This window comes from Miniopterus natalensis, chromosome 4 (assembly GCF_054644295.1).
Source record: "Miniopterus natalensis isolate mMinNat1 chromosome 4, mMinNat1.hap1, whole genome shotgun sequence".
NCBI lineage: Eukaryota > Metazoa > Chordata > Mammalia > Chiroptera > Miniopteridae > Miniopterus > Miniopterus natalensis.
In genome coordinates, this window is record NC_142084.1 from 7726322 (window position 1) to 7797270 (window position 70949).

Sequence of the window (70949 nt, forward strand, 5' to 3'; positions counted from 1 at the left end):
AGTCTTCTTTTGTCTGGGAAACTCTTTATTTTGCCTCTGTTTTAAATGAGAACTTTGCTGTATAGAGCAGTGTTGGTTGCAGGTTCTTGCTTTTCATTACTTTCAATACTTCATGCCAATCCCTCTGGCCTGGAGTGTTTTTGTGGGGACATCTTCTGACAGCCTTATGGGAGCTCCCTTGTAGGTGTCTCTCTTGCTACCTTTAAGATTCTCTCTTTGGCCAGGCTGGCATGGCTCAGCAGTTGAGCATCAACCTATGATCCAGAAGAACACGGTTCGATTCACAGTCAGGGCATATGGCCGGGTTGCTGGCTCGATCCCCAGTGGCGGACGTGCAGGAGGCAGCTGATCAATGACTCTTTCATCATTGATGTTTCTGTCTCTCTCTCCCACTCCCTTTCTCTCTCTGAAATCAATGAAGATATATAAAAAATTCTCTCTTTGTCTTTAGCCTCGGCCATTTTAATTATAATGTGTTTGGTGTGGGTCTCTTTGGGTTTATCTTGATTGGGACTCTGTACTCCCTGAATGTGTGTAACTTTTTCTTTCACCAGGTTAAGGAAGTTTCCTGTGATTATTCCTTCAAACAGGTTCTCTGTCCCTTGCTCACTTTTTTCTCCTTCTAGTACCACTATTATGCAGATATTGTTATGTTTCATGCTGTCCCAGTGTTTCCTTAAACTATTTTCATTCTTTTTTCTTTTTGTTGCCCTGTCTGGGTGTTTTTTTCTACCTTGTCTTCCAAATCGCTGATTCATTCCTCCACTTTGCCAGCCTACTTTTAATTCCTTCCAGTGTATTCTTGATGTCAGATATGGTATTCTTCATTCCCCACTGGTTCTTATTCATAGTTTCTATGCTCCTTTTCATGTTTATGTAGTTCTATGACGTTTTGTCATTCTCATTAAGTTCCTTGTAGTTCTCACTAAGCTGGTTGAGCATCCTTATAACCATCATTTTGAACTCTGTGTCTGATAAATTGCTTGCTTACATTTCATTTAGTTATTTTTCTGGAGATTTTTTCTTTTCTTTCATTTGGGGGTTATGTCTTTGTCACCCCATTTTACCTGCCTCTTTGTGTTTGTTTCTATGTGTTAGATAGAACTACTATGACTCCCAGTCCTCATAAAGTGGCCTTATGTAGTAAGTATCCTGTGGGACTCAGTGGTGTAGTCTTCCTGATCTCCTGAGCTGAATACTCTAGGAATGTTCCTTGTGTGGGTTATGTGGCCATCTTGTTGTAATTGAGGGTTGATTGCCCTTGGCCTGTTCATGGTTGGGACTGACTTTCACACCAGGGAAATGAGTTCAGCAGGATTGGGCCAGCAGGAGTTGGGAAGGCAAATGCAATCTGCCCTTTGATTAGGGTAGAGTGGGCCCTTGGTCCTTGAGAGGGGAGCTAGCTATGTGTCTTCTAGCTCAGTGCTGCCTGGCCAGAGACCCTGTAGGGAGGCACCGAGGGGGTCGCGCCCCATATACCAGTTTTGAGTTGTGTTCCTCTTCTCTTGTGCAGCTGCACCAGCAGAAGAGTGCAGGTGGAGCCTGGAGGAATAGATCAAGGCTGCCCCTCTGCTTAGGGTGGCACTGGCTCTTGGGAGGGGAGAGAACTTGTCACCCCCTTCTATCTCTGCAGCTCACTGCCAGAGATCCTGATGGAGACCTCTAAGGGGGTGGCTCCAGATGTCCCTGTTCTGATTTGCACTTCCTTCCCTCTGTGGGACTGCACTTGGCCAGCAGCGCCAGCAGATTTTGGGAATGCAAATCCAGGCAGGCCTTTTTTGGGGGTGGTGCAGCCCTCAGCCCTCCTATGGAGGGGAGCTGGCCACTTGCCTTCTAGCTTGGTGGCACCCCACTACAGATCCTGAAGGGAGGCTTGAAATTCCACGTTTCTCCCCAGCTACACAGCTGACCATGGCCTGAGGCACCGACCAGGGCACCTCCCACTAGGGATGGCGCCTACCTAACCAGTGGGAGGGGGAAAGATTGACTCCTATTACCAAGCCACTCAGTTCAGTGCTTGTCTAAGACCACCTATAGTTTCTCCCAAAAAAGAGTGCACCTCAGGTCCCTCTTGGGTGCAGCCAACTGTCCTCTATGCTGGACTCAAGCATGGCAGGGTGGTGTCATCAGTATTTGGAGGACAGGTTAGTGCACCTTCTCCAGCTGGTGCTGTAAGAATAGAAGTGCTGGACCCTGGGAGGTGGTACCTGAGGGCTGTGTGGGATGTTGGCTCAGGACCGCCTCAGTAGCCTACCTTTTAGCTCTCTGGAGCTATCCCACCCAGGTCTTCTCTCTATGGCTTCCATATGCCCTGAGCCTCCTTCTACCAGAGCCCTGGGTGTGTGCCTGAGAGTGAGCCCCTGTGTGCTGGCTCTTAAAGAGTTCACTGGGGATTCAACCAGGCTCCCTTCTCTTTCCAGTAGACAAAGTCCCCATTTATTTTTGCTGCTAAATATTATGCAGGCTCTTCTTCCTGGCCCTGGTGCTCTGGTTTGGGGGTCCCAGCATGATATTGAGACACAAACTTCCTCTGGTGGCGGGGATTGGGGGCTTTTGCAGCTGGGATAGTTCTCTGACTTCACAGCAGCTGCCCCCTGGTATAGGGACTAGCCCTTCTTGTGTCTCCGCCCTTCTTACCATTCTCTGTGTAGCTTCGTTTTTTCAATCCTTGGATATAATTCTCCTGTTCATGTGTCCTTCTGTTTTTAATTCAGGTTAATTGCTCTAAATTTTAGGTCTAACTCTGGTTCGGCACCAGGAGGAGGTGTGTGTTGCTTTCACCTACTCCACCACCATTTTTCTTCTCAATATTGTCAACCTTTGAAGAAAAGGCAGACGTTGATTAATAATCCCAATATCTAAAGAGAGCTGCTAGAGACATATACATTCACAGAAACATGGATGAAATGCCTGAACTTCCCCAATTTGTGGAAGAAACAGAAATGGACAATAAAGATGGAAAAAGATAGTATGCAATAAAATGAGATACGTCTGCATATGAGAAGAAGGCATTCAGTTCTTTGAACTCTACACACAAAAAATAAAAAGCTAGTATGTTTATTGATTTTTTAACATGAGATACCTTTCCACTTATTAAATTCTCACAGATTGAAAAACATTCTACTTGAGATGGGGAGGGGGTGGAGCTGGCTGTTGTTATAGAAGAACAGAGATACAGCCCATCTGGGGTGGGGCCTGAGGGTTTATATTCATAACAAAGGCCAGCAGAGGGCAATGCTCTCTGGACGTTATGAATGGAAGCAACAAATCACCATAATGCTGTGACTTGTCACCAAAAGAAACTCCAGCTGTTGCAGATTACATTGCAACTGTTGCAGACACCTTGAAATATTATCAGTTTCTTGAAATTATATCATTTATTAGATCCACTGCTATATCTTGTTATTTACTGTATAATAAGTACAGTATCATATCTGGTTGAAATTACTGTTAGATCATTTTTGACATAGAAAATTGGCCCACTTAATAAAGTACGTTTTAATTTTTGATTACTGTATGTTAACATAATGGCTTTTCTTTGTATTTTCTATGTATTTGTGTTTTTAAAAATTATTCTGAGAAGGAGTCTACGGTACAAAGAGGGTGGGATCCCTGCTTTGGTGCCAAGGTTCCTCCTGAGCTGCCCATTAGTTACCTGCAAGCCTTTAGTGCTTTGATCTGTGTTGCAACTGAGGGCTTTTTTTCTTTTTAAAAATTTATGCATATTGTTGAAAGATGTCCCTCTTTTTCCCCCATTGATACCTTCTACCCCACATTCACCCCTGCCCCAAGCCTTCCCCATACCAATGTCTGTGTACATGGGTTATGCTTATAAACATATAAGTTCTTTGATTAATCTCTCCCCACCCACTCCCCCACCCTCACCTTCCCTCTGAGATCCCTCAGTCTGTCCCATGCTTCTATGTCTCTGTATTTATTTTGTTCATCAGTTTATTTTGTTTATTTCATTCCACATATGAGTGAGATCATGTGATACTTGTCTTTCTCTGACTGGCTTATTTCACTTAGCATAATACCCTCCAGGTCCCTCCATGCTGTCCCAAAGGATCAGAGATCCTTCCTTTTTATAGCTGCATACTATACCATGGTGTAAATGTGCCACAGTTTTTTTATCCACTTATCTACTGATGGGCACCTGGGCTGTTTCAAGATCTTAGCTATTGTAAATTGCGTTGAGAGACTTGTTTTGTGTCCTAACATGTGGACTGTCTTTGAGAATGTCCTGTGCACACTTGAGAAGAATGTATATTCTGCAGCTTTGGGGTGGAATGTTCTGTAAATGTCAATTAAATCCACCTGATCTAGTGTATCATTTAGGGTCAATGTTGCCTCATTGATTTTTTTGTCTGGAAGGCCTATGCAGTGAAGCTAGTGGGGTGTTAAAGTCCCCTACTATGATTGTATTGCTGTTGATCTCTCCCTCAAAGTCCTCAAGAAGTTTTTTTTGTAAACTTAGGTGCTCCTATATTGGGTGCATATATGTGCATTTATATTTATCAGGGTCATATCTTCTTGTTGGATCGATCCCTTTAGTATTACGTAGTGACCTTTCTTGTCTCTCATTATGGTCTTCATTTTCAAGTCTCCTTTGTTCGATATGAGTATTGCTAGCCCAGTTTTTTTTGGCATGGAAAAATTTTTCCCATCCCTTCACTCTCATCCTGTGTGAGTCTTTTGTTCTGACGTGGGTCTCTTGTAGACAGCATATATTTGGGTCATGTTTACTTATCCACTCAGCCACCTTATGTCTTTTTATTGGAGCAATTAATTTATTTACATTTAAGGTTATTGTGGATAGATACTTATCTATTGCCATTTTAATTCTTTATGCCTATGTTTCTCTCTCTCCCTATTTCTACTTCTAATTACAGCCGTCCCTTTAACATTTCCTGCAATGCTGGTTTGGTGGCAATAACTCCTTTAGCCTTTTTTTTTGTCTGTGAAGCTCTTTATTTCACCACCTATTTTGAATGATAGCCTTGTTGGATAGAATAGTCTTGGTTTCAGATCCTTGCTTTCCATTACGGTGAATACATCATGCCATTCCCTTCTGGCCTGTAGAGTTTCGGATGAGAAATCATCTGACAGCCTTATGGGAGCTCCTTTGTAGGTAACAGATTGCTTTTCTTTAGCTGCCTTTAAGATTCTCTCTGTAATTTGAATGCTTGGCATTTTAATTATGATGTGTCTGGGCATGGGCCTCTTTGGATTCTTCTTGCTTGGCACTCTCTGTGCCTCCAGAACTTGAGTGACTTTTTCCTTCACCAGGTTAGGGAAATTTTCTGCCATTATTTCTTTAAACAGGTTCTCTAGCCCTTGCTTACTTTTGACCTCTTCTGGCACTCCTATGATGCAAATATTGTTATGTTTCATGTTGTCCCACAGCTCCCTTAGACTGTCCTGTTTTTTAATTGTTTTTTCTTTTTGAGTGATTTTTTCTACCCTGTCTTCTAATTCACTGATCTGATCCTCAGATTCCTCTAATCTGCTGTTTATTCCTTCCAATGTATTCTTTATTTCTGCTATGTCATTCTTAACTTCCTTCATAGTTTCTGTATCTTTTCTCATGCTGTTGAGCATCCTTACAATCAGTATTCTGAACTCTATATCTGACAGATTGCTTATCTCCATTTCATTTAGCTCTTTTTCTGGAGACTTCTCTTGTTCTTTCATTTGGGGCTTGTTTTTTTGTCTCCCCGTTTTGGCTACCTGTTTGGGTTTGTTTCTCTGTATTAGGTAGATCTGCTAGGACTCTCAGTCTTTTTGGATGGTCTCTGGTGCAGGCCAAAGTCAGATGCAGTTTGTGACTGGCCCTGAGTACCCTGTTTGGAACTATCAACAACCCTTGACTTGAGGTCTCCTCTGTTGGGGCTGGGTGAGTTTGGACAGGACCAAGATGCACACCAAAGTCTGCTTTTCCAAGGCTCGGGTCCAGAAGCAGATCAGGCAAAGACTCAAAGCACTCTGAGGTCTCCTTCTGCCTGCAGGCTGATTAATCTGATTCTCTTAATGAGCCTCAGGCTGTAGAAACTCCACTGGATAGGGTGAGAGGTTTTCCAGCAGGGTGGGGCAGTTGCTTTCCTCTCAGGCAAAAGCAGCAAAATGTGTGCCTGAGAAAGATGCCCTCTGCTGCACAGGAGAATGACTAGGCACAGGAATCCAGAGGGGTGTTTTCTCATCTCAATCTCCAGAGCCCACATCCCCAGATTCTGTTCACACAGCTCCAGTCCACTCTGCCCTCCCTCTGCCGGAGCCCAAGGTGAGTGGCTACACACAAAACTTTGTGCATTGGCTCTTTAAGAGGGTGCCTGCAGTTCCAGCCACCTCTCCCTGGCAGACAGAAACCCAGCCACTTTTCAGATAGATCTTATGTGGGCACCTTTCTCAGTTCTGGTGCTCTGGGCTGGGAAGCCCAGCCTGGGGTTTAGGCCCCAGAGTCCTCAGTGGGAACCCCCACAGCTGAGACATCCTTCCGGAACTTCAGCTGCTGCCTGTGGGAGCCCAGCCAGCCCTCTCGTGCCTCCACACTTCCTACCAGTCTCTGTGTGGTCTCCACTTTTCCTCCTTGGTTATGGGGGTGCTCTCCAGCCAGTCTTCAGTTGATTATTCAGGATGGTTTTTGTATATTTTAGTTGTAGTTCCAGTTTGGTTCTGGGAGAGTGTCAGTGTAGCTTCCACTCAGTCCATCGCTATGTTTAATCTCTTAAGAGCTTTCAATTTGATTGGTTTGTGGTAGACCAAAGCAACTTTTAAACGACACCCTTGTGATTCTAATAGGCAGCTAAAATTTGGAACCATTGCTTGTGATGACCTCTGCCTGCTCCTCAAATCCTGGGGCCCGGGGAGTAATTCAAGATGACTGGTTGGTTTGTCTGGGAAGCAGCAGACTGCTGTACAGCTGCTGTCCCCAGCACACTGTCAGAACCCCGAGAAAGTCCCAGAAAAACTCTCTGGGCCTTGGTCATGAGTCTTTTCAGATTGACCACACTTAAAAGTCACCCAGGTTGCTTTTTGATGGAGTATGTTTGGGAGCTTACCTCTTTTGGGAATAGGTTTCGACTGTGCCTCAAATAAAGACACAATGAATGGAAAGTAACTGGGCAAGGGAAGCTTTACTTCTGCAGAAGGGAGCGGAGCTGCCGAGTCAGGCAGGCGGGCACATGGCACGGGAGTCCCCTCGGCTTTCATCCCTAAGGAGAGCGCCACTGTGCCAGGCCCTATGTTTAGGGTGAGGCATCACAATCGAAACCCGCAGCCTGATTTGGACAACAGGGGCACAGAACGGACCCTTGGGATGGACAACTGCCTGCACAGACTCTTAATACAAATGGGGGCTGCCACGGTGAAATGGAGGATGCTGAGGGGGGCGTCTGTTCAGTTTGACCTGTTCTAATCTCTTTGACAGAAAAGACTATTTCCTTCTCACACCTCCAGAGGTTCTGATTTAGTACATCAGGAGTAGGCTCAGGAAGTCACTTTCCCAGAAGCCACTGGGGAGACAGCGGTGCAGGTGAGCCCAGTGCTGACATCAGTTGCCTCCAAAGCTTTCTACGGCCTTGGGGTGGAGGGGTGGGCACACGGAGAAAGGAAAGGTACCAACTCCTGAGGGAAACCCCCATTTACCACCCTTTAATTTTAGTAAGAGCTAAGGAAGGTACAAAACCAAACTGTCCTGTCCCCTGACCTCTCCCTAGCCCACCCCAGCAGCTTCCGTCCCGGCCTCCAGCCCCTCCCATCTCCCTGTACTCAGTGCCTCCGGCCTACCCACTGCCCCCGGTCATTTGTTCTCCTGTCAGCACAGGCTCCTCTTGCACTCCCAGTCCCTGCTGTCCTCTTTATCTCACCTTCCACCTCCTAAGCATCTTCCCCAACAGCTTTTCCTAGAAAAATCACCCATGGAGGGCGAATCGGTCCATCCTGGAGTTTGACACGGGCAAGTTTCTGACCTCATCTGGCCGGGGGGGCTCCTCGAAGAGTTTTCTGCTCCTTGTTTTGAAACTCTCCATGCAGGTTAGAAAAAGAAAAACACAGCCCTTAGCTCCAACCCCCAAGGACCATCTTCTGCTTGTCTGTCTTGTAGCTCTAAGAGCAGCAGCTGGCGGGGGCTCGGGGTAAGGCAGCAGTGAGTTAGGAAGTGAGAGAGCCTGGCACTGGCTGCTGAGAACTGGGCACCCAGGCTGTTACGTCCAGGAAGGGACACATGAAGGAAGAATTAATCTGCTCTAGAGAAGTGATCAGGAGACCAGGTGTCACTGAGTCCCTCTAGAAGGTGCACAGAGCCCTCGCCCCCAGTAAACATCTAGGATAGTGTCCTCTTTTTACAGTCATCTTGGGGCCTCTGTCACGCATGGCTGCCCTTTGGTCTCGCTTGTTTGCCCCATCTACGCTCCTTGCACACCCATCTCCAGTCCCCCCACCCCCACTGCCAACTGCTAGATGTACTGGGGCTCCAGACCTTCCCAGGCAGTGGTAATGACCATCAGCCGACTGCTCCCTACCCCACAGCGCTGATTCTCAGGGCTTCTAAACAGGCCCACCTGAGTTGGTATCACCCAGGCCCCTCAGGTTCCCGGGCTCCACTTCAGACCACCCGAATCAGAGTGTCTGGAGTGGGGCTCAGAGAACTGCATTTATGACAAGCCCTTGGGTGATTCTGAAGTGTGGCCCTAAAGGGTGAAGACCAGGCTCCAAGTGCGGCCTGCTGTGGGGGCTTCCCAAGCTACGCCCCCTCCTGTTTCCTCACTGCATCTGTTCCGGGCCTCAGCTACTGAGCTGCGATGCTTTCCAGCTGTCTCTCTGTAGCTCTGCAGCGTTCATCTTTGGCCCCGGTGCCTGGCACTTAGTGGGTTTGCTCAGGGCTCCCCTTTCTGCCGCACCAACAGCAAATGCCTGGGAAAGTCTCTGGTGGAGGCTTTGGGAGGAGATGCAGAGCGGGCTGTGAGAGAAGCAGGCAGTTGTTCCTGTGACTGGCTGGTTCACGCAGCAGCTCAGGACGCCTCCGCAGGGAGGTCTCCAGCAGCCTCATTCAGCTCCATGGTCTGGAGGAGATGCGAGCCTAAGGGCAAAGCATGCGGGTGAGCAGAAACGGAATTCCTAGTGAGCAATTCAATCAGAGACGGATGCGGTAGGACGCGGTCTGAGGGTCCACGAGACCATGAAGCCATGTGAGCGTCTCCAGGGAGGCGGGAAGGTGACCAGATAATAGCCGGGGCAAGGCCTGATGCAAACTCTACTTAAGCTGGGCGACCTGCTTCGCTGTTCCTCGGACCAAACAGCTGAGTTCCCCAGCGTAAGTCCGGCTGCGTTGGCCAGAGCACGTTCTGAATGGTTTGGGAATGAAGCGATGGGGAGCCTGCTTCATTCTAGAGGCTGAAGGCAGGGCGGGCAGTCGGCTGGGCACTGTATGCCCAGTGCCCGAGGGATGGGATAGCCTGTCGAAGTGGGTTTGGCCTGGGCCAGGCTGGGAGGCGGCTGAGCACTGTATGCCCAGTGCCCGAGGGATGGGATAGCCTGTCGAAGTGGGTTTGGCCTGGGCCAGGCTGGGAGGCGGCTGAGCACTGTATGCCCAGTGCCCAAGGGATGGGATAGCTCGTGGAAGTGGGTTTGGCCTGGGCCAGGCTGGGAGGCGGCTGAGCACTGTATGCCCAGTGCCCAAGAGATGGGATAGCTCGTGGAAGTGGGTTTGGCCTCGGCCAGGTTGGGAGGCGGCTGAGCACTGTATGCCCAGTGCCCAAGAGATGGGATAGCTTGTGGAAGTGGGTTTGGCCTGGGCCAGGCTGGGAGCCCGGCCGGGTGGGCTTCTGCTGCCGTCCAGGTGCCCATGGTGGTGCCTAAGTGGTCCAGCTCTGGGTCTATTTGGAAGGTAAAGCTGACAGGATTTGCTGACAGTCCAGGCTGGGCTGTGAGGGTGAGGGGGTAAGGATGACACAGCGCTGTGTTTTAGGGCAGGAGGACTGAAGGGAGTGGCCCTCCCCTGCAGTGGTGGGGCAGGCTGCCTGTGGAGGGCCGGATGTTGGGGCTCACTTGCGTTCAGGTTCCGTTTGCAGCACCTCTCAGAGTTACTCTCACCGCCCTCCGAGCCACCATTCCCTTTTCCCTAGCCCTGAGAAATGACCTGTCTCCCTACACTCACTTTTTATACCCAGATAGTTCGTTTTCTAACTTCTGCATCCTGAAAGAATAGTTAAAAGTGAAAATCTGATTTGAATTGTGAGTTTGACTAATTTCCCATGGTTTCCTGTTGCCCCTTGGGGAACACCTGCTCCCTCCACATGATCCCCAGGCCTTTGCTGTCTGGCCCCCAGAAACGGAATTGCTGGGTTATAAGGTAGTTTTGTTTTTATTTTTATTTTTAATACTCACCTGGGGGTATTTCTCCCCCCACTGCTTTTCAGATAGAGTGGAAGTGGGAAGGGAGAGAGAGAGAGAGAGAAAGAGAGAAACATCAGTGTGAGAAACACATGGATGGGTTGCCTCCCGCTCTCGAGCTGACCGGAGCCGGGGATTGAGCCTGCAACCGAGGTATGTGCCCTTGGCTGGAACTGAACCCAGGCCACTTCAGTCCTGGGCAGACATTCTAACCATGGAGCCAAACTGACTAGGGCTATTTTTAAGTTTTTGAGGAATCTTCATTCTGTTTTCCCTAGTGGCTGCACCAGTCTGCAGTTCCACCAACAGTGCATGAGGGTTTCCTTTTCTCTACATTCTTGTCAACTCATGTTATTTGTTGACTTTTTGATAACAGCCATTCTGATAGGTGTGAGGTGATATCTCATTGTGCTTTTGAATTGCATTTCCCTGACGATGAGTGATGTTGAACGCTTTTGTATGTCTGTTGGCCATCTGTGTGTCCTCTTTAGAGAAATATCTCTTCATGTCCTCTACCCATTTTAAAAAATCATATTGTTTGTTTATTTTTTCTTACTGAGTTGTATGAGTTCCTTATATATTTTGGATATCAACACCTTATTCAATATACCATTTGCAAATATCTCTGTTCAGTAGGTTGTCTTTTCATCTTGTTGATGGTTTACTGTGCAGAGGCTTTTTAGCTTGATGTATTTCCATTTATTTCTTTTCGTTTTTGCTGCCTTTGCCCAAGGAGATATAGCCAAAAAAATATTAAGAGTGATGTCAAAGAGTTCCATTTCTATGCTTTATTTAGGACTTTTATGGTTTCATGTCTGACATTTAAGTCTTTAATCCATTTTAAGTTTATTTTTGTATATGTTGTAAGAGAATGGTTCATTTTCACTTTTTTGCATTTATCTGTCCAGTTTTTCCAGTATCACTTGTTGAAGAGACTCTGACTTCTCCGTTGTATATTGTGCTTCCTTTGTCATAGGTTAATTGACCATGTAAGTAAGGGTTTATTTCTGGGCTCTCTATTCTGTTCCACTGATCCGTGTGTCTGTTTTTTGCCTGTGTCATACTGTTTTAATTATTATAGCTTTGTAATGTAGTTTGAAATCAGGAAACACAACACCTCCAAATTTGTTCTTTCTCAAGATTGCTTTGGATATTAGGGGTCTTTAGTGGTTCCACATAAATTTTAGGATTATTTGTTGTGGGCAGAGAATTCTAGGTTGGTGGTTTTGTCTTTCCACAGTAAATGTTTCGCCTCAGTCAATTCTTGCTTGCATGGTGTATGACAGGAACTCTGATGTAATTCTTATCTTTATTTCTCTATAGGTAAGATGTTTTCCCTCTGGCTTCTTTCAAGATTTTCCTTTTCATCTTTGGTTTTGTGCAATTTTGAATATGATAGGCCTAGGTGTAGATTTTTAGTTGTTGTTGTTTTTAATCTTACTTGGTGTTCTCTGAGCTTCCTGGATTTGTAGTTTGCTGTTATTAATGCAGGTAAAATCTTAGCCATTGTTACTTCAAATACTTCTTTTGTTCCCTTCTCTCTTTCCCTTCCTTTTGGTAATTTTTTTAAAAATAACTTCAAAAATTTTTTTCAATTGCAGTTGACATACAATATTACATTAGTTTCAGGTGTACAATGTAGTGATTAGACATTTATGTAACTTATGAAGTGATTCCCAATAAGTCTAGCGCCCACCTGACACCATACAAAGCTATTACAATATTATTGACTGTGTTCTTTATGCTGTACTTTACATCTCTAAGACTGTTGTTATAACTGGCAATTTGCACATATTAATCCCTTCACCTTTTTTACCCAGCCCCCAACTCCTCTCCCCTCTGGCAATCATCAAAATGTTCTCTGCATCTATGAGTTTGCTTCAGTTTTGTTTGTTCATTTATTTTTTTTCTTTAAATTCCACATATAAGTGAAATCACATGGTATTTGTCTTTCTCTCTCTGACTTATTTCACTTAGCATAACACTCCTTTTGGTATTCTTATATGCACATGTTATACCTTTTGTATTTGTCCTACAGTTCTTGAATATTCTGTTCTGTTTTTGTTTTATTTTTTCCTTCACCTTTTTTCTCTTTGTATTTCAGTTTGGGAAGTTTCTATTGCCATAGTCTCAAGCTCGGAGACCCTTTCCCCAGCCCTGTCCAGACAACTGGCGAGCCCATCAAATGCATTCTGCATTTCTGTTATAGAGTTGTTTGATTTCTAGCATTTTAAAAATTCTTTCTCAGAGTTTCAACCTCTCTGCTTACATTATGCACTGTTCTTACATGTTGTCCACTTTTTCCATTACAACCCTTAGCATATTAATCATTGTTTTAAATTCCTGGTCTGATCATTCCAAAATTATTGTTATATCTGAGTTTGGTTCTGTTGTCTCCTTTTTCTCTTCAGACTGTTTTTTCTTCCTTTTTAGTATGCATTGTAATTTGTGTTGAAAATCAGGCATGATGTATTGGGTAATAGGAACTGAGTTGAGTTGGCTTTAGTGTGATGGTTTGGGTTGATCTGGCCGGGAGTGACACCGTTTATTGTTTGCCACAGCTGTAGTTGTTTAAGATTTCAGTTTCCTCTCGTGTCCTTGTTTTTGTCTCCCCTAGAAAGTCCTTCTTAAACAGAGTCTCAGCCTTGCAGGGTTTTTTTTTTTTGGTGTTTTTTTTTTTTACCACAATCCTCTGTTATTGTGCAGGTCCTGCTGCTGCGGTGGTAGGTGTTGGGGAGGGAACATTCTGTGGTGCTACGATGAGGTCTCAGTCTCTTTTTGGGCCTGGGCCCCGGGATCTGGCCTTCAGAAGTGATTCTCAGTGCCCTGCCCCATATATGACAGGAGGGCTGAAGGGGGCTGGAGCTGGTAAGCACCCTTTCCCAGGTCAGATGAAGTCGTTTCCCTGGGGGCCGGCTTTGTTCCGGAGAGCTGGAGGAAGGACAGAGTGCCCTGTGGATTTCAAAGTGGTGGCTTTCCCTCTGCCCCTGCTGGAAGTGTGAGGGCGTTTTCCTCCAATCTTCACAGTGAGAACCTGGTCAGGCCCTTGCAGGTAAAACTCAAGAAAGTGTGGGGACCCACGAAAACTGGCCCCACTGGACCAGATTGAACTCTCAAGCTAGTCCATGCTCTGTCTCCAGCAGTTGGTTAACTCCAGTTTACGTTCCTGCGGGTACTGGCTCCAGCAGCAGGCTTCTCCTCCTGGGCTTCTGCCCCTGGCACACTGATTGTCTGTACCCACCTCTGTCTCCAGTTTTCAAGCAGCAGTGTTGTAAGGATGAGACTGATGCTTCCTAGCTCTTCACATGGCAGAGCAGAAACCTGAAGTGTGGACTCCCTTTCTCCTGCATCTCAGGTTTCCTCCCAGAAACACCAACAGAGGGACCAGTTCCACTTAACCCATTTCCTTGCGTTGGCCTTGCTTAGTTTTAATGCTATTGGTTCCTTCTCTTACTTCTTAGACCTACTGAGAGCAACTTGTTCAGCAAGAAGGTGACAATTAAAAAGTTTTAAAAAGCAAGTACATACCTGGCCTTACAATGAGGTCGTGGGCTCGCAGGTTAGTAGAAGGCAGATGAGAGCTGGGCCCCAACTTGTTTGGGTTCACCGTCCTGAAACTAGTTTCAGGCCCAATGAGGACTCCAGCCAGTCCCCACCCCCACCCCCACCCCCACCCCCATGCTGCTCAGCTCACCTGCTGCTTCTTTTTGCCAGTCCTAGGGTTCTCGAAGGTCTCTCGCTGACTAGCTCGTCTCCAAATTCACCTGCCAGGGGAGGCTTGGAGACTAACCCAGGGAGGCAGCAGCAGTGACAGATACAATGACGTGGTTCTGGACCTTTATCTACAAAATCTCCAAATTGTTGCTGGGAAAGACAAAGACAGTAAGAGTTCCCCAGCCTGATGTGGACTGTGGCAGCCAGTATGCAGGGGTCCGCTGGCTGGAGGAGGAGCCCTCCAAGTCTCATCAGAATGGGGGTGTTCCTGAGCCTTGGCTCCTTTGGGACGGAGTTCCAGGCCAGGACTTTGAAAGCAGGTACAGTCATCAGCCAAAAGGCTGCCTGGAGCCAGGGTGGAGGTGCCAGTGGAGCCTGGGAAGGAAGCAAGGAGAATGGTGGGAGTGGTGGCACAGGCCCCACCCAGAGCTGCACAAGCAAAACCAGAGATGATGACCCCATGCTGGAGTAAGGCTGGGAGGCACCAGCATTAAGTTTGCAATAATTCTTTTAATTTTTTTCTGAAAATACTTGCTTTAACCTTTAAGAATCAGAATAATTACATTTGGAGTACTTTCTGAATCAGTCCTTTTTAGAAACTGATGTGAAACCTGAGAGGAGACTTCATTCTGGAAAGTGTATCTTTTACAACAGTTTCAATGCGGAAAACATTTTTAGATATAAATTTTGGTTCACATGAACACGCACTGAGGCACTCTCGTGTCTGATGTGGCCAAGGCCTTCAAGAGAAAAGCGAGTGATGTCCTTTGAAATATCTGCCAGATCTCACGCTGCCATGTGTGCCTATGAACCTGCTTTTATGCTTTTTGCATAATTATGCTTTAATTTTTTAAATACTTTTTCACTTTATGGAGTTGATTTGCATTGACCATAAGCTATAAATAAAATAAATAAATATGTGAAATAAGTGGCAAAAAAGGAGCTGATTTCTGCCCTGCCCGTGTGGTTCAGTGATTGAGCATCAACCCATGAACCAGGAGGTCATGGTTTGATTCCTGGTCAGGGCACATGTCTGGGTTGTGGGCTTGATCCCCAGTAGAGGGCATACAGGAGGCAGCTAATCCATGTTTCTCTCTCATCATTGATGTTTCTATCTTGCTGTTCCTCCTTCTGAAATCAATACCAAAATAAAATAAAATAAAATAAAATAAAATAAAATAAAATAAAATAAAATAAGCTGATTTCCTTTTAGGAGTAGAAGATGGAAGGAGACTGGAGTCAGTTGGAGGCCTGGGGAGTGGAACATTCATGGTGAGAAGCAATTTACTGCCCTTCATGGAGAGGAGGGTGGGGTACTTGCCACTACCCTAAGCCAACCCTAAAAGAATCAGATATAACTTTGGGGGATTTCTGCAAGAAGAGGAGCTTGGTATCTTGTTTGATAGGGTTGTTGATCTGCCCAAAGGAAGAGAAAACTGGGAGAGAGCCCACCCAACCCCCACTCAACAAGGCACACACACACAGATGGTAGTTTTCTGGGGGTCAAAGATCATCTGGAAAGCTGACCAAACTGAGCCACTTTGCTGCATCCTTCCCAAGCACTCTGTCTGCAGGCGAGGGGCCAAGCATCACAGAAGCATTGGGGTGTCCTGTGTGAACAGATGGAGTAGAGGTGAGGTGTTCAGCCAACACTGGGGGAACTGAGCAGTGGGGAGGCCACTGGGAGGTTGTGGCTGCATCTCTCTTCGAATCAGTGCGGAGAGAACAGAAAGAGCCTGTCAGACGGAGGTAGAAGAGGTTTCCAGAGGCAGGATGACCCTTCTTCACTGCAGGTCCCCAACCTGATGGGGGCTGGAATTCAATATGAGATAAGAGTTTGCAAACTGGACAGATCATTTAACAATGAATGTTATATGAACGTTATGGGCTCTACCCAAGATGCTACCGAGGAACAATAAAGGATTCTGCAGAGACAATCAAAGGCAGTGACTTGAACATTCTAAAAGACATAAAAACATGTCATGTCACTCCCCCTGAGTGTTAAGACTGTTCAACCAGATGGCTTCCATTGTATATTTTATAGGGAGTTTCTTGTGGTTGTTTCCCATTGACATGATGCAGAAAGAAAAGAATCATTGACTAACTTTTTTAATTGCAAAAGCAATACATGCTCCCTGTAAAAATTGATGTACACAATAAAAATTTATGGGGCCATAGTGCCCCATAGTATGAACAGGCTATATTTTGTTTATTTGTTCTAGTGGCAAGTAGATGATTTCCAACCTCTGCTTTCACATCGACACAGTGAACATCCTCTGTATCTTTAGATGCTCGTGTGAACATTTCTGTAGGACAGATTCCTAGATGTGGAACTTTTGTGTTCAGAGGATGTTCATATTTAGAAATTGGTTGACATTACCAAAATTAACCTCAAAATGGCTTCACCAGTTTATAAGCCCACCAACAATATGTGGGAGTGCCTGATTCACGGGGATCTTTGTCTTGCATGTAAGATTCCTGTGGGGGCCAATAATAACTCGATTTGTTCCCCCCACCCTCCCAGTTGAGGTCAAGGTCCTCTCTGAGCTCTGATAGCCTTTGTGCTTTAGTTGTCCCCTGGCTGCCTCAAGCAGAAGCCTCACAACCAGACATATCACAGTTGTGTTTGTACACTGGATTGGGTCCATACCTAAGTGCTGAATTCACCTGTCACAGTTCTGAGGGATAGCTGCATGGAATTTTTCCTACTATAGTAGGAAAAATTAAATATATCATGTGCTATTTTTATAAACATGTCAGAGGGTCATGGAGCAGAGCTGGAAGGAGGCAAGTGTCTACTCTGAGTGGTCCGGCCTCCTGGGTGGCCTCCAGCACAGTCTTTATGGTTCACACAATAAGTAGCAGAATGTTAATGTTACCAGACAGCCCCCTGAGTTGGAGGGGTGGGGGCTGTCCCTTCCTCGGCTCTTGCCAATCTCACATGAAAGATTTCAGATGAGTGACAGAAAGCAAAGCAAGCAAATTTATTAAGAATACACTTGGCATAAAGCACAAGCGGGCAACTCAACTAGTCTGAGCGCCTCACCTAGTGGGTGTTCAAGGGGTTTTATACCCTTCCCCCTATAGGTTTCAAAGCTCCCCTGCTAGATATCTTGGGAAGCAGACTAGGTTTCCAAGTCCCCTTCTACTGTACATTGTTATGGCTTATCTTGGGGTGTTTGTACATCCATCCATCTGGTCATCTTGTTTGGCAAGTCCTAGGATGGCTGACTTCTTTGTTTAGTGGGTGAGATAAACTCCCTTTTTTCCCTCCTTCCCCTCCTCATGCTCTAGCAGCTATCTTTCCTGCGTAACAACTTCCAAGTGATACCTGTCCTTGGGTTTAGCTGGCACAAATGGCATTAGTTGGGTCTTTGTTCTTTATTTTCCCAGGCCAGGGTGATTTACGCTGTGTATTCTCTGGTTAGGGAGGAGGGTATAAACCATTTGCTCTCAAGTACCTTGGTTGGGGAAGATAAGGTCTTGCAGTTTGCAAGCTGCCCAAACTGTTTGGCTGTGTTTAATTTTTTGGTCTCATTTTCTCCGGTTCACTTACCCAGGAATTTTCCTAGCTACTTACTATGCTGCCATAATAAGGTTCCATCCAACCTTAAGGCCTGGCTTCCTGTTATTTAAAATGCACTGATGGAATGATTCGTTATTTTAAAATAATCTAATATTGCCTTTTGTATTAGCTATATGTTTCCTTTTCCTATTTAATACATAAAAATTATCTTAAAGGAGTAGGTAATGGTTGCATACAATCGAGGAACATATATTTAACGTTACAAAAACATTTGTGAATAGGACCTCAAATATGTGCATGCTAATGCAAATGATTATAGAAAATAAAACTTCCCTTTCCTGAATATTATATCACACATACACCCCTCATGCAGGGCCAGGTGAGTTCCCTCTGTCTACACGGAATGAGTAAGAAGCCTGCGTTCAGAGTCATCCTTTCACTCTCTCCTGAACCTCTTCTGTATTTTTTGTATTTTCTTTCTCTGAGAAACCTGACCCTCAGCACATTTGGTGAAATTTACCTGCTCAACCCCTCCTTGAGCAGTGTCTGTCATTAGTCATTCCTGTTGTCATTTTCTTTGGGGGCCCAATTGTCCCATGACTGGCGGGCGGGGCTCCGCATCCTAGCTCCCGTGTCCTTTGGCTGTGTCCCGGTCCGTTTCTGAGCATGTTTGTACCTGAAGGCACAAAGCGGTCCAGATTCACCTTGTGCTTTCTCTCTCCCAGCCCTGGGATGAGCCGTTTTGCACGGTCATGTCAGTGGAATTGACATTTAAAACAGGGAGGTGGGGGAGGGGGGCTGGGCGTGGCTCAGCGGTTGGGCCTCGACCCAGGATCCGGGAGATCGGGGTTCGATTCCCGGTCAGCGCGCAGGCCCGGGTTGCGGGCTCATCACTGACTCTCACCATTGATGTTTCTCTCTCTCTCCCTCCCTCTCTCTGAAATCAATAAAGATATATTTTAAAAAATAAAACTGGGATATGAGCCCTAGGTGAGATCATTTCCTATGAACTAGAAAATAGACACAAAACCGTATATCAATATGCGAATGAACGGATGCCTTTAATCCAACCACATGTCCCCCCCTCCCCAGGGCGGGCCCGGGCCCAAGCAGCATCAACACATTTTGACCCTTCTGCTCAATCCTATGACACACAGACGAGCTCCGGAATTGCCGCTTTTTCTTAAAGAAAATTATAAACACACGCCCACGTCTACACAGGCCAAGTCCCTCTCTCTGTCCCCTTCTGGGCCCGTCCGTCGGGGACCCAGCGCGCGGCCCCGGGCGCCTCACCACGGGCCCAGCGCGGGGGCCGAGGGCTCGTAGGGCTGCGCCCAGGTGTCGCCGTCGTCCTCCTCGAGGACCTGTGTCCCTCGAACGGGCAGCGGGCAGATGGTGAGCGGGTCCGGGTGTTCGCCGCCGTCGGGGGCTCTGGGCCTGAAGTAGGCGCAGAGCGGCCCCGAGAAGGCGTCGGTGAAGGTAAAGATGTGGGATCCGTCGGACACGTTGAAAAAGGCCAGCTTTCCGGCCTCGACGTCCAGGAAGATGCCCACGCGCCGGGGCGGCACGCGCGGGGACAGCGCCACGCGCTCCGGCGCCAGCACGAAGTACTCGCAGCCGTTCCACAGCCCCATCACCCAGTAGCCGGCGGCCGGGCTCAGGCGCACGGACCCGGCGCGCGCCACCGCCTCCAGGCAGGCGCCCAGGAACCAGCGGCTGCGCCGGCCCACGTCCACCTCCCAGTAGTGGCGGCCGGCCCAGAAGCGCTGGCGGCTCAGCACGCAGGTCTGCTCGGTGAAGCGCCGCGGGTCTGCCGGCCCCGCGGGCCCCGGCGCCGCCCCGCGCGAACACACGCTCTTGCCGTCCTGGGAGACGTCCAGGCTGGGGTGCGCAGAGGCCGCGTCCAGCGTCACGTCCACTGCGCAGAGGCCCCGGGTTAGTGCCCGAGAGGACGGGGCCGGGCCCCACCTGTCTTCTCCCCGGGGCAGCCCACCTCTAGTTCTGGAGCAATTGGTGGAACATTCACCCCCACCCTCAACCCGAAACACCCTGGGACTGAAGGCACTGGAATGTGTAAGAGGAGTCCTATTTCTTTCCGGAACTGGAAGGGTCCTGAATTCTACACCGGGTGCCACGGAGAGACAGCGACAAGGAAGGCTCCTGGGGATGGAGGAGGGCTCGCCGTCCCCAAGTCCTGGCCTAGGGGAAGGAGCCTAGGGCTGCTGCTAGTCCCAGCTGGTGTCACCACCAGGGTGACCTAGAGAGCATCAAGTGTGTAACCTCTGGGCCTCGGTTTTACAGCAATTTTAGGATTTTAAAGCTGAAGGGGACCTCTGAGATCATCTAGCCTAGTGCCCTGTACACCATCACATAGCTGCCAAAATACACTCATCGGATGGATGGGAACCCAAGGATCCCTTCTGTCAGACCATCTAAAAGTTTCCTTACAAAGTCTGTATTTGCTCCTGCAAACAGGCTTCTGCAGGTGGAAAGACCCAGTAAAACCAAGAAAGATACATGTTTGTGGGGGCATGTGTCTGCATGACATGTACGACATGTGAGTCAGTCACATGTATGCACACAAGCATGTATGTGTGCACATGTGCATATGCAGGTGTGTGGGTCATGTTATATGTGTGCAAGTGGGCTAGTGTGTGTGTGCAGGCTCATACTTGGCTCCTGGACAGACCCTTCCTCTAATCTCAGATCTCTTCACCTCCCTCTGTTTAAGATCCAGCCAACCTAAGTCATGTCACAGTTCCTCGGCCCCTCGCCCACGCGCCACGCCTCCAGTTACCTGCATACTGTTGGGCTGCTCTCCACTCTGAAACCAAACAGAGAGGGAAACGAGGCTCAGAGAGCTGAGCCAGTAACCCTGGAACCTTGAGAGAGGCTCAAGATACACGGTAGCACTGAACGACCCCATTCCCACCATGACAGCTGGTTTAGGTCCAGACTGGCCTGGGTCCACCATAGCGTCTTCCTGGGGGTTCAGGATTGAGTAAGGGGCTGGTGTCAGTGCTGGGTTACACCAAAGCTGCATGCAGGCTGAAGGGGTGCCGGGAACAGGGGGAGGACAGAGCATGCGGGCAAAGAGAACAAATACAAGCTGCATGGGCATCCTGCAGGATGGAGATAAAGCCTCACTCTCTGACTGGCAAGCTGGGTGCCAGGAGGCCCAGCCCAGACTGGCTCCCGTCCTAACAGGTCCTCTAGGTACCCCATCTCGCCTCCTTTCTTAGTGTGAGCCATTCTGAGTGGGTTTCTGCTTCATTTCATCTTGTTCTGTTTTATAACAGAAAAGTCACCAAGTCACAAAATAGCAAAAGCAATAGAAGAGGTTTTCAGAGCTCCATAAATTTATAGCAGGGCTTTTCAACACTGGTTTTGCACAAGAATAGCCAATAGAACTTTATAAACATATAGCTCTTGCATAGAGTACTTCGATTCCATAAAGATGTTGATTCTCCCTAATTTAGCTATTAATTCAAAGCAATGCTATGCAAAGCTGCTTTTGGATTTTTAAAAGGAACTTCATAAATTTATCTTAAAATTTATATTTTAAAAAGGTCCATTAAGGAAGTGAAATGAAGAACTTGTACTTTCAAGTACTATAAAAGCAATAGCACTAGAAATAATGACGTAACAGGTGGCCAACAGACAGGCCCAGCTAAATGCGGAAACCAAATACGCACTAAAGGTGACACCCACGTCAAAGGGGAAATCACGGCTGGTGCAGTAGATGGCACTGGGAAAATCGACTCTATGGAGAAAAATCACGATTATCACCTAATACCACATATAATGGCAAAATTCAGATGGATTAAAGACACACATATAAAAAGAACAGAAGAAAGTGTAAGATAATCTTTGTGACTTAAGTGTGAGGAAGGTGTACTTCAACAAAACTAAAAAACCCAACAAGGCATAGGTAAAAATGTGATGAATTAGATTGTATCAAAAGTAATGGCTTTTTTTTTTTTTTTTTCAATAAGAGGCACCACGGACAAAGGTGAGAGACTAGAAAAAGGAATTCACAATATTTAATACCAATGAGGGATTCATATCATACACACACACACACACACACACACATATATATCTTGTGAATTAATTTAAAAAAAAAATAGTAACCTTAAGTGAAAAAATGGGCAAAGGGACATGTTCAGAAGAGGAATCCCCAACAGCCAACTAGCATGTAAGAGATGCCCAAACTCTTTAGTGTTCAGAGGAGTGCAGACTGAAAGAACAGTGGGAATCACTGCCCCCTCTGACTGGCAGACTTGGAAAGCTGGCTCATTGGAATGTGGGCACACGGAGCCCCCATGCGCTGTCAAAGGCAGGATGACGGCGCTGCCTTTGGGAACCCTCTGTCCCACTTAGTGACATACTCCCACGGGCCGGTAATTCCTCTCCTGGGCACACATCCCAGGGAATCTCCACACAGGGCCAGAAGGCGCATGCCTGTGGAGTCAGAGGCAGGCTGGGCTGGCTGCCTCCTTCAGGAGGGTGACTGGCTAAAACGCGGGGCTCGGCAACAAGAAGGAAAAACGGGCCAGATGCGCACGTGGCAGCAGGACGGATATTAAAGCAGTGATGAGTGAGAACAGCCAGGAATAGCAGGAGACCGTAAAAGCAATGCACACAAACTAAAATGCATGTGCACAAAACAAAAATCCACATTTTGCAAGAATACATGTAATATAAGGCAGGTGTTAGACGGGTTGCTTTGTGGGGAAATGAGGGAGATGGAGGGAGAATGCTTACATGTAGGGGAACACGCCCACCCCAGACCCACAAGCCAGAGTCTTTGAGGCGGGGCCCCAGGAGCCCAGGGGATTCTTATCTGCAACCAGGACTGGCACCAATGGCTTACAGTATGCTCACACCTCACGGCAATATAAAAAATTATGAAAGCAAAAACCTGAATATAACCTCTGCCAGTGACGAAGATGAACTTATGCGGAGTGAAGCTGTGGGCTAAACGGGTTGAAATGTGGTTGGTTAATCAGAGTGAGTGGGGTGATGAGACGTAAAGTGGACAGCGGGAAAGAACGGACGCCACTCACCAGCCTGGCCTTCAGCTCTTCTCCAGTCTGAAGCAGTTAAGGAAAAAAAACGGAATCAGAACACAGGTTCCTGCAGCTTCCCCTCTCCCGCCCCCTCCCCTTTCCGGCCACCCACAGAGCCAGCAGGGCTCCAGCCTGGCCATGGTCCCTGGCTGAAAGATGGGAAGACTTTACATCCATAACCAGATGCTAAAGGTGGACAAGAAGGGACAGTTCTAAGAGGGGTCACTTACCAAGCTCCGACTGCAGCTTCCCTATAAGCAGAACACACAGCAAACGTCAGCCTTGGGCTGACTGCAACCATCTTCCCGAGGCAGTCAGGCCACTGGGAAGATGCTCCCTAGTCTTAGAGCACAGCCCACCTCAGTCCCACCCGAGTCTCTGCACCGCCTTTTGGCAGATTCTAACATCTCATCCTATTCCTTGCTCTGGGGCAGAAATCCACACGGGGGTGGGGGGCAGGCTTGGCACTGATGAGCCTCTTCCCAGGGCTCAGGTCCGGTTTGAAGAGGCTACTGCTCATGTGCCCTGAAATCACCAGCTTTCCTGGGCGAGTCCAGGCCCTGAGCATCGCCTGCCTGAGGCTCAGGGCCACTTACCCGGAGCATTAGTTAAAGGACTGGGAGGAAGTCACCCTTAATTATTTCCCCTACCCAGATGCCAAGGTTGATAATTTGCCACTGGAGCTGCTTTCCTTTGATGTGTCCACCCTGTCTTTTAAAAGCAGACGTTCCTGAGAAAGGCAGCTCTATACGCTAATTTAGACTCTACTGTATTTACGCTGGACTCACTCCCATGCAAGTTCAAGGTGCCACCCTGCCCAGTGGCACTTGCATTAAAAATTGAAGGCTATCCTAGGAAGATGAACCAGTGGGAGTAAACGTTTACTGGTGATTGTAAGTGGTAGCGAGGGGGCTGGCGGGGGCTGTCCGGGGGGCCTGAGGCCGGACCCCCTTGGCAGCTGCGACAGAGTCCGCGGGAGAGTGAAGCTGCGGGAGGCGCCGAGGGCGGAGTGAGAGTTAGGTCTGCGCCACCGGTCGCTGTCCAGGGGGGCCTAAGGTCACGGAGCCCCTCCTTCCACTGCGCGCGCCGCTTTCACCCCTCTACCCCGCAGCCGGCGCGGTGGGCGCGGGCCCGGAACATACCCAGCTCCGCTGTGAGTTTCCCTGGAGGAGAAACGAAGAAAAGAGGAAAATCTCCATCAGAGGACGCTGACCCCTCGCTTTCCCGAAGACACAGACTCGGTCCCCGCGCGCTCCGGGGACCAGGCGGGCTGGGCGCGCAGGAGGAGGGGGCTCCGAGGCGGCGGAGGCCGAAGCGCAAACCTCGGTCTCGCGGCTCCCCGCGCGCCCCCCGCGCGCCCCCCGCGCGCCCCCCGCGCGCCCCCCGCGCGCCCCCCGCGCGCCCCTTCTGCTGGGCCGGAGGGGCGAGCGCGCGCCCGCGCCCCGCTCACCTGCGTCCTTCTCTGCCTGCTCCTTCAGCTGCTCTGAAAGGGAAAAGGAGGGCGTGGGAGTGGGGGACAGTGCCCCGAGGGCCCCACGGCCCCGCCCCCGCGCCCCGCCGCCGCGCTCCCGGCAGAGCCCGCACCCAGGGCGCCCCCGGCGGGTACCTTGGCGCCGCCGCTGCCTGAGGAAGATGAACAGCGCCAGCGCGGCGAGCAGGGCGAGGAGGAGCGGCAGGCCGCCCGCCACGGTGCCCAGGAAAGCCGCCTTCCACGGCGAGGGCCCCGGTAAGAACACGTCTGGAAAACACGCACAGGGCTCGGCTTGACTCGGGCGCCGCTGAACACTCAGTGACGGACGCTGCGGGGCTAAGCCTCTGTCCCCCGCGCAGCCGTCTGTGAAACGGGCGCGGCGGCGGCTGCCCGGCGCTAGGGAAGGTAGGGTCCCGAGGAACCGCGGGGGACTCGGCGTAGCGCCCGGCGAGGGAGGGGCCGACTTCGGAAACCCAGCGGGCTACTGCTCTGCACCCGAACCGTCGAATCCACAAGCCACCTCCCCGCTTCCTGCAAACACTTGCAAAGGTCGTCTCATCGCACCTTTGGGAGAACTGAGAGCCAAGCCTCCTGGGGCTGGCTGACGGGCCCCCCTTTGCTCCCCGGTTCCCTGGCGAGGCCTCTGCAGACAGTCAACAGGTGCAAAAGGGAGAATCGCCCTTTAGAAACCCTTGTGGCCATTTAATAGAGTAATTGCGTGTCTGTTGAAGTTAATTATAAAAAAATTGTTGCTTTTATCTCAGTGGTCTTTTAAGTTTTTTTTCTTTTTATTGTGGTTACATATACCCGACGTACAATGCACTATCACAGCCATTGCTAAGCTGACAGCTCAGTGGCATTAAGTAGTTCACATGGTTGTGCAGCCACCAGAACTTTATCACCTTCCCAAACTGCAAATGTCCCCATCAAACACCAACTCCCCATTTCCCGCCCTCCTAGCCCCTGGTAACCTCGACTCTACTTTCCTGTCTCCATGAATTGACTACTCTAAGTACCTTATAAAAGTGGAATCATACAAAATTTGTTCTTTTGTGTCTGACATTTCACTTAGCACAATGTGATCTTTTGTTTATTAAAAATTTTTCTAGCGGTGCATGTTTATTGTCTGGTACAAAACTACTGGGCCACACGGATTGGCCTTCACCACAGATAAAGGCTGAGAGCAAAGGCTCAGGGCCTGATGCCACCCTGACCAGCTACCCTTGACCGTGTCCCTGTTCCCTCCTCTCCCACCTCCTCCTGCTCCTCCGGGAGCCACACACATTCCCATCTCAGGACCTTTGCACTTGTGTTCTCTCTACCTGAATGCCCCTGACAGACATCCATGTTACTCACACCCTCTTTAAAGGATGAACACAAATCTAAAAAAAAAAAAAAGGAATTTCCCTGGTGTAAAAAGGGAAAGAGACTTCCCTTTCTCCCTTCTTAGATCATTTTCTTTGGAAAACTTGTAAATCTTTTCTCTATCCTGTTGACATGTATGCAAATCATTTTGAAGGCTAAATATGCCTCTTGCCAGCTGTACAGCCCAGGGATGTTTCTCTTCAGGAGCTCAGAGCCATCTCGTGGAAATGTAAACATCCAGGAGAAAGCACCTCTGTTTCTGTGTCCTGGGAATGTAACTAAGGCACGTGGCTCCAAATTGTAACTTCATTCTTGTCGTAAAGATATGAGATGTTCTCTCTTTCCTTTGGATAGACAATTAGCTAACATAGCCTTGGCTGGGTAGCTCAGTTAGTATTGTTCCGATACGCCAAGGCTGTGGGCTCTACCCCCACCAGGGCAAAAACAAGAATCAACCAATGAATGAATAAATAAGTGAAAAAACAAATTGATCTCTCTCTCTCTCTTTCTCTCTCTCTAAAATAGATAACTTTTTAGATATCTCTAAAATAGATAACTTTTTAAAAGAGACAATTAGCTAACACAGATGGCCACCCCAATCACCAGAGAGAGACAGAGACAGAAAGGAAGAGAGAAAGAGAGAGGAGGAGAGTGAGAGAGAGAAACATTGAGGTGAGAGAGACACACTGATTGTGTTTCCTCCTGCACGTGCCCCTTCCAGGGCTGGAGATCAAACCTGCAACCCAGGTGCATGTGTGCCCTTGACTGGGAATTGAACCTGCAACCTTTCAGTGCTCCAGCTGATGCTCTAACCACTAAGGACACTGGCCAGAGCACCAGCCATATTTTAAATGAACTATGTGTGCTGTCAAGTCCTCTTACCTGAGGACAAGTTATCATTTATAAGGGTGAAATTTCTTTCTGTTATTATAACTATTGATTTGGACTTATATGGAAAATTGCCCATAGATTGGGTTTGTCCTCAAGACTTAAAACAATTAGAGCCGTGAGCATTAAACCTTTCAGTGGGTCCTCACAAAAAGGCTTTGATGTTACATAATGGCCTCACCTTCAACTCATTACTTGACTTCTTCCCTGACCCACCACTTTTAAATCCACATACCTCCCCCGCCTCATGTCTTATCACCCTTTCTTACCTCATTCCCTGCAGCACCTAACACCTTCTAATGTACAATGTAATTTGCCCTTTTATTTGTGTGTTTCCCCCACTGGAATGTGAACCTGAGGTCAAGGGTTTGGGGCACATTGTGAGTGCTCAGTGAATATTGTTTGAGGGATCACATTAGGAACACTTGCCTCTAGTGGGTAGAGTTTCTGGGTTTTAGCTTACGGCCCTGTAATGTTGACTCTCTGGGGCCTTCCCTGTTTATGATTTGGGTTGTCAGTTGTAGTCTTAGTAGGTTCCTGGTATCCAAATTGCTGACTTTTCAGATGTCAAGGTCAGCTCACCCATAGACAGCCAGGCCCCCTACCACTGTGACCTTCTAGATGGACTCTGGGACAACGGACATGGAGGACGTGGTGATCAGGAAGATGAAGGTGAGCCAGGACCCACTGACCTGCTATTTGGACCATGAACTCTTTCTTTTGGAGCAGAATGGGGTTCTGGATGGAGCAGGACACATTGTGGTGGGTACCCTCTTGGACGACCACAGATGTTTCCAGACTGAACAGGTCCTGGGCGTCCTGGATGATGGCTTCGAACTCCACAGTCAGGCACTGTCCCCGATGGTCTCTCCACTGGACCTGGGGCTTGGGGTACCAGCCACTGGAGCTGCACCTGAGCTGAATGCCTCCTTCCTTGAAGCCCACAAGGGAGATGTGAGGGTCTGACCCCATCCCTGGGAGAGGCAGGAGGAGAGGGAAAAGTTAGGCTCCTTCCCAGAAGTTGTGGGTGAAGCTTATCATTTGCAGTCACCATAAGGCATCACGAACTATGGCTGCTCTGAACACAACTGTGGGCTCATAGCCTCTGCCCATGGACTGTAAGTGACAGTCTGAATCAGTGGCGGAATGTGGGCACAGTACTGCCCCCAAGGAACATTTGGAATTATGGAGGGGAGCCATTTTACTCGAAGGGGCTACTGAAATTTAGTTATATTATGCAAGGGACAGTCCCCGAGAATGAATAATCTCTCCCCAAATCTCAACAGATTGTCTTCTGTCTCCTAAATTCCACCAGAGCTCAAGTGCCTGTGAACTAACACTCCTTTATTGTCCCATCCTTGTGGTGCTAGCCTTATGCTTTAAATGTAGACATCATTAATATGGTTTAAATGCCAATACTGTAAAAAAGGTATGTCAGGAAAGCCCAAACCTTTCTCCATCCTTTCTACCCCACTGCACTCCCACCCTTAGCGAACTCATTTCACTGGTTTCTAGTTTATCCTGCCTGTGTGTCTTTTGTGCAGTGTTTCCCCTTCTTTCTCACACAGAACTTTACAGCGTCCTATGCACCTTGGTTTCCTTTTGTCTTAACAACAACCTGACGTCACTCCACACAGTCCGTAGAGCTACCCCTAGTGCTTCAGGTGCGGAGTGTGGGTCACTCCACGCGTGCTGGGCCACACTCGGCACCTGTGCTGCTCACTTAGGTTGCTTCCGTTAATTTGCAATGACAAATAATGCTACAGAGATTAAACTTATACATATGCCTTTTTCATATTTAGCTGTGGGAGGCGTATCTTCAGCGTGAACTCCTAGAGGTGAGATTGGTGCTGAAAAGGTAGGTGCACAGTCAGTCCTGTTACTGCCAAATCCCCAGGCACTGGAGCTTTGTAACTTTGAACTCTGTCCACATGGTGCAGAGCAGAGGGCCTCCTTCCCCACAGCTCCACTGTGGGGGTGTGTGTGTGGGGGGGTGTCGAATTTTAAAATTTTTGCCAGTCTGAGAGGTAAAAAATTGCATGTCAGTGTGGCTTAAATGTGCCCTTCATTATGAGTAAAAGTGGTCATCTTTCCCTATGTTTAAGGGCTATTTGTGTATCTTTTTTCGTGAACAAATTTTTGGGTTCATTTTGTTTCTTTTCTTTTTTAAAAAAACAGAGCTATTCCCCTGCTCTGGGCGCTTCCCTGTCTACTCTTGAGCAAAGCAGCTCTGCCCAAACGCGCCTGGGCTGCGCCCCCCGGTGGCGGCCGCCGGCTCACTCACCCGTCACCTCCAGCTCCCAGACGGCCTCCCCGGCGAAGTCGGCGGAGAGGAAGCGGCAGCCGTAGGGGCCCTGGTCGGCGGGGCGCACGCCCTGGAGCTGCAGGCCCACGGCGCCGTCGGCGATCTCGTCGGCGATGAGCCTGGTGCGGTTGCGGAACTGCGCCATCTGCGGCGCGCCGCGCCCCTGCCGCCCCGGGGCCCCCGCGCCCCCCGGGTACAGGTGCACCACGTCCGCCGCGCGCCCGCGGAACCAGCGGATCTCCATGTGCGCGGCGTCTTGGTACGGGGACAGGTGGCAGAAGAACTCCACCTCCCCGCCGACGGTCGCCAGGATGGGCTCCCCAGGGCCAATCACCTTGACCTCACCTAGGACGAGAAGCCAGAACAGTGGCCAAAAGCAGCTCTTCCCAAAGACAAACTTTTCTCATGGCCCTTTGCGGCTCAGAAATCTACAGTAAACCGTTCAAAGGAGGAAGGTGGGACCCTCTACAACACAGCCCGTCCGGGTTCTTGAACAGGTAACTATCAGGAAAGAAGTGAATTGGTAATTTCTGCATAATGGGAATAGCATTAAAATATTAAAATAATCTATGGGGATCCTTGCTTTTTTATTTTTTTTTAATGCAGAGGTCAAATCCTGCCTTGAAGTTTTTTGCGGGGGAAGGCAGTGAACTGTATTGATGGTGCATGCCAAGGTAGGGTTCCCTAAGCGCCCTCCCCCCTTCTTCAGGGGATCTGGGATGGAAACTGCGGAGGTCAGGAGATTCTCAGTGTGTTGTATCGATTTGGGCCAAGGATGCCCCAAGAGCTGCGGGCCTTTCTTCCTCTTGCTGGGGCTGGTGGTCCAGGGGTCTCTTACTCCTTGGGGGCCATGTGGACCATAAAGTCCACCACCCTCTTGCTGTAACCAAATTCATTGTCAGACTAGGAAATGGGCTTGACAAAGTGATATTGAGGGCAATGCCAGCTCCAGCATTGAAGATGGAGGAGTGGGTGTCACTGTTAAAGAAACAGGAGACAACCTCATCCTCAGAATAGCCCAGGATGCCCTTGAGGTGGCCCTCTGGTGCTTGCTTCACTACCTTCTTGATGTCATTGTATTTGGCAGCTTTCTCCAGGCGGCAGGTCAGATCCACAACCCACACACACATTGTGGGTGGGGACATGGAAGGCCATGCCAGCGAGCTTCCCATTGAGCTCAGGGATGACCTTGCCCACAGCCTTGGCAGTGCCAGTAGAAGCAGGAATGATGTCCTGGGCAGCCCTTCAGCCTACATGCCACAGCTTCCCAGAGGGACCATCCACGGTCTTCTGGGTGGCAGTGATGACATGGACTATGGTCATGAGTCCCTCCACGATGCCAAAATTGTCATGGATGACCTTGGCCAGAGGGGCAAGCTGTTGGTGATACAGGAGGCATTGCTGACAATCTTGAGGCATTTGTCATACTTGTCATGGTTCACACCCCTTACAAACATGGGGGCATCTGCAGAAGGGACAGAGATGACGACACTCTTGGCTCCACCCTTCAAGTGGGCCCCAGCCTTCTCCATGGTAGTGAAGACGCCAGTGGACTCCACAACATATTCAGCACCAGCATCACCCCATTTGATGTTGGCGGGACTCGCTCCTGGGAGATGGAGACGGACTTTCCATTGATGGCAAGCTTCCCATTCTCAGTTCTCAGCCTTGACTGTGCCTTTGAACTTGCCGTGAGTAGAATCATACTGGAACATATAGGCCATTTAGTTGGGGTCAACGAAGGGGTCACTGATGGGGCTGCCAGAGTAAAAAGCAGCCCTGGTGCCCAGGTGCCCAATACGGCCAAATCTGTTCACTCCGACCTTCACCGCCGTGTCTCAGGGCCGCAGCTGGCACTGGCGGGAAGACGTGGCTGTCAGATGAGCAGGGGCCGACAGCCCTGCCTCGGAGATTTCTATTCACCAGCATCTTTCATCTGACCATTTTCTTTCATGGTGTCTCCACCTGGCCCCTCCAGTTTCTGCAGTTTCCATGAGAGTTGCTATTCTTGCTGTAGTTCTTCTGCACAGGCTGTTTCCTGCCCCCCAGCGTGCCTCACTCTTCTCTCTGCCTTCTGTGAACCCCTTTTCCTTCCTTCAAAGATCAGCTGAAAGTCATGTTCATCCCAAGCTTAACTAAAACCTCACCCCCAAGCTACCCCTTGGTGGATCCCTCCCACCCCCCGCTTTGCTGGCGGAGCACAGCGATGCCTTTCTTTGTTCATTCCATTTCAGATCCCTTGTTGCCACTGGGTGAGGCCCCGACACCCTTCCAACTAGCTTCCTTCTCCAGCTTTTCTCCCCTACTCCTGATACCCGCCCTCTCCCTGAGTGCACCCTGCCTCAGTTTACCCTCCATCTGCCACCTTTCCGCATAATATGTATCCTGCAAGGCTCTGCCCGAACACTTCCTCCTATCTAGGGCTCTTCTTGGCTTTCTGGGAAAAAACCCAAATGACTATCTCAGCTGTGATCCTAAATCTCTGGGTACATTTCTCTGGCGTCCTGGTCACACACAGCTGGACAGGTGGATTTAAAAGTATTTTCCAACTGGCTCAGCCCAAGCACAGACCAAGAAGAGCTTCTTAGCACTCTTTTGCTCTGCCCCTGACATGCTTGTGCGCTGTGGTGCCGTGGGGGGTGGGGGGGGGGGGTAGGAATATGCAGGGTGGCTGGGGCAGAGATGGTGGAAGAACACTGGGTGGTTGGATGGTGCTTGGGGCCAGCGGCTCTTTAACCACTGGGATGGAAATCTTCTTAAATACTAGCACGTGGTGTGGCTACAGGCTCTCAGCCCTGGGAGCACCTGCAGGAGGGGTAGGCAGAGGCTGATATGCTCACGTGCTGGCTGGCTGGCTGCAGATCAGATACGCTACCTGAGTTTGTCTCCCCAGGCTGGAGGAAGAGGAGGAGGTGGGTGAGGAAGAAGACACTGCTGGGCTGAGGTACCCGCTGAAAGGAGTCCAGGGAGACTGGGAAATCTGCCATCTCCTCAGCAGTAGGGCCACCTGCAGGGGGACAAAGAGATGCTGGGGTGACACAGCAGAGCTGGAACCTGACCCGTCAAGCAGGAGATCTATCAGTGCCTCAGTTATCTTTTGTCTGGTTCTTAACAACCCCAGAGCCTGGCTTTTTTTAAACCACAGCCGGATGTGAGCTGCTTCTAATTTTACCAGGCAGCACGGCTAATGGCATCACTGGCCCTGCTCGGACCCACGGGGCCACGTGAGGAAAGGGCCAAAGGCTCCTAGAGGAAGCAGCTTCTGAGATTCACATTGTTTTAGAGCCAGAAATAGAGCCACACAGTGTGTTGGGGCTCAGCTAGGATTTAGTGACTTTCTACGAAGGGAAGCCTGTCAAAACTTTCACATGCATTTTCACGTCTCCTGTCCAACCCTGTTCCCATGTCCCTTGGCCTGGAACATCAGATCCCCTAAGCAGAAAAACAAACACAGAGTTCTGATCTTTCAGAAATGGGACGCATGCTGCTGGCCAACTTCAACCACACCTGGGACACCTCCCTCCAGTCCTAGAACCTTAGGTGTAGCCTCCACGAAGTTAGCTGGGGACGGTCCCTGAGTCTATAGCATCTTTGAGGCCACAGTGATGGTGTGGTCCCATCTAGCTACCCCTCCCCCATCTGTGGTCCAGGAAACCCAGCCCCAATACAGGCGAGGGCTGTCCCTCTTGCTCCTGACACCCCCTTGAAATTTGTGGAATGTCTCACAGTCTTATAGCCAGTGAGCCTGGGCAGCCAATGCACCTTGGGAGATATACAATCCTCTCCACATTTGTCTTTTGTTTAGTTGTGGGACTTTAGGCAAATTTTGTAGCTGGCTATACTTCAATTTCCTTGCTTGAACAATGGAAGATACCAGTGCCAACTCAGAGGGTTTCTAAGCCTCCCATGGGTTGGTTGGGTGCTCTAAATTAAAGTCAGCACCTCCTCCCTCTGCCTCCACCTTCCAAACAGCCATTCTTCACTCTCCATCATCTTCCAGAGCCTGCAGCCCTCTCCCTTCACCCCATCGTAGAGCCCCAAGGGGAAGGGGAAGCCTCATGAAGTTTCTACTGTCATCGTCCTCAGTCTCCCTTCTCCCTCCTCTGCCACCCCACGCCACTGTTTGGTTTTCCTTTCACACAGACCTGTGACATGGCACATGCTCCTGGGGTCCTGTGGCTGCAGAGCCCCACCTGCACTGTCAGCAATACCACTAGCAGGTTTAGATGAAGGACTTGAAAACTGCTAGGTCATTCAGCATAATAGTGGCCAGAGGAGGTGGGCAGGTGACTTAATGAGAGAGGGGAGACTCCCCAGGTGACCCCTGAGCTGGAAATACAATGGGGGTGGACGGTAATAGCCTGTGAGGCCAGTGGGCCAGGGCCCAGGAACCCTGCCCTCCTGGAGCTCACATGCTGATGGGAAGGTGGACAGGGGAGGCAACTTGGACCAGCTCAATTTGTGCCTCAGTAGGGCCGCTGTGAGGGGGTGAAGTCGGTTTTAATGGCTGGCAGCTACTGCAACGACTATTTGCACAATTACCAGCGCACAGAGGCCTTGGGCCGGGGTCTAGGCTCGGGCCAGGCAGTCCAGCCTCTCACCCTTTTGGCTGACGGCAGGAACGTGTACGTCAGGCCGGGCAGCCAGCAGCGAAGAGCCCCACAACAGGGCTGAGTTTTCTCCCCTTCGCCCTGTTCCCTTCTCTTTTGGGCTTCAGTCTTTTCTTCTGGACTCTTACCACAGAGGCTCAGGAGGGCAAAACCATGAGGCTCTAGCAGCACCGGCCAGTGCCTTCCAAACAAGAGGGGCTCGGGACACCTCCCGGGTCCATTTGGACTGGCCGGGCTCCGAGGACTTAGTCAAGTGCTGTGTTAGCTGTTAACTTGAGTCCTCGCTGCGGCAGTCATGGCTCGCTGGGCCCACAGCTGGGGGCGGGCGTGCCTCACAGGAGGGGCACATGCCCCAGGACTCCAGGGCAGGGAGGCTGCCCCCTCTGGGGGTCGGGGCAGTCAGTGTGTTCCAGGCCCTGGAATGACTGCAGGGCTGCAGTTGTCTGTTGTGACACACCCATGTGATGTCTGTCACCGAGGCTGCAGGAGGAGGTCACACACACACACAGAGTAATAAAAAATCAGCACAAATCAAGAGCTTAGGATCTACTTACCTATACCAGAAATATTATGATTATTACTGCCACAGACAAGGAAACTGAGGCACAGGAGGCGAGGTGATCAGCCTATACACAGCAAGGGGCTGGTAGAGCGGGGCTCACTCCAAGCTCTGCACTTCTCTGTATACAAATTCCTCATCAGCTGTGCCGTGTGTTAGGACCTCAGTCTCAGTCCCCCAGACCATCATGACCCCTGACCCCTGACCCCTGTTAGGGACCGGCGGGCCACAACACTTACCCTGACAACATCTCTTGTGCACTTAAGAGGCTCGAATCCCCAGGCATCAGCCCCAAGACCAATGACTCAACCAAGCAACCAACAAGTGAATGACAATCTAAAAGCCCCATTCAAAAGTGGAGTCTCCCCTAGAGCTTATGAGCGGCATCTTCTTGATCAGAAGGCACATGCCCTGTGGCCTCTTCGCCCCCAACACACAAGGACATGCCCTGAAAGCCTTTAATGAGAGGGAGACAGTCTGGCAATTTCCCGAAGGCACTTCAGAGGGGCTGACTGCCCCGTGGCACCACCAAGGGCACCCTTCCTCCCACCCGCTGCCTGCAGCCCACCCTTTCCCACCTCTGGGGTTTAAAGGCTCTGGTCCTCACTGGAGAGCAAGGACCCTGCGAGGGAGACGCTGTCCCGCCTCAGCTACTCGCACCACAGCGTAAATGGGTTTCAGGTTCTGGTTCGGGCGAGGAGGTTTTGCTGGGGGAAAGGGGGTCCTGGATGCGCTGAGTATTTGGGAGATGGGGGACCCTGTGATGGGGAGGGCGGACAGAAAGGGGGTCTTGGGCAGGAGCTAAGCTTTGCTGGCAGGTACGGTTTCCCTGCTCTCCAGGGCGCCTCTGGCCTGTTCCCTCCCAAAGGCCCAGCGAGGAGTAAGGGTTGTGCATCCTGGTGCCGCCAAAGAAATGCTGCCACCCTACGCCCTGGGGAGCCCCTTTCCCCCCTTATTTCTTCCCTTCTCATTTTCTCCCTGGCCCCACTCTAACCCCATTCCAGTTTTCTCCTCCTGCACGTCAAGTTCTTAAGTCTCTTGATTGCCAGTTCCTTAGCTCCTGAGTCTCTCTTTAAAGGTAACTTTTTGCCTTTGCTACTTGGCGAGCTGGGGCTGAGTAGCAGGGCGTGCTCTGCCCTCCTCCCACTCCCAGGTCCTAAGCTGTCGCCCCCGTGTCCTAAGCTGGCCCTCCACAAGCTGTCGATTGACGCTCACTGGCTTGCTTTGGTTTAATTTCAATAGGCCCACAGGAGAGTTTCTACCCCTAGTCTCTAAGGGAGATGAACCTCCCCAAGAAGAGACCCTCAGTGAGGCTGGAGGGAAAATGGGGGGCGTCAGAGTCCTGCCTCCTCGGGTGGAACTGCCCCACGGGCATCTCCACACGCCAAACACCCTACCCCGCAGCCAGGCTCCGCTGGTAAGATGGGGCCAAGCCATCTGCGCTCTCTCCAAAAGCCACCATTTTCTGCTTTCCATTTCTGAGAGGTGGTGGCTTAGACAGGCATTGAGACTGTGCCATGTACCTGGCGGCTTGCAGCAAATGCTCCGAAATGGCAGATGAGTCCTGGCGATCCGAGCTCTGGTGCAAAGGAGGCGATTGTTGTGGAGAGTCGTGGTCCCAGTTGAGAGGGCCAGCTCATGTGTGACAAACCTACCCACCCACCTTCCACCTTAAGACACATGCTGTTTGCTGTAAAAACCAAGAAAGATAGACAAAAGGAGGAAGTCCCTGTCATATCCTGTCTCTGTGAGACACACCATGAATTGAATTTCCATGGTCTAAAATGTCTCTCCAAGGTCCAAAAAGGAGGGGAAAGGTATCTGAGAGTTTTGTAGAGACTGCAAACTGCAGCTGCTCAGAGTGGTGGGGCTGGGGGTGGGGGAGTGCTCAGCTGGCTGACTGGGGTTTGGGGCTCCAGGGAGGCAAGATGGCCATCCCCCAGCTAGCCCCTCGCTCCTCACCATCACAGCAAGATATAGACGGACTGAAATATCACTACCTGAGGGTTTGGAAAGATCTGGTGCCTGACTCTTACTCAGTCCCACCCTCCTCTGCAGGGCAGGGGCAGAAGATAGACTGGGGTCATTGCCCGTAAGTAAAACTGCATGAGCTGGTCACATACAACTTGGAAATTAAGTGGTGCACTGTATCGGGGTATCTCTAATACAGTGGAGCTCAAAAAAGAAACAGGCATTACCCCGCTCCACCTGTTGTGCTATAGGCCCCTGTGGGGCCTTGGTATTCGCGAGAGAGAAACATAGTGAATCCAGGTGCTGGCCGCCTGGCGCAGCCACACTGACATGGTCCCTGGGGGCGGGTAGAGCAGTGGTACATGGCAGGCTAGCCCCTGTGGGACACAGAGCCCCAGGGACTCCCAGAAACGCCTGCTGTTGGGAGAGGGGCCTGTGCGGGTGCTAGGCTCTGGGCGAGCAGGTGGAGGAGCTGACCCTTTCTGTCCAAGCAGCTGGGGCACGCGTCCTGGGCTTATGGTGCCTAAATGTCCTAGGACAGCACAAGGCGCTGAGTGGTGAGATCAAGTGGCAGATGCATGTTCCTGGGGCTGGAAGACACAGGAGGGCTCAGGGCCAGATTAAACTGAAAATGGACACTGACCAAAGAGCAGGGTCAGGGAAGCGATGAGGCGGAGAGAGGGAGACAGCCACTCTGGGTGGAGGGAAGCGGTTAGCATGCGTGCGGTAGGAAGAGGCTGCGGGCTTGCGGGGAGATTTTATGAAAATCAGTGGAAGGGAAGTCTGGACAAGAATAGATGAGACCAAATTGCCAAGGTCTTTTCATGCCACACAGGGAAGAGCGTTGTTCTACAAGCAACCAAGAGCCCTTTGAAAGTTTGAAGGACCTGAAGTAATTCGGGCTGAAGAAGAAACATGGCAGCTCTATGGCGGGCTCTTTGGAAATGTTAATCCTGGCTTTTCATTGCCCTTCCCCTGGGGCCCTCCATGCCACCTGGGGGAGGTGAGACTGCCGCAGTGAGAATGCAAAGTTAGCAGGCAGGGTCCACTTCTGTGGCCCCAAACACAGTACTGCTGGGGTGTGGGAGAGACCCACCTACCAGTGCCTGCATGTCAGGTGACCTCCATTCCAAGGCCCCCCGAAAAGCGTAAAGGCCCATATCCGAAAGCAATGAAGGCTGGGCTGCCAGAGGGCTCTCAGGGGGAGGGGAGGGACCCTCACCTGCCCTCGGACAGTGGAGAACACACCCCGTTACAGCTTATTTATTGGGTCATTTAGGCAGACTCTCCTTGGTGTCCATCGGCCCTCAGAAGGAGGTGGTTTGAGGGGATTCGGGGCCAGCACAAAGGCACAGAGGAGATGGGATGAAAGTCACGGCAAGCTCTCGAGTAGATGACTTAATTCTTCTCTTTTTATTTATTTATAATCTTATAATCCTCATCTGATGATATGCTTATGCTTATAGATTTTTAAGAGAGAGAGAGAGAGAGACATCGATGTGAGAGAAACATTGATTGGTTGCCTTTTGTACGTGCCCCAACCAGGGATTGAACCCAGAAACCCAGGTATGTGCCCTGACCAGGAATTGAACCCATGACCTTCTGGTGCGCTGGACAACTCTCCAACCAACCGAGCCAGGGCTTAAGGCTTCTTTTCTGCCAAGGAAAGGTGGCCAAAGAAATAGGCAGTTAGAACAGCTTAACATAAATTTGTGAGCACAGAGGTGGGCCTGGAAGAGTAGAGAGTCACCTCCGCTCCTGAGTTTGAAAATAAAATGTCTTCCCTCATCTTCAAACACATCCAGGATCTTGTCACCTCGCGGTCCCCACCTTTCAGCGCTCATCCTAGCTTTTCCTGCCTTCTCTTTTTAGCCTTGGCTCCTAATCGTCACCAGCCAAGCACATGCAGCGGGCACTTCCACCTCATGTTTTTGCGTGTGGCATCCTACCCCCTCCTCTCTCTGCCCATCCAGACTCCCTTTCTCCAAGATCCTGCTCAAAATTCCTTCCTCCAGCGTCTTCATGGGTGAACTTCAACTCTCTGTGTGCAGACACCTCTTCCTGCTCTTCAATTTGCCCAATATACTTGGAACTTGTACAAATGTCTCATGGGGCACATTTGCAAATGTCTTATGTGACTGTATTTTTTTCTTTCATTTACAATTCTGACTCCTGGAGTTGAGGGCCCAAGTCTCCCTGGCCCTTGGCGCTTTCTCACAGGCACCAGCAGAAATCCTTCCTCGCAAAGCGTGCCAGCCAGTCACATGGGTGGACACGCAAAAGAAGAGACCGTCCTCAAGGGAGGTGACTTTTGTTCTGCACTGTTCAGGAGCAGCAGGAACTGACTTGCTAATTTTTCAACCTCTCCCCATACCAGGCCGAAGTGTGGGCCCTGAACCTTCCTCAGTACATACCTTCCTTTGCTGCTCTCCCAGGGAGTCAGGCCGAGAGCCCTGCGCCTGTCAGGTGGGTGTCGCCCACCATTGCGCTTTTGTCATACAGGTGGTGAGGTGCACAGACGCCTGGAGAGAGAGGGAGAAGCCCTCGGACTTCTCTGAGCTGCAGGTGCTCATCTCTGGCTGGGTCCCCAGGAATGTAAGGGGCAGGAAATGCCGCACACCCCCTCCCACTGCCCGAGCAGCGCGGCCTCTCCAAGGTCAACAAGCATTTCCCACCTCAGAGGAACTCCTTCGCATTAAAGAAGGAGCTAGCATCCTCTCTTCGCTTGCACGAGTGGCTGGGGCACGGAACTCGGGCTCCACGCCTTGTGCCATGCAGAATAAGGGGCCGCCAGCTGAATGCAGGCCTGTGAGAAAAGTGGGCACAAGGATCCTGTCCATTTGGAGGGGGCAGTGGGCAGCTTTGGTGGGTGCACCCTGATGGTGCTTCTTCAAAGAGCCAGCCCAAACTCAGAGTTTGCCAGAGACTGAGTTACATAAAGGGGTTGTAATGGAAAAAAAATGATGAGGGTGTTTCTTAAAGATGATGTTTTACACCCAAGGGCATCAAACCCTCCCCAGCACTGGGTCAGCCACACCCTCTCCTGGCTCCTTTGGCAAACAAGTAGCGCCTGTTTGTTCTGTTGGGAGAAACCATTTTAAGAAAAATTATTTAAAATTTCTCAAGGCAAAAAGGCAGGAAACGTGTGCTTTCAATGTCATGTGGGGGCACGGGCACAACCAAGGATTATTTCTTTATTGGAGTGGACTTTTTGGACCACTGTTTACTATCACTTGAAGGTCCCAGCTTAATGCACTTGCACACCTAACTTGTAGATCTTTGTCCAGTAGAGTTGTGAATAATTTCTGTCTTATAAAAAAAATAGTCCCAAATATATTGCCCTGTGGGACATTAACCACTTCTGTATTTAAGCCAGCAATCTTATCGCAACATTTCTATCTTAAGTTGCCTCTAAATATCAAAGTCCTCAAGCGCTTTCTGAGCCAGTCTTTACTATATTATTGCTTCCCTCATAAATTAACGAGTTGAATAAAGTCTTTAACACATGTTTATTTTATATTTGAATGAATCATGTTGTAATTTTTTTTAAAAAGTATACTTTGACAGATCATTAGCTAGAAATAGCTTTTCTTGAAAGGGCCTTGACCCTGGCCCTAACAAGATCTGACAAGAGCTGTCAGGCTGGCTTCATCCGCATCGTGTGCTCGTCACTGCCTTGAGCCCCAATCTGTCCCTCATGGAGCCAAGATAAAAGGTCATTGGGAAAATACTGTCAGAAAAATTGGGCGAAAGAAATTTTTTTTTTAAATGGGCTTCTTCTTTCTCCCAAAGGACCTTCCTCTTTCTCTAGAGGTCCTTTGTAAGAGACCCTTCTGTCTTCCTTTTTGTTCTTTCTGGATTAGCTTTCTACATGTGTAAGATTGACTGTCACTATAAAGACTTTTTAAAAAGAACTTTCATAGCCTGAGTTGGCCACCAAACTTTGTACTTAAATCATTGGGCTTAGGACCTGGTAAGTTTGCAAATCCCCAGGGAAAATTGAGCAAGTATGTTTCCTTCTTCACAAGGCCCAAGAGGGCAAATGGTAGCCCCTTCCCAAGTCTGAGACTAAGGATAAAGCTATTTTGAGTAACTGCCGCAGGAAAAAACAAAAGGGGAACATAATTTAGAGTTCATGTGGTCTGGTGATGACTAAAATATTTGCCACTGTTGGGCTGGGGGAGGGGAGGGGCTGCTGGGAATTAGGGAAGCCCTCAGTGGATGTGGGTAGCCAGCCAATACCCTTCCCTCTACTCATGGGCCACTGTCCTCAACAGCCACAGCTGAGACAACACACCTAATCTTGGGCAGACCCCAGGAGGGGAAATGGAGGTGGGAGGAAGAGACTAGAAAGAGTGGTGAGCTCCTCCACAGAATGTAGGAGACACGGAGACCAAGCCCCCCATTGCACAATCAGAACCCAAAGCTGTGAGTGTAAACCCACAGGCCTAACAGGGAGGCAGAGCTTCCAGGTGGCCACGCACCTGGCAGAGTGCCCCCCACACGCCTGGGTGCGGGTCTGAGGACCTGCTTCAGGGAGGCGGCAAGGCCTAGCCGTGGGCACAGTGTCCCTGTTCACACTTGGCTCTGAGCCTGCTCCATCCCTATTGCCTTGTGCACTGTTTCTGTCTTGTGCATCTTGGCTTCTGATACGCAGAAACTCATTGTTACAAAAAGAGCTGCAGTGGATGTGTTCTGTGTATTTGTGTATTTATTTCCTTAGAACAGATGGGGATTGCTGGATAACAGGGAACACGCACGTAAGGTTTTGATGTCTATCCTCCAAAAATATTGTGCCTGTCAGTGCTTTTAGCAGCAGGGTTTAAGGGTGCCCATCTCTGTACACACTTTTTATTTTTATTTCTTTACTTTTATTTTTTTAATCCTCACCTGAGGATATTTTTTTATTGATTTTTGGAGAAAGTGGAGTGCTGGGGGGGGGGGGGGGTAGAGAGAGAGAGACATCGATTTATTGTTCCACTTATTTATTTTATTTTAAAACAGTACATTATTTATTTTATTTAAAATATATCTTTATTGACTTCAGAGAAAGGAAGGGAGAGAGAGAGATAGAAACATCAATGATGAGAGAGTCATTGATCGGCTGCCTCCTGCACGCCCCCCACTGGGGATCAAGCCTGTAACCCGGGCATGTGCCCTGACTGGGAATCGAACTGAGATCTCCTGGATCCTAGGTCGATGCTCAACCTCTGAGCCATGCCCAGCCTGGCTGTTCCGCTTATTTTTGTGCATTTATTGGTTGCTCCTTGAATGTGCCCTGACTGGGGATCGAACCCACGACCTAGGCGTATCAGGATGACGCTCTAACTGACTGAACTACTGGCCAGGTCTCACTCTCCTTTTAAAACATTTCCCTTGTCCTGCCAGAGGTCTGCATGGCATCCTGGTGGCCTCCAACTTGGTTTTGGTGCCCTGTGGTCCGTGAGTGAAGAACTGGAGAAAAATGGTATTTCCAGGAGGAGACCAGGCAGCTGGCGTTGGACCAGCAGGTGCCAAAGATGTTTTCAGGACAGAGAATTTCAAAGATGTCAGAGATCCCAGCTTCAAAACCGCCCAGCTGTGTCCTTGGGCCATTTGCTTACCCTCTCTGTTTCCCCATCTGTGGAATGGGGGTGTATATGAAGTGCCTTCATCGTAGAGTTGTTGAGAAGATTCAACATATCAATATATGTAAAGTACTTAAATGAACCCTGGCCCAAAATAAGCACCGGGAAAGTGCTCACCATTGTTGATTGCCCTTGTAGATGCCAGCTTCAGCCAGGACTCACAGAACAAAGACATCCCCTCTAGCACAGGGCCCAAAACAAGACGAGTGGTGGAAGGGCTGCTGCTCCGTTTAGATCTTTTTCAGGGGCTGTGAGTTACTGAGAGCCACTGAAAACTCAGGTTTCTCCAGGTTCATTCCTGTCTCCCTTGCAGCTCAACAGTGCCACCTGCCACACGCAAATTTTATACATGCTTCCGGATGCGAAAGGAAACCACTGACATTAAGGGCAAGCAATATTAAAGAGAATAGCAACATTTATGGCAAATTCAAAGGTGAATTTCTTTAATATGTGTGCCTTAGATGAACAAAAACTCCACGAAAGATGTCAAGAAGACACTTGATCTGAGGACAGGGCTAGGCAGTCCCTGGAAATCACTGTAAGGGTAAGGAAATTAAACAACCAGATACAATTTTTTTAAATTTTTTTTTGGCCTGCAAATTTAGAGAAAAATCAAACCTGCTAGGCCCAGTCCTGGCAAGGAGAGTGTGTAAAGGGCTCCTTACGAATGGCTGGGGCTTCATTGACTATACAATCCCCCTGGAGAGTTACTTAAGCATCTGATTCCATTTCAGTTCTATTATGCCTAAGTTTAATTTTTGAACAAATAATACATTCTCATGGATCAAAATGCAAGGACTATGAAAAGGATACACACTGAAAATGCTCCTTCCCACCCCTATGTCCCAGAAACCCAGCACCTCCCTACAGACAGCCAAGGTTCGGGGACTCTGGTGTATACATTCGGGGTATTTCTGTGAACAACACAATCTGCACATGTTCTTTCCATCCTTTCTTACATAAAGTAGAGCCTGTTGTAACTTGGTGCAGTGATTCTTTCCATCTTAGAGATTTTTTTCCATACCATTTCATAAAGACTCTTCAGTTTATTTCTTTTTATTTATTTGTTTATTTTTTTAACCACAGTTTACATTCCATACCATTCCGCACCCGTTCGGATGTACAGCAAAGTGGCTGGAAAACTATGTGCTCTAGTCCCCCTGCTGCCCCAGGCCCCACCTGGCCCCACACCGTTATCTCAACAGTATTGACAATGTTCCCCTTGCTGCGTTCCACATCCCCGTGCTATCCTGCAGCTACTAATTTGTCTGCTTAAACCCTTCACCTTTTTCAACCAGCCCCCAACCTCCTTCTCCTCTGACAGCTTTCAGTCTGTTCACTCTATGAGTCTGTTTTTATTTTGCTTGTTAGTTCATTTTGTTCATGACATTCAACTATAAGTGAAACCATATGGTATTTAACTTTCTCTGACTGGCTTATTTCACTTAGCATAATACCCTCTAGGTCCATTCATGCCGTTGCAAAAGGTAAGATTTCCTTTTTTTTTTAATGGCTGAGAACTATTCCACAGTGTAAATATATTACAGTTTTTTTACCCTTTCATCTACTGATGGGCGTTTAGGTTGTTTCCAAATCTTGGCTATTGTAAATAATGCTGCAATGAACATAGGAGTTCATATAGTTTTTTCAAATTAGTGTTCCTGGATTCTTTGGGTGTGCTCCCAGTAGTGGAATTGCTGGGTCTAACGGCAACTCCATTTTTAATTTTTTAAGGACTCTCCACACTGTTTTCCATAGTGGCTGCACCAATCTGCATTCCCACCAGCAGCTGACTAGTTAGGCTTCCTCTTTCTTTTTTATGGCTGAATACTAGTCCATTGCATGGCATCATGGGTTGCATTGTACCCTCCCCAGAAGTTCACATGTTAAAGTCCAAACCCTGAGTAACTTATTTAAAAATTGGGCCATTGCAGACAATGACAATTAGTTAAGATGAGGTCAGACTTGGAGCAGGTTGGGCCCCTAATCCAGTATGACTGATTTCCTTATATAAAGGGGGTCTTTGGACATAGGCACACAGAGAACGCTGTGTGAAGATGAAGAGAGAGATGAGGGTGATGCATCTGTAAGCCAAGCGATGCCAGAGATTGCCAGCAACCACCAGAAGCCGGGTGAGAGGCATGGGACACATTCTCTCTTAAAGCCCTCAGGAGGAACCAACCCTGCTGCCGCCTTGATCTTGGACTTCCAGCTTCCAGGATGGTGAGACAACAAATTTGTTATTTAAGCCACTCAGTTTGTGGAACTTTGTTGTGGCAGTCTTGGCAAACTAATTCACATGAGTGTACAATAAATATTTAATCACTTACCTACTTTGGAATTTGGGCTTTTTGATAACCTTATACTTAAAAAATACTGCAGTGAATAACCTTTTTATGTGCCATTTCATGAGTGCAAGACTCTACTAGCATGGGGAATTGCTAGAGCAGAATTCCTGCAGCAAAGGGCTTGTGAGTGGTGAGCCGCGCTGTGGAGCAGGCCTGGAGGCTGGGGCCGTCTGCACTCCCTCCAGCAGGACAAGGGGGTTCTTCTGGTTTCACCACCACCTGTCATCAAGCTTTTAGACTTTTGCCATGCTAATAAGAGAAAAATGGTATCTCTGTGCAGTTGGGGTTTGAGTTTTTAAATTATGAGTCATTTGTATACTTTTCTGTGAACCCATTTATCTATTGTTGGTCTTTCTTACCAGTTTTTTGGAGGAGCTTTTTGTGTATCAGGGAAATTTACCCGTTGTGATATTAGATGCAAATATTTTTTCCCAGTTAGTCATTTGAATTTTTACTTTTCTTATGGTGGTTTTGTCACACAATAGTCTATTGTTATGTATTTGAATGATCACTCTTTACTTTGTTAGAGCAACAAAGAATAAAAAACCTTCCCCACTCCAATATAATCAAAGAAATCTCTTGTGTGTTTTTCTAATATGTTTGAGGAGGTGGTAGCAGCAGCAATGATGTTTAGTGTGGGCACATTTTATATTTAAGTCTTTCATACAGATGGAGTTTATCCTGGTGTAAGGGCAGAGGTTTGAATTCAAACTTATGTTTTTCTAATGCATCCCAGTTATCTCCACACCATTTCCCTGACACTGATCTTAAATGCCACCTTGGCAGATACTAAATATCCATTCCTATTTTGGTCCATTTTTAGATTTTATGTCTCAAAATTACACCAGCTTATTTATAAATATGCTATAACAGTGTTCCCCATCACTTGTATTTTTTTTCAGGCATTTTCTAGCTAGAAACAAACAAGATCCTATCCACTTTTCCACATGAACTTTAGAATTCATTGTGTGTTGCTAAAGAAGATTCTGTTGGTACTTTGTCACCAAAAAGGATTTATTCTGGAAGAAGAAGGGGTTGCAACCCAGGGCTTTCAGGCATGGCAAGCCACATTACACTGCCTGGGGTGCCAAAATGGAGAGGCACCCCATGAACAGAGCTCTATCAGCAGCACAGAGCTCCCCTGCGGAGTTCTGGCGCATGCTCTGGCCACTGTGTAGATCTCTATAGGCCCAAGTTCCTCCCATAGACCCCCCACACTGATTGTTTTCCTAAAGCTCCAGCTGGTCTTTATCAAGATCCTTATAGCAGCCGAGAGAAATGACATGGTTCTGATGCTGAGTCTTTTCATCCGGGCGAGTGATGCATCCAGCTATCTTTCCATCAATTTAGTTTGCCTTTTGTGACCCCAGGAGCATCACCTTTCTTCATATACGTCTTGACATGTCTTAATTCCAGGCATTTGGCCTTTTGCTCATTTGTTTCTATTGTAAATGTAATGTTTTCTTCTGGTATTCTAATTGTAGTGTACACATAAGAAAAACTATTGATTTCTGTATGTTAATTTTGAAACCACACCCCTTACAGAATTCTCTGGTTTAGTCTAGTCTGTTTGTTTGTTGTTGTTTTTTACATAATGAAGTAATGCTATGCCATAGTGGAAGGGAGACATTTATTTTTAAAATTTGTGACCAAATTCAACAACTAAAAGTGGAGTTGGAATGAAGCCCCTTTGGGCATACATCATCAATCTGCACGTGAACCACCCCAAAGCAAGAGAAGCCCCAAGGCAGGAGCAAACTGAAGACATCATCGATGTTCCTACAGGCCTTCGAGAGCAGAGCTGAGAAATATAATTCCAGTCATGGATGGGATTTCTGATTTTCTGAAAGACACATTTAAAGTAAAAAGAAGCAGGTGAAATTCGTCTTAACAATATGTTATTAACCCCCCAAAGCCAAAATATTATCAACATAATCAACACAAAAATCAACATAATTTTTAACATTTTATATTCTTTTTTTTTTTTTTTTACTAAGTTTTAAAAATCCAAGGTGGATTTTACATTTACAGCATATCTCAGTTCAGCCTAACGCATTTCACATGCTTAACAGCCATAAGTGAGCAGTGACTGCCATACCAGACAGCACAAGCCTACATACTCCTGGTTTGTAGGTTTCCAGAAGAGGCAGGTGTTGAAAAAGGAGAGAGAGAGAGTGAGTGAGTGAGTGAGTGAGTGAGTGAGTGAGTGAGTCCCAGGATAGTAAGAAGCTATGGAAATTCCTTGACAAGTAGAATAAGGGAAACTGAGACAAAATAATTAAATAAGGCCAAACAATTTGAGCAATTTACAGCGAGCTAATGAATCACAAGGTTTTACCTTCCCTAACCAAGGGCACTTAGGAGCAAATGATTTACCCATTGCAGAACATCCCAGGTCAGACTGGCCTGGGTCCCGGTCGCTCTTCCATGACATTCTTTAAAAATAAAACTAACCAGAAAGTAACCCTAACCACTCTATACACACATTTTAATGAATCAACACATTAAAGGACACACCTGGAAAGTTAATGAATATTCTGTTAAGACCCTCCCCTGAGGCCTCCCCTAAGATTCCTCAAGGCCAAAAAAATAAATAAAAAGCCTCAAGACAAAGCCTCAAGAACTTGTGGGGCTCTCGCTAGAGCATGCCCACTCCTAGTATCTCTGCTTTTTTCCTCTTTAAACTCTAAGGGTCCCCATTAGACTTGCAACCAGGGGAGCAGCGAGCTTACCCTCCTGAACCTGTCTCCAAGACCCCCTTTTCCTCTGACTTTCCAGTGAGCTAACAGTAGCCCCACCTGGACTCACTTCTTTCACTGTGACTTTCTCAGAGAGCCAAAGCAGCCCGCCTAGGCTCTCCCCTGTTGCTCCTACTTTAAGCCCTTCCTTTGTTTCACTGTCCCTAGCTTTAATAAACATACTCTCAGAATCACTTGGACTCATGTTTAGAAATCTTTCCTGCACAAAGTCAAGAACCCACACACTACCAGCTGGCCCAAGGCAGATCCACTCCAACCTCAGACCCCATCCAGTAACATGTAGACCCAAGAGCAAACAAAAGGTGCCTGGAGTATAACAAGGGTCATGAAGAAAAAGACATCTAAAATAAAAATTATCCAAATTAAGATTATTTACTTGGGCTTCCTAATGATCCCTCCCCCATTCATACACTACCTTTTATGGAGAAGCAAAGCCTCCTAACTTGGACACAAATGTTTGTCCACTTTGCTGCAGAGAGGGAAAAACCCGGTCTTCTCCCTTCGGGGGTGGCAGACTGACCTAACACAGCAACCTTCAATCTGGAGTGAGAATTCTTCTGGAAGCCCATGAAGACTGACTGAAGCAGTTTGGGCTGTGCTGCCCAATAAGGCAGCCATTGTCACATGTGGCTATTTAAATGAAATGTAATTTAAAAATCAGGTGCTCAGCCACACCAACCAATTCTCTAGTGCTCAGTAGCTACTGGCCCCCACTTTTGTTATAGGGAGACAGACGTAAGCAGAGCAAGGATGAAGGGCCAGGTACAGAAACTTACCAGGGTAGAAAGCCCTGGATGCCTAGCAAGGGGCAATACTGGGAAAATAAGAACCTTGCCCCCAGGGTAACTTTTCCTCCCCTAGTGTATTGTTGGTCATGCAGTTTGGACCCCCCTGACTTTTCATATTGCTAGGCCCCACCCCCCAGCCTTTTCCTCCCTAAAGATAACATCTAGGCCTCAGGCGCATTTCAGCTCCAGGACAAGAAAAGCAGCAAAACCAGACAAGTGACACTGTGGCTGCCTCAGAACCAGCTGCATTGACTCGTGACCCCCTGCCTTGGCACTGACCAATCAGTGAGACCAGGACCCTGAAAGAGCCCACCTGGAAAGCTGATGAATATCGATTGGGACCCTCCCCTGAGACCTCTGCTAAGGTTTCCACCTAGAGAGAGATAAATACGCTCAGCACGAAGGACCCAGTGTGCACTCCCCACCCAGGGGAGCACACCCACGCCATTCCCTTTCCCCTTCTTCCCTCTAAGAGACCCCATGAGACTTGCAACCAGGGGAGCAACGGGCAGTGGCAGCTCAGCCGGGCTAACTCCCTGAACAGGAGTGTCCCTGGAGACACTCCAAAGCTTCCTTTTCTTTGACGTCTCAGTGAGCCAAAGCAACCCTGTTACTTCTACGCCCTTCCCTGTTTCACTGTCTTAAGTATATTTTTGCTGCGGCCACTAAATTCTTACTTTGCTACACGTTGTCTCTTGATTGAAATCTTTCCTTCAAGAGGACAAGATCTGAGGTCTGGTTGTCTTGCCAGTAACACTTTCTTGGAGGTGCAGGGAGTTCTGGTATGGAGCCAAACGGGGTGGAGGAGGCATTGCTACAAGAAACCCCGTTCAATTCCCTCTGTTTACCCAGCACCTGCATCTATAGAAAATGGAAAACCGGCATAGAGTTGATGCTGAATACTGGCTCACTCCGGCAATAAGTAAAATGCACCCAAGTAATTTGCATAACTTGAACTATTAAAAAGTCCATTGAATTAAAAGTTGAGCTTCCAAGAAATTTTTACTGACAGTAAAAATTTGAAGCTAAATGTTTATATGATTTTGCTAATAATCTAGAAAATGATTAACATCTGAAAGTGAGAAAAAATTGTAATTTCTTTACAGAGATGTGTGCTAGGGTGAACAATAAAACTTAAAGCATAAAATTATTTTATATTAGGATAAAACCCAGTGATACATGCAGAATGAAATTTTAGATTAGTGTAAAAATCCTGTGAGGGACATGAAATGAAACTATAGGTTCAAGGAAAAAAACTCCCAAAAGTTGTAAAATTTTTGACTATTAAGAGTGGATGGTCCTGCTGGTGTTGCTCAGTGGTTGATTGTTGACCCATGAACCTGGAGATCAGGGTTAGATTCCCTGTCAGGGCACATGCCCCGGTTTTGGGCTGGATCCTCAGTAGGGGGCATGAAGGAGGCACCTGACTGATGATTCTCTCTCATTGATGTTTCTCTGTCTCTGTCCCTTCCTCTCTCTGAAATTAATAAAAACTTAAAAAAAAAAAAAGTGGATGGTGTGCATTATTTACAGATAGCCAAGACAGGCAAACAACCTAAGTGTCCCTCATGGATGAATGGATAAAGAAGATGTGATTGACATATGCATAATAGAATATTACTCGGCCATATGAAAGAAGGAAAAACTGCCATTTGTGACAACGTGTCACAAATTAAGCTAAGTGAAACAAGTCGGAGAATGACAAATACCCTATGATCTCACTTATAGGTGGAATCTTAAAAAAATCAAAAAACTCGGATACAGAGAACAGATTGGTGGCTGGCGGCTGTCCTGGGGATGGAACGCACAGCACTCCAGCAATCGTTCATAATACCGTATTGCGTATTTTTTTACGTTGCTAAGAGAACACGTCTTAAAAGCTCTCATCACAGGATGCCCTGGAAGGAATGATAAGCAGTTTCGTTTGTTCAGTGTCAGTATTAACAGTATGCGGGAAAACGTTTAGATGTTAACTACAAAAGGAAGTTTCCAAAGGCGTTCTGCGCAAGGGTTCGGGAGCCGACAGCGGGGCGCACCGCGCGCAGCCGCAGGTCGGTGTGGTCCCGACGGCGGGCGCTCCGCGCGGCCTCCCCGCCCCCGCGCGGGGAAGGAGGGGCGACCCGCGGCCTCCGTCTGTAAGGAGTCCGTGTTTAGGTAATAGGTCGTTAGGTGTCTAGTCCACCGAGCCACTCATTTGCTTTGTCCGCCCCACCGCGGAATGTCAAGTCCGCGAGACAGAAGCTTCGCCCACAGTGCCTGCGCCGCGGGCCGGCACTTACACCGGGCAGAGCGCGCCCTCCCCTGCGCACCGCGGGTCACGTGCCCGAGCGCAGGGCTTACCATCGAGTCAGTCTTCCAGCTTCCCAGAGAGGACTCGGAAGTGCCTCGGAGCCGGCGCGGGCTCTTCCGGCCGGGGCGTCCGCGCTTTTGTCCCGCCGGCGGCCGGACTCCCGCGGCGCTGCCTCAGCCAGTACGTGAGTACGCGGCCGCCCGCGCTTCCGCCCCCGGTCCTCGCCTGTCCCGCCTTTCCTTTCTGGGCCGGTCCTGCTGCCCCTCGTGTGGCGGGCGGGGTCTGGGAGGAAGCCTGCTCTACCCCCGCTCCTCAGGAGGCGCGTCTGGGGAAGCGGAGGGGAGGGGAGACCCCGGGCTGGCGGAGGGGCGTGGGGCGCCGCTGGAACATACAGGACTCCCGGAGGGCGCCAGCTCCGGCCGTTCGAACGGCCGCGGCCAGGTTGGGGTGCCCCGCGCCCAGAGAAACGCCCCGCTCTCATGTTTCTCAACTCTTCATGCTGTCTCGGGCGGGAGGGGAATCGGGAAAATTAGCGCTTTAAAATCGCCACCCCATCCCCACTCTCCGCCCCTGTGTCGTGCCCCCGTTGCAGTTAACTTTGGCCCTGGGACTTGACAGTGAATACGGGCGTTACAGGGACCCCTGGGGGTGATCTGATTCCTTCTCCCTCCCTCCTCCCCCCTTTTTTTCTATGATGGAGGGATGATGTTGAGACTCCAGGCTCTGTGCAGGTGAGTGCTCCCGGGCCCTTTTCCTGGGGAAGCTCACCTGTATACAGACAGGTGTGTGCCTGGAGGAGGCGGCCTGTCTCGCTCAAAAACTAGAGTTTGACTAGGGAGAAGGCCTTCGGGAACACGGGCGTTGAGATGTGGAAGATGAATGGGGTGCCAGGGCTGGGTGTGCTGCTTTAAGACGTTTGGACTAGTTGGCCAGTAGGCGTTTTCTTTTTGAAAGCACAGGGGTTTATAGTTTTTTTTATTTTTATTTTTTAATGTTTAAATATATAATATATGGATCAGATATTTAAAATAGAAAGTTATTAACGAAAAGGTATCTTCCCGTTCAGCCATTTTCCTAGGCCCAACCTTATCAAATAATCACATTTAGTTTATTTGAATGTATCCTTGCAGAATTTATTTATGCAAATATTTGCAAATGTGAATGTAGCTAGTTCTCCTTTTTCCCCATACGGATGGTAGGTCACTCTTAAAAGTTCTGCTCCTTGCCGCCGGGCGTGGCTCAGTGGTTGAGCATCTAACCTGTGATCCAGGAGATCGCTGTTGGACTCTGGTCAGGGCACATGCCTGGGTTGCGGGCTCGATTCCCAGTAGGGGGCGTGCAGGAGGTAGCCCACCGGTGTACATCATTGATGTTTCTCTCTCTCTCCCTCTCCCTTCCTCTCCCTGAAGTTAATAAAGATATATTTTTAAAAAAGAAAAGTTCTGCCCCTTGCTGCTTTCACTTTATCTTAGAAATCATCAGAACACAGAGGGAATAGAACTGGGATCTCTTGGATCATAGGTCGATGCTCCACGGCTGAACCACACTGGCCAGGCTGTTTCTTATTTTTCTAAAATTTTTATTATTTTTTAAAAGATCTTTATTGATTTCAGAGAAAGGAAAGGAGAGGGAGAGAGATAGAAACATCAATGATGAGAGAGTCATTGATTGGCTGCCTCCTGCATGCCCCCGACTGGGGATCCAGCCCGCAACCCAAGCATGTGCCCTGACCAGGAATTGAAACCACATCGCCTGGATCCTAGGTCAATGCTCAACCGCTGAACCATACCCGGTCGGGCTGTTTGTTATTTTTTTTTATACAACTACAGGTATGTGGTATTGGGTTAACCATCATTTGGATGTTTTGGATTTTCTACAATTTTGTAGGTCTAGTCAGGGACATTGTTTTTCCCCCCAGTTTTTGTTACCTCATAGTGGTGCATTCAATGTACTATGGCATATCTGAGCAAGGGTTTTTAAAGAAGTGATTAAACAATCATAAAATAATTTTTATTTTACATCAGTTAAGCGAGTTATTGGTAGATCTCTAAATATACCAAATCATTATTATACCTCATGTGTTTTTTAAAAAAGTAAAACCAAGCAGTTTTTCTCTCCTGAGACTTGTGTTTATGATATTTAGTCTTATAGTAGCTTAATAAACTAATTCTGTAAACGATTCTCTTCAAGCCAGTCTTTGCTCTTTTAGCTTCAGAAAATCTCTCAGCCTCCCTTTCAGAATCTCCTTTGCTTAACTTATTCCCAAGGATGACTAGAAATTTCTTCTCCGCTACCAGGTATGAGAATGTTCTGTTTCACATTTTACTTTGAGGAAAAATCACCTTGAATCCTTTTTTCCACTTTTAAGCAATAGAGCTAACTCATGTTAACGATCTTTCTGATATTTGTTAACTGTAAGTGCAGTAATAACTAAAGCACAAACCATATTTCTCTCTTCCGCTCTGCATATCACTTCTCTCACTCCTTAGTCCCAGTTTTCATTTATCCCATTCTCCCACTGTTTTTGCCCATGTCTCCATTTGTTCCTATGCTCTCTGCTCCAGATGTCCTGAGGGTAGTTCCCTCTGCTGGAACTACTCTTTTCCCAAAGCTCTTCCTAGTCCTTCAAAGCAGCTTCAACCCTTTTGCCCCCCCCCCCCCGGTATGCCTCTACCATTTTTATCATGTGTTAGTTATTTTTCTGCCAGATTCACATAGTCTGCAAGCTCCTTGATAACAGGCCTTGGTCTTATCCATCTTTGAATCCCTGGGACTAGTCCAGTGCCTAAGGAAAAGCAGGATATGGATCATAATCTAAGTTCCGTAGGCAACACTCAGCCCCAGAGATAACATACTAGAATGCATCTTCAGTATTGTTTATAATAATATGTTATTCTCTTCATTGCTTTTGCATTTTAGGAGCTTAGTCCTTAGCTATAATAAAATGCCTCAGATTTGATGGCTTATAAATAACAGAAATTTATTTCTCACAGCTCTGGCAATTGGGAAGCCCAGGATCAAGGCACCAAGGGAATTTCCTAGGGCCTCTTTTATAAGAACAATAATCTCATTCATGAGGGCGCCATCCTCATGTCCTAAGCGTCTCCCACAAGTTTCTTTCTTTTTTTTTTTTTTTTTTTAAATATATCTTTATTGATTTCAGACAGAGGAAAGGAGAGGGAGAGAGAGAGATAGAAACATCAATGATGAGAGAGTCATTGATCGAGCCCACAACCCAGGCATGTGCCCTGACCGGGAATTGAACCCCGATCGCCTGGATCCTAGGTTGACGCTCAACCGCTGAGCCATGCCTGGCCGGGCACAAGTTTCTTTCTTAATGCCTTCATCTCTGGGGGTTAGGATTTTAACAGGAATTTTGGGAGGGACACAAACATTCAAGCCATATTGTCAGCATTTACTCTAGTGCTAGTTTTATATGTCTCATTGCTTTTCTGCCTATATTTTTTACCTTTTCTTAGTCTCAGTATTGATTAATATGAATCTCATTGCAAACTATCTCTTTTCAATGAAGATGCACATTTATATTGATGTGTTTTGATTTCAGTCATTAAGAGGATTGGGTGAACGACACTGAGTGATGGAACTCTGTGTTCCCACCAAAACAGAGAAGGTTAAATAATGCTGGAACAAGAAGACTGCTGGATTCTGCCTGAGTCAGAGGGCTAAGCAGTGAGGTATTTGTGATCATATACACCAGGTTAGTCAGCAACTAATTAAATGGGAATCCCAGAGGACATGAGGGGATTAAGAATTAACCTGTCAGAGACCGTCAAGGGAAGGGGTCAAGGACCAGTGAGTGCAGTAGCAGAGAGGGATTATTTCCCATTTAGTGTCTAGCATGTCACTCCAAGTGGCCATATGCAAAAGGCTTCAAGTGCCACACCAACTAGCCTGCAAAGATTTGGCATTGGGGAATGACCAGTTGTACATTTTTCAGAACCCTTGACAGCTGTTGGAGAAAGAATTAGATAGGAGTAAGAATGAAGGTAGGGAGCCTACAGGAGAAGTTCAGAAGGGAATTTAGGAGGGCCTAAACTAAGGCCTCGGCAGTGGAAATGAAGTTGGTCATGGGGACTTGGGAACTGTGTACACAGTAGAATCAGCTGGTCTTAGGGGCTTTATCAGATGCGGAGGGGTGAAAGAGAGAAGAGTGCACTTATGATTTAGGCAAATGAGGGGAGGACAGGTATGGATATGAGGGTCTATCATTGAAGAGGGAGGTCTGGGACAGAGATAATGCTGCGCAAGATACCTTGTAGGAGTGATAGGAGCCATGTTTATACATGGAGCTACCCAGAAAGAGTATGTAGAGTCAGGAGAGGAAAAGTTCTAGGTGGAATGGGGCTAGGAACACCCAAGGGACAGTGGCCTGGGAAGTTGGCACCTGTCTCAGAAGAAGCTAATGCAGCGTGATCTGAGTAGAAGAAATCAGATTGAGTAGATGAGGCATGAGGGAAATGTGATCACTTTTTTAAGACACAACTATGAACAGGCGGCAGATGATGAAAGCAGTACCTGGAGAGAGAGTTGAAGGAATTTTAAATTTACTTTTTACATTTTTAAAAAACTTTTATTTGGAAATAATTTCAAATATACAGAAAAACTTCAAGAATAAGAATAGCGAAGAGACTTCCATCTGGTCAAGATGGCGGCATAGGTAAACTCAGTACTCTCCTCCTCCCACAACCACATGAAAATTACAGCTAAACTATTGAACAACCATCATTCAGAACTGCCTCAAATCTGGCTGAATGGAAGTCCTACAACCAGGGAATTAGGCCACATTGAACCTGGTAGGAGGGGTGGAGGCGTGAAACAGGCTGGTCCTATACCCATGTGTGACAGTTTTTAATTGGGACAGATGTCTTGGCTGTGGAGGTTCCCATTGAGGAGTAAGGGTTCCCAGCCCCACCAGACCCTATTTCAGTGCCAAGAAGAGAAGTGCCTATATCTTTGGGCTGTAAAAATCAGTGGGGATTGTGGCTGAGTGACATAGAGGCTGCTGGAGTCCCAGGCAGTTCCTCTTAAAGCAGACTGACTTGGACTCACTCCCTCTGAGCTCCAGAATTAGAGCAGCAGCTTGGAAGGAACTAGGGACATACAGGGAAGGATTAATTATTTGGGATCAGGGCAACAGCTGGCTGGGGTGGTGGGGTGGGCAGCTTTCTCCCAGACATAAGTACTGGCAGAGGCCATTGTTCCTTTGCTGAGCCCTCCCACCACAGAGCTGACAGGCACCATATCTGAGTCTTCATGAACCTGGCTCTCACAGTTCACCCTGCCCTGGTGATTCTCTGAGACCCTATTCCACCCAATTTGAAGGCCCACCCAAGCTGTTTCCAGTGGCTTTTCCATAGGAATGAAGCATCTTGGCTCATGCTTCAGACTTTCCTAAAATCGCTCAAGCGGCAGCTGGCCTCAGCATGCCCTGTGCTTCTCAGTAAGTTGCCCCAGGCCTGGCACTAGCAGCAGCCTGCCTTGGTTCACAGCTTGGCCTTTCCTGGGCACCTCCAAGCCCAAGACAAGTAGTAGTCATCTGCAGATCCCGCTGTAGCTTGTGTCAGGTGGCCTCAGGCAGGCACAGGCAGTAAGCTGACTTGGTACGTCCTGGGAGGCCCCTGAGCCAGTGCACCTGGTGGTCAGCTTCAAACTATGCCAGATTACAACCCTACCACCTCCAAGAGTGACATGCAAGGGGTAGACTTGGAGAGCACCAAAGTCCCAGTGAAATAAGCCCTACTCCATAGGGTTGGCTCTTGCACAGCAGCTCTTCAGCTGTAGTTGTAGCTGGTCCTCATAGCCAATTGACCTGGAGGTCAATCCCTCCCAGTGACATCAACAATAATCAAGGCTCAACTACAGCAGGATGGTGCACAAAGCCCACACAGAGGTGCACCTGGAGTGCCCAGCTCAGGTGACTAGGGAGGCTGAGCCACTGGGACCTATAGCACACACACAAGGCCATTCTACCAAGTTTGGAAGACATAGCAGCTCTGCCTAATACACAGAAACAAACACAGAGAAGCAGCCACAATGTGGAGGCAAAAGAAATGTCACAAATGAAAGAACAGGAGAATCTCCAGAAAAAGAACTAAATGAAGTGGAAGCAAGCAAACAGCCAGGTACAGAGTTCAAAACACTAGTATAAGGGTGCTCGAACTTAGTGAGAACTTCAACAGAGAAAAGGACCAGTCAGAAATGAAGGATACACTAGCTGAAATGAAGAATAATTTATAGAGAATCAACGGTAGAGTAGAGGACACTGAGAATCAAGCCAGCAATTTGGAATATGAGGAAGCAGAAAACACCAGAACAGCAAAAAGAAAAAAGTCCAAAAATATGAAAACAATTTAAGGAGCCTCTGGGACAGTTTCAAGTGTACCAACATTTGCATCATGGAGATGCTGGAAGAAGAAAGGGAGCTAGAAATACAAAACCTATTTGAAAAAACAATGACAGGAATATTCCCTTACTGCTGAAAGAAACAGACATACAAGTCCAGGAAGCACAGAGAGTTCCAAACGATGAGTCCAAAGAGGCCCATACCAAGACACATCATAATTAAAATGCACATGGTTAAAGACAAACAGAGAATCTTAAAAGCAGCAAGAGAAAAGCAGTTAGTTACCCACTTTGCAGGCCAGAATGGAGTGGCAAGAAATATTCAGTGATGAAAAGCAAGGACCTACAACCAAGATTACTCTACCCAGCAAAGCTATCATTTAGAATTGAAGGTCAGGTAAAGAGCTTCCCAGACAAGAAAAAGCTAAAGGAGTTCATCACCACCAGACCAGTATTACATGAAATGTTTGTTAAAGGGACTTCTTTAAGAGGAAGAAAGATAAAAAAATATGAACAATAAAATGGCAATAAATGCATATCTATCAACAATTGAATCTAAAAATAAAAATAAACAAGCAGAACAGAAACAGACTCAAAGATCCAGAGAACATTTGGCAGTTGCCAGATGGAAAAGGTTGGGGGGGTGGAAAGGTGAGGGGATTTAGAGGTAGAAATTGGTAGTTATAGTGTAGTCATGGGAGTGTAAAGTGCAGCATAGAGAATATAGTCACTAATATTCTAATAACTATGTATGCTGTCAGATGGGTATGAGATTTTTCAGGATGATTACTTAATAGGTTTTTTAATGTTTAATCATGGGTATACACCTGATACTAATCTAATATTGTACGTCAACTGTAATTGAAAAATAAAAAATGATTTAAAAAAAAGAATAGTGAAGAGATACCAACTCTTATTCACCAGTAGTTAACATTTTTCTTTTCTCTCTTGCTCTTTCATACATTATTCTTTTCCTAAATATATCATGACCATTTACCCCTCAGTGCTTCAATGTATATTTACTACGGATAGGGATATTCACTTAAATAACTACAGTACAACTGGCAACTGCAATAAATTTAAAGTTGCTATTTTGTCTAATCAACCATATTCTAGTTTTGTCAGTTGACACAATTATTTGTTATACAACAGTTTTTCTCTCTAGTGCAGACTTATTCCAGGTCATGTATTGAATTTAGTAGTCCAGTCATTTAGTCTTCTTTAACTTGAAACATTTCTAAAGCCTTTCTTTGTCTTCTCTGAAAACAATACTTTTGAAGAATACATATACCTTTTAGTGGAATATTCTTCATTTTGGAATTACCTGGAGTTTCCTTTTGATTCAGTTCAGGTAGTGTATTCTCATAGGTGATGTATCCTCAGAGTGTCACTTCTGAAAATACATGATGTCCACCTGCCCCCACTGGTGATACTAATTTACAATACTTGGCCAAGGCATAATCTGATTTCTCCACTGTATAATTACTATTTTTCCCCTTGCAGTCTTTGGGGGAATATTTATACTGCTCCTTGTCAAAATTTCCCCCTAGATTTAGAATCCATTGATAATTCTCCCCTGATTTATTCTTTCCTCCAATAGTTGCAAAATGCCAATTTTGTTTTTTCCAACTTTGCTACTATCCACATTTACTAAACAGCCCTGGCATTCTACTGTAAGCAGGGGTCCTCCCTTTCTCCATTGTTTGTTTCTGTATGGACTCACGAAATTGTATTTTATTTTTTATTTTTATTATTATTTTTAAAAATATATCTTTGTTGATTTCAGAGAGAGGAAAGGAGAGGGAGAGAGAGAGATAGAAACATCAATGATGAGAGAGTCATTGATCGAGCCCACAACCCGGGCATGTGCCCTGACTGGGAACCTAACCCTAATCGCCTGGATCCTAGGTCAATGCTCAACCGCTGAGCCACACCCGGCCGGGCACAAAATTGTATTTTAATAGCTTATAATTTATTACTGTACTTAATTATTGTGGACCTTGGATTGGATATTCAAGCTTGCTCTTGTGGTCTTGTGACATGCCCCCATTGTTTTGTTTTGTTTTTTGAGCATCTCCTTGAAACCAAACCCAAGTTCAGCTGCCTGCTGCAACAGAAGCCAAACTTGTGGGACAGGTGCTATTGAGAAGGAAAGTGATTTATTCAAGTGCAGGCAACTTGAGAAGACAGAGGACTCCTGTCCTCAAAACCATCTTAATAGCTCTTGTCAAGCCAGCTAATTATATGGGGTAAAAGAAAGTGGGAGTTGAGTTGAGGGGAGGTGCAGGGGATTTTTGTGCAGACGTGCAATTTGACTTGCTGGTCATCCTGTTCTTGATAGTCAGCTTGCTCTCGTGTGGTCCGCTGATGTGGGCGAGTCTGCATATTTTGTGGAGGCTGGGAACAGTGTGCTCTGTCAAGGCACTTAAGCTAAAATATGTGATTTCTCAAGCATGTAAATTTCTACTTTGTCGTTAGTTAACTCTTGCTAGGATTTCAAGGTTAGCTTGGTTGTAGTAGCTCCCCACTGTCAATTTTTACTCTATATCTAAGGAGTCTGGTTGACAGGTTCTAACCTCTGATGCAAGAAATGGACCTACTATGAGGCAAATCTTTGAGGGTTAAAGGTAGGTAGTAGGTTAAGTATTAGTATTCAGGAAGACATATGTTTTCCTATAGATGTAATACAGGCTAATAGTTTTATTCCTGAGTACAATAGAAGGATTATTAGAAGTATAGTCAGGCCCAGCTGGTGTGGCTCAGTGGTTGAGCGTTGACCCATGAATCAGGAGGTCACAGTTCAATTCCCATTCAGGGCACATGCCTGGGTTTCAGGCTCGATCCCCAGTAGGGTGCATGCAGGAGGCAGCCCATCAATGATTCTCTATCATCATTGATGTTTCTTCCCTCTCCTTTTCTCTCTCTGAAATCAATAAAAACTTATTTTTAGAAATATTAGTTAGCCGAAACTTTGCTAATTCCCATAGAATAGAACAAAAACCTTGCGGTATTCAAGAGAAAAGAGAACTGAACCAATCTCTGGTCCCTTCAAATAAGGGGGTGTGGTGATCAAGTGTCTGCTGGAGCCAGGTTGCCTGTTGCCTAAATTTTTTAGTGCTTGTTTCTACCTGGGCCCAGGTGTTTATCTAAGTACAACAGGAAGAGTTAATAGTCATACATACCCTTCCCTGTTTAGCTAGAATATAGTCTAAAGCAAGACAATTGTCTAAAAGTACTTTTGCTAGAGAATCTAGAGATTTCCACTGGTTAGCTAAGGAGGTGGCAGTTTCATTAGTAATAATAACAGTGTCTTGGACAGATTACAAAGTACATGCTGGTGCGCAGCTACAAACCCCAGCAAGATAGGAGTGCATATACAAAGAAGTATCCATCCTCATTAAGAATGTCTCCAGGTAGATTTCTAGTCATGTGAGTGAATAATTTCAGTGAGCTGATCCAACGTTCAGGCTCCTGGGGATGAGAGAGGAGTAACAAGTGTCCCTTTACATCTGCCTTAATTAGGTTTGCTAATGCATTCCTTCTATAGTGGGTTCCCTCATGTAAATGTTTTAAGATTGGGTACACCAGTGCCTCAAGGAGTAGAATCATGCCATTGGCGTTGACCTTCCACGTAAAGTGAGTCAGTATTAGTGAATCCCCATTCATGGTCCCATTCTCCTTTCTGTTCTGTATACTGGGGTTTAAATTCTGACAGATCAAATGGGGTGCCAAAGCCCCAATTAAGAGTCTCAGGTCACTTGTTTTGCTGTCCTATCAGCTGCTTGATTCCCTTTGGTTTCTTGGAAATCATTCTTCTGATGTCCCAGACAATGTATGATAGCAACTTGGGCTGGCAGGTTCACTGCTTCAAGAAAGGTTAAAATTTCTGTAGGATGTTTTATGTCTTTATTTCTCAAGGTTGAAAGTCCCCCTTCCATATTGCCCCATGGGTATGTACTATCATAAAAGCATATTTAGAGTCAGTGTAAATATTGGTTGGCTTTCCTTGAGATAATTCTAATTCTCTGGTAAGAGCAGTTAGCTCAGCCTTCTGGGCCAAGGTGCCTATAGGCAGGGCATGGGCCTCTATTACCTTGTCAAGTGGTTACTACAGCATACCTGGCTCTTCTCTGTCTTTCACAGAGCTGCTACCATTAGTGTATAACTCCCAGTTGAAATCTACCAGTGGCTGGTGTGATAGGTCTGGTAGGCTAAAGTAAACCTTGTCAATAATTTCTAAGCAGTTATGTTAGAGATCTGGGTCTATAGTTGTACTTGGAAGCAGGGTAGCTGGGTTCAAAGTAATTGTGGTTTGTAAGGTAATATTTAGGTTGTCTAATAAGATGGCCTGATATTTGTCCATTTGCCCTGCTGTTAACTAATAACCACCTTTCTGTTCCAAAAAAGTTAGGACCTGATGCATACAAATACTGTGATAGGTTGTCCCAAGGTGAATTTTTCTGCTTCCGGGAGGACATCACAGATTGCTGCTACTGCTCAAAGGCAAGGAGGCCATCCTTTGGTGATATGATCTAATTTCTTAGAGAAATATGCTGTAGGCTGTGGGGAGTCTCCCAACATCTGGATAAACACCCTAAATCCAATTCCCTGCTTCCGATGCATGTATAACTTGAAAGGCTTCTGGGGGTTGGGCAGCCCTAAAGCAGGGGCTGAAATTAATTTTCTTTTAAGAGCCTCAGAGGCCACTTGGCATTCTGTGGTCCATTCCAGAGGCTCTGAGTTGAGGCCCTTTAAGGAATCATAAAGTGGCTTGGCTAGTAGGCCAAAGTTAGGAATCCAAATGCAGCAAAATCCCACCATTCCAAGAAACCAGCAAGTCTGGGCCTTTCACAGGGAAACTTTGTATCCACAGGCAGCAGGATGATTAAGTACCTTAGTGGTGTTTTTAAAACAGTTTTCATTAGGAACTACTGCTTATGAGCAGATCATCAACATACTGCAAGAGTATTCCAGAGTCTAATAGGTTTCCTAGATCTTTGGCCAATAATTCCCAAAGATTGTGGGGGAGTTTTTGAAGCTTTGAGGCAACATAGTCCAGTAATATTGAGGTAGTTTTTTGGCCAGGTCTTGCTCATCAAGTATCCTTCATATCAATACCATGTGCTGTCCCAGGCACAGTCGTCAGCAAAATGTAGGGCTTAGGAACAGTTGGGTGGATGTTCTGGGTAACTTCATTAATGGCCTGGATATATTGAACTAAATAATGTTCACTTGAATTCAGCATTTTTTACATGCAGGATGGGAGTATTATAAGGTCATCTGCAAGACCAAATTAATCCAAATTTTAAAAACTTTTGCAAAATAGGTTGTATCCCCTCTAAGGTTTCCTCCTTTAAGGTGTATTGTTTATTGTGTGGCACTGCAGCCTTGTCTTTAGTTTTATAACTACTGGTGGAACATTAACTGCCCACCCCTTGGGTTCCATCGGCCCATACAATCTTAACTTGCTCGTAGGTCTCCCGATGGAATAGTTCCTTCTCAGGTCCCTCAGCTTCCACAAGGAACATCTGTAATCTGAGAGCATGCCCCGAAGGAACCTGCAAGTAAAGCTGTTGCTTTTCAGGAGAAAAAGTCATTTGGGCATGGAGTTTGCAGAGCAGGTCCTGCCCCAGTAAGTGCACTGGGCAGTCTGGCATGTAAAGGAAGTTGTGTGACAACTTCAAATCTCCAAATTGACATTCAAGAGTAAGCTTAAGGAAGGTCTGCTGTTGTAGCTTCCCCATAACCCCAGTAACTGCTATGGTAGCTGGACTTTTTTGTGTTAGTTTATAATTTAAAACTAAGTTGCTCCTGTGTCTAGAAAAAAGTCATTTAGTTTGTTCCCCACTGTCAATTGTACCCAGAGTTCCTGTGATGAAATTATAATAGGCGGAGAGGTATCTGAAGGAGCCCTGGAGCCTCCTCGTTTCTCTTGTCTGAGTCTCTTTTGCACTCAACCATCATCCATTGGGGTGGTTACCCTTTCCCTTTCTAGGAGCATTCTTTTCTTCATTCTTTGGACAGTCTTTTTTACAATGCCCTTCCCTACAGTAAGCACATTGTTTAGGGCACAATGGTCTATTTTCCTTCCTAGTCTTTCCTTCTTGCCACTGATTTCTTTTATGATTTCTCTGAACAGTTTCTAAGAAAACTGTCTCTTTTGCTTTTTAGCTTCTCTTCCATGGAATGCCTTAAAGGCTATATCCAGTTGTGATGGATTCATTGCTGGAGCTCCATCTATCCATTGGAGTTTCCTCCTAATATCCAGGGTGCTCTGTCCAATAAGACGTTAACCATTTCCATATTTTCAGCAGCCTGGGGATCTATATCTGTGTACCTTGAGTAAGCCTGATAGATCTCTAAAAACTCAGAGGGGTCCCATTAGGCTTTTGCTGTACATCTTGTACTGTATTTAAATTTTTTTGCTTCAGTACTCCCCTTCTCATACCTTTTAATATTAATCTTTTCTAATGCTCTAAATGTACCAGGACTCTATTATTTGGGTCCCAATCTGTCTCAGTGAGAGGCTTGGCCCCTGCCGGATTTGGAGTCCCATTTGGGTTCTGATGGAGTTGATAGGCCTCCTCTGTAGCCTTATTTATTACTAATCCCTTTTCATCTGCTGTTAGCAAGATATTCAAGAGATCCTGCACATCTACCCAATTAGGATGATGGGTAACAAAAATGGATGTAATAATTAAATCAGGTGTTTTCTGAGGGTTCTCCCTATAAGAAGCATTAGAATTCCTTCAATTTAACAAGTCTGAAGTTGAAAATGGAGTATGCAACCAGTAGTATGCTGATTAATACCTCTGATGAGGAACTGCCTTAAAGGATATTACTCTGCCCTGGGCAACAGTACCCCTGGTCCAAATTGAGTGCCCTGTTGGGTCTTGGAATGGGAAGATTGTTTGCTCATCATATAGAGGGGGAACAGATGCTCCCCCAGCTCCCTGGCCAATAGGATCTATTGGGTGAGGTGGAGGTGGCAGTGATGGGCAATGGTGGCCAGGTGTCTCAGGATTTCAGGCACTTAGTAATGTTATCTCCTCACTGTCTTTCTCTTCCTGGGTCTTTCTGTCAGGGAGAAGCTTAGGTTTTGAGTTCCCCTGTTGTATCATTAATTTATTCCCTTTCTTTGCTGAATCCCGATTGTGTAATTACAAAGGCTTGTTATATAAGGTATGTCATCCCGTTTTCCTGATCTCTGACAAAACAACTCCAGTTGCAAAATAGTATAGTAGTTCAGAGAACCATTTAGGCGCCATTGCTTTTCCAGCCCCAAAACATACATCAGTCAAGCCATGTTACAATAAAAGATCATCTTTTTCTTCATCATTGGCTCATACCCATAGGTAGACCAGTGCAGCGAAGGGGACTGCCCTTTGGAATAGAGGTAATACCACCCATTGTATACTAAGTCAGGGACTGACAAATAGCAACAAATACAAGCAAGAAGCAGTGCAACCCAAATTGCGCAATCTAGTTAGTTATACAAAGACCCTCTTAGAACAATTAAGTTCTGAATCAGAAACACAAGAATTAAAATGCCCTGCCTGGCTGGTGTGGCTCAGTGGTTAAGCATCGACCTGTGATCCAGGAGGTCCTGGTTCAATTCCCAGTCAGGGCACATGCCCAGGTTACAGGCTCAGTCCCCAGCTGGGGGTGTGCAGGAGGCAGCCGATCAATGACTCTCTCATCCTTGATGTTTCTATCTCTCCTCTCCCTTCCACTCTCTGAAATCAATAAAAACATTTAAAAAAAAGAATTAAAGTCCCAAAATATGTAAGCCAAAAGAAAAGCATTCAAAACCCCAAAATCCATGGAAACAAATGAATGCTCCAAACAAATCTGTCTTGTGGGACTGGGATTTTCTAGTTGTAGAGCTGTATCTACTGCCTACTAGTACCACAAATGGCCCTTATCCATGACCAAATGTCTCAAAAGCCCAAATGACAGCAATAGAGGGCTCCTGGTCATGCACAATGGGGACTTACCCAGTATAGAGCCCGTCGGCTCCCTAAGTACTGTTTCCTTTTCCCGGGTAATGCATGGCAGGTGACTGGCGCTGTGAGAGAATACAGACACTTCCCCAAGAAAATATCTCTCAACAGCTGCTGGAAGTCCCTAAAGTCTCTCCCCAGGGGTTGATCTGCCACAGGCAGCTGGGGAACCACCACCTGGGCACCAGGGGGAAGTCCCTGCTTATTCCTAGCTAGCTCACCAATGGCTGAAACTAAACCTAAGGTCAGCTGCCTGCCACAACGAAAGCCAAACTCATGAGACAGGTGCTGGTGTGAAGGAAAGTGATTTATTCAAGTGCTGTTGACTTTAGAATGGGTGGGGAACCTTTTTTCTGCCAAGGGCCATTTGAACATTTTATAATATTATTCATGGGCCATACAAAATTATCAACTTAAAAATTAGCTATGAAAAAAGCTCCTAGATTTTTGAATTTTGAGCCCCACCTGCAGTTATCTTGGCAGGGCCAGACCAAATGGTTTCTCAGGCTGTATACCTCCTGTGGGCCAGATGTTCCCCACCCCTGCTTTAGAAGATGGCGGACTCCTTTCCTCAAAACCATCTGAACAGCTCTTGTCAAGCCAACTAATTATATAGGGCAAAAGGGACATTGGAGTTGAGGGGAGTAGCAGGGAAATTTTCTGTGGACATGCAGTTTGACTTGGCTGGTTATCCTGTTTCTGATACTAATCTTGCTTTCCTGTGGTTGGCCGATGTGTGTCATCTGGGCAAGTCTGCACATCTGGTGATGGCTGGAAACAGGAACAGTGTGCTCTGCCAAGACACTTAAGCAAAAATATGTGATTTCTCAAGCATATAAATTTCTACTTTGTTGCTAGTCAACTCTTGCCAGGATTTCAAAGTTAGCTTGTATCCTTCCTTGCTGGTATAACAAGATGCCCCAGCTCATCTTGTATGTATCCTGCCCCCAGTCTGGAAGCTACCTGGTTCCTTTTAGTAGCAATGGTAGTAGAGACCGAGAGCAGGATGCTAGATAGGCTCATTACCACTGAGGTGCTTTTGCTTATTGGCAGACAAAGCTAGGGAATACAGGCTGTCCCCCTGAAATGTATACACACTTTGAATAATTATAAAGGCAGTGTTTGTTCAAATACATTTCATTTTCAAAATGTAATAGAATCTACAGCTATCAGCTATTAATGTGTCTATACATTTTTTTGGACACCCTGTATATGTACATCTATATACAAATATACGTACATGTGAATGTACGTACATTTGTATATGTGCACACACATATAATTCAGAAATCATGACTTAACACCAATGCCTCCATTTTATTCCTACAGGGTTCTTTCTTGCCTTCACCTATTCCATATTTCTGTGTCCCTTCTTCCTCCAGGAGAGCCCTGGCTCACAACTAAACACATTTGCTCAGTGCCTAAAATTGTTTCAGAATTGCTTTGCCTATACCACCATAGAAAACAAAGTTGCTAAAAAGAGCTCATTTATTTGCTGCTCTTCCCTACCACTCCCTTCAAGCCTTCCCATAAACAGAGTATATAGCATATAGTCACCTGCATGTATGTAAGTTACATGTTAGTTCATTGTTTTTTTTTGTTTATTCTCTTCCTGTGGTTGTGGTATTCATGAGAAACACAAATGAGTTCTTTTTCATTTGCTTTCTGGTTTAGTGGCTTTCCCTCTTACCATTCTCCTTGATTTAATTTTATTCTTCAAACCTGTAGAACATTACCATGCTTCAAAAGGTAAAAACTATACAAAAAGCTGTGCACAGAGTGTCTTTCTCCCCTAACCCTTCTGCTCTATTCCCCCTTTCCCACCCCTTATAGGTAATGAGGTTCACTGGTTTCTCTCATTACTGTTAAAAACAAACAAACAAACAGATATGTGCTTGTTTCCTTATTTTTCTTAAACAAAATATAGCATAATATGCTTTTTCACTATACATTATATCCTTGAAATTGCTCCTTATCAGTTATTAAAGATATTCCTTATTTTCTAGTACTCAATTTTGTATATGTAACATAGCTTATTTAACCCCTCCCATGTGTGTGGACTTGTAGGTAGTTTTCCAGATTTTGTAGTTACAAATAATGCTACAATGAGTAGCTCTGGGAATATATATTTTTGAATTGTTGGAAGTGTATCTTCACTATAAATTTCTAAGGTGGGATTTTTGGATTGAAGTGTAAATGCATAAATACCTGTGTTTGAGATTGGCAAATTCTCCTCAACAGATGTTACGCCAGTTTGCATTCCCAGCAATGTATGAGAGTACACATTTCCCCCACAGCCTCACCAACCAAATAGATTGTTAAGCTTTTGCCAATCTAACAGGTGAGAATTGGTATTTTAGTTATTTGTATTTCTCTTATGAGTGAAATTAAAAACACGTTAAATGGCCATTTTAATATTTCTTTTTGGTATGTGTCTTTTGCCCATTTTTTCAGTAGTACTTTTAGTGTTATTTTTCTTCAGTTTTGAAAAATTAAAAAAAAAAAAGTATCTTTATTGATTTCAGAGAGAGGAAAGGAGAGGGAGAGAGAGAGATAGAAACATCAGTGATGAGAGAGTCATTGATCGGCTGCCTCCTGCACGCCCCCGACTGGGGATCAAGCCCGCAACCCAGGCATGTGCCCTGACCAGGAATTGAACCCTGATCACCTGGATCCTAGGTAAATGCTCAACCACTGAGCCATGCCTGGCCAGGCTTGAAAATTCTTTATATGCTAAGGATATTAGCCTTTATGTGTGATGCATGTTGTAAACATTTTCTTCCACTTTGTCATTCATTTCTTGATTTTGCTTATGGTATTTTTGACATGCAGTTTATATTTATACAGTCAAAAATACCAATCTTTTTTTTATTGCACCTGGGTCATAGTTAGAAAGCTTTCTATAGCCCAAGTTATAGAGGCATTCACCCATATTCTCTAGTATTTGTGTAGTGTTACTTTTTTATATTTATGGCTCTGCTCTGTTTGGAGTTTATTCCTGTGTATGGTGTAAAGAATGGATCTAAGTTTATCTTTTTCCAAATGGCTTTATAGTTGCTCTAACACTAATCAAAAGATCATTTCCCCAATAATTTGATATATTATCTTTATCATATATTTGATTTCAATATGTAATTAGGACTATTTCTGGACTTGCTATTCTATTCCATTTGTTGGCTGAAGCAGTACCATACTGTTTTGGTTATAGAGGCTATGTGGTATTCTTTAATACCTAGTATGGCTAGTCTCCCCTCATGGCTCATCGTTTTCTGTTTTTTTTCCTCTAGCAATTTTTGTGTATTTATTTTAGGGCGTTTGGTTTTATGTCTGTAGGAACATAAAGGCCAAAGGGAATGGATAGAGCAGAGTCCCTGTGTGCGGAAGCAGGATTCAGAGCACAGATCAAAGGTGTATTTGTGCTGATGGTTCTGGAATTTCAGTGCTCACCCAGTGACATGGACTGTTCTGCCCAAAGTATAAAGAAAGAGAGCAAAGAACTAGGTTGTGCCACCATTTCGCAGTGACGTCTGAAGGTCTCTTACCTAATATAACTTGTCATTTTGTAAAGCTTTCTCAACTGAACCACCTTTTTTGGCTTAATGTCTGCTGACTGGTGCTTTTTTTTTATTATTGTTTTAGAGATATTCTGAGTTCCTTGCTGCTTCTCTTTTTTTGTAAATTTTAATTGAGTCTATCATTACAGTCACTGAAGCATAAATTGGATCATAAGTGCTGTTCTTTTTAAAATATATATATATTTTATTGACTTCAGAGAGAAGAAGGAAGAGGGAGGGAGAGATAGAAACATCAATGATGAGAGTCATTGATCAACTGCCTCCTGCACACCCCCTACTGGGGATTGAACCCGCAACCCGGGCATATGTCCTGACTGGGAATTGAACCATAATCTCCTGGATTATAGGTCAGTGCTCAACCACTGAGCCACGCTGGCCAGGCAATAAGTGCCATTCTTTATACATGCCCACTCCAGAATATATATCTTTCTTTTCTTTTATTGCCTTTGCTTCCTCCTCATGTTTACATGTAGAGTTTCTAAGTGGGATTGACAGAAGTCCAGAGTTCTGACCCAAGAGAGTCTGATACCCAGGGTAGGAGGAGAGATCCATGTTTTAACTAAGTCTAATCACAAATGTCTCATTATCTAAGGTTGGGGGATAAGGAACTTAGAACTGTTTCTTTTGATCCTAGGAGTCAGTTTGTCAGCAGTTGGAGTGCCAGCTATGTGTAGAATACTTTCACAGAGACAAAGCTACACTGCTTGGCTCCTAAACTTTGGAAAGGAGTTTACCTTTCCTGAGTCCCGTACTTTATCTTTGGGTTCTAATGCTGATCCAATGACCTGACCTCAAAAAAAAAAAAAAAAAAGTAATAACAGCATATAGCACTTCACCAAGTGACATTGTTCTCAACACTTTACATATATTCTCTCATTTAATATTCACACCAACCCTATCATTGTCCAGATGAAGAAACTGTGGCACAAAGAGGTTAAATAATTTTCTCAAGGACCTAGGCAGAATGCCTTTGCCTAATGATTTGTGTTTTTGCTTTTTGATATTCTCTCACTGCAGTTAGCCTCTTCATAAAGTAGGAGTGAAAGTCTTTTTGCCTCCCAGGCTGGAGTGTCCTCTTCCATATAGAGTTCCTCCCTGACTGCCCTGATTTGCCATTTTTCAGGGTCAGAGTTTTCCTTGGAGGGGAAGTCCAGGAGGCCAAACCAAAAGGCTGTGTGTGTGTGTGTGTGTGTGTGTGTGTGTGTGTGTGTGTGTGTTTTATCATCTCTGACATGACTATCTTCATGACTTTATAACCACCTCCCCAATATTTCCACATACTGATTTCTCTTTAGTTTTGCCTGTCTTCTGCTGATTATGTCTTCTTAACTTGTCTTACTAATCTGTCTGCTATTCTTCAGAGATTTCTTCTACCCTCTGCTTGTTTTTTGATGACTTGGTATCATTTTTAAAAACTGATTAGTGTTGCCCATGATTCTGTACATCATTTCAAACCATTTCCATTTACCCTCATGTTAATCTTTTAGGCAAGAATAGGAAAGTTCTCTGTTTCATTGAAAATTCAGGCCTCTAGCATTTCAACATTAGCCCCACAGCAGCAGAAATTTTGGCATGTCCACCATTGTATCCCAGCAGTTAAAAAGTGGTACCTATCACATAGCATGCAGTCAGTAAACACTTGAGTGACTTAGGATGTAATTCTTCCAGTTTCTTCTAAACAAAGTGAACAAGTATCATTTTCATTTTCTTGGTTTAGTGTCACATTTCAAGACGAGGGGCACTGAGGATGAGGAATCGACTGAGAAGTGTGAAAGTGTTGGAAAAGCAGAGTCTCTGTGGCTAAAAGTGGAAGGTCTTCACAAGGATCATATGCGGGAATCTAAGGTTGGTGAAATTTGTGATTGGGATAGCAAGGTACAGAACCAATTGGAAGAGCCTGAGGGAAAAAGAATGATGGAAGACATAAGTGGCATCAGGGAAAAGATTGGAAAAGCCAAGAATATAGCAAATATAAAGACAGAACAGGAAGATGAGGCATCTGAGAAAAGCTTACATCTGAGCTCAAAGCATGTTATACACCAGACCATCCCTATAGAACAGAAAAGCAGTGAACAAGGAAAATGTGTGGAGAATGTCAATGGAAACTCTCATCCCCATCTGAAGCAGAAAATCAGTGCTTTTAAGAAATCCCATAAATGTGATGAGTGTGGGAAATCCTTCAAATATAATTCCCGCCTTATTCAACATAAAATTATGCACACTGGGGAAAAACGCTATGAGTGTGATGACTGTGGAGGGACGTTCCGGAGTAGCTCAAGCCTTCGAGTCCACAAGCGGATCCATACTGGGGAGAAGCCGTATAAGTGTGAGGAATGTGGGAAAGCCTACATGTCCTACTCCAGCCTTATAAATCATAAAAGCACCCATTCTGGAGAGAAGAACTGTAAATGTGATGAGTGTGGAAAATCCTTCAATTATAGCTCTGTTTTGGACCAGCATAAGAGGATCCACACTGGGGAGAAGCCCTATGAATGTGGCGAGTGTGGAAAAGCCTTTAGGAACAGCTCTGGTCTCAGAGTCCACAAAAGAATCCACACAGGGGAGAAGCCCTATGAATGTGACATCTGTGGGAAAACCTTCAGTAATAGCTCTGGCCTTAGGGTTCACAAAAGGATCCACACAGGTGAGAAGCCCTATGAATGTGATGAGTGTGGGAAGGCCTTCATTACTTGCAGAACACTCCTAAACCATAAAAGCATCCACTTTGGAGATAAACCTTACAAATGTGATGAATGTGAGAAATCATTTAATTATAGCTCTCTCCTCATTCAGCATAAAGTCATTCACACTGGAGAGAAACCTTATGAATGTGATGAATGTGGGAAGGCCTTCAGGAATAGCTCAGGCCTTATTGTACATAAAAGGATCCACACGGGAGAGAAACCTTACAAGTGTGATGTCTGTGGCAAAGCGTTCAGCTATAGCTCAGGCCTTGCAGTCCATAAAAGCATACACCCTGGGAAGAAGGCACATGAATGTAAGGAGTGTGGAAAATCCTTCAGCTATAATTCACTTCTTCTTCAACATAAGACCATTCACACTGGAGAGAGACCTTATGTATGTGATGTGTGTGGGAAAACCTTCAGAAACAATTCAGGTCTCAAAGTCCACAGGAGGCTCCACACTGGAGAAAAACCATACAAGTGTGATGTGTGTGGGAAAGCTTATATCTCACGTTCTAGCCTTAAAAACCACAAAGGAATCCATCTTGGGGAGAAGCCCTATAAATGTAGCTATTGTGAGAAATCCTTCAATTATAGCTCTGCCCTTGAACAACATAAAAGGATTCATACGAGGGAGAAACC

At 46.7% G+C, this 70949-nt stretch overlaps 2 protein-coding genes and 1 pseudogene across 4 annotated transcripts in view; 1 reads left to right on the forward strand and 2 right to left on the reverse strand.

Moving 5' to 3' along the window:
• Positions 1–18765: 18765 nt before the first annotated feature.
• LOC107528411 (butyrophilin-like protein 9) lies at positions 18766–35517 on the reverse strand. The gene is made up of 11 exons (XM_087815907.1): positions 35423–35517; positions 31606–31737; positions 28710–29075; positions 27118–27399; positions 24308–24439; positions 24152–24184; positions 23844–23864; positions 22932–22952; positions 22699–22725; positions 20427–20453; positions 18766–19547 (listed from the first exon to the last, which is right to left on the reverse strand). Exons 2-11 carry the CDS (start codon positions 31715–31717, stop codon positions 18919–18921), a joined length of 1650 nt encoding a protein of 549 aa, XP_087672033.1. The 5' UTR covers positions 31718–31737; positions 35423–35517; the 3' UTR covers positions 18766–18918.
• On the reverse strand, positions 29565–30469 carry LOC107528405 (glyceraldehyde-3-phosphate dehydrogenase pseudogene; annotated as a pseudogene).
• Positions 35518–49776: 14259 nt separating the features above from the next.
• The window catches only part of ZFP62 (ZFP62 zinc finger protein), a 23432-nt gene continuing 2259 nt past the window's right edge, over positions 49777–70949 (forward strand). The window contains exons 1-2 of one of the 3 annotated variants that reach the window (XM_016201521.2): positions 49777–49862; positions 69341–70949. The exon at positions 69341–70949 is cut by the window's right edge and continues 2259 nt beyond it. In XM_016201521.2, coding sequence (XP_016057007.2) covers position 49862; positions 69341–70949 — 1610 coding nt within the window. In that variant the 5' untranslated portion in view covers positions 49777–49861. Of the gene's footprint in view, positions 49863–51414; positions 51980–66379; positions 67457–69340 lie in introns of those variants that run through there. The other 2 variants (XM_087816239.1, XM_087816240.1) reach the window with 2 other exon arrangements.

Coding starts and splice junctions, on each gene's coding strand:
- LOC107528411 (XM_087815907.1), bottom strand. CDS start 31,717: ATGGCAGATTTCCCAGTCTCCCTGGACTCCTTTCAGCGGGTACCTCAG. Junction 22,953..23,843: donor GAAACTCACAGCGGAGCTGG/GTATGTTCCGGG, acceptor TTCTGCTTATAG/GGAAGCTGCAGTCGGAGCTT. Junction 19,548..20,426: donor AGCAGCCCAACAGTATGCAG/GTAACTGGAGGC, acceptor GCCTCTGCGCAG/TGGACGTGACGCTGGACGCG.